Source organism: Melanerpes formicivorus, unplaced genomic scaffold (genome assembly GCF_026170545.1).
Source record: "Melanerpes formicivorus ecotype bairdi unplaced genomic scaffold, bMelFor1.0.p_v2 SCAF_119, whole genome shotgun sequence".
NCBI lineage: Eukaryota > Metazoa > Chordata > Aves > Piciformes > Picidae > Melanerpes > Melanerpes formicivorus.
Window position 1 is genome coordinate 97,807 of NW_027142471.1, and position 70,847 is coordinate 168,653.

The window sequence follows — 70,847 nt, forward strand, 5'->3', positions numbered from 1 at the left end:
ACTCTGTTGTATATCTTTGTATATATTGTAAATATTGTAAATTTGTATATATTTCCCTGCATATCCTACATTGTTTTGTAAATATACAGCTCCACTGCTTTGCTAATTCAGCTGTGAGGTTTTTTTTCCCCTTTCCCTTCAATTTTCTTTCCCTTTACTTTACAGGGGGGAGGGAGGAGGCTTCTTAGCCTTACCCTTCCAACCCTACGACAGCTCGTCACAAGATTTATTCTTCAGGCCCTTCCCCAGCTTCCTTCCCTTCTCTGCACTGACTCCAGTACCCCAAGCTCTCTCTTGTATTGAGGTGCCCCAAACTGGACACAAGACTCACTGCGTGGCCTTGCCAAGTACGGGGGTACAACCACCTCCCTGCCCTTGCTCAGTGTATCCACAGGACTCACAAGTACCTCTGTGTATCTATATAACAGATATAGAAGTATCTCTATGTTTCTGTTGTAGTTTGGGCTGGGTGCCCTCTGCTACAGGGGCGTTTCCTGTGTCCAGAAGTCCAGCCCAGTGGGTGGACACAGGAAATTAAGTTATTTCCTACCATGATCCCTTGCACCACTATAAGTTTCACAGCGGGGTCTGGCACTTCCTTTATCCTTCCTCTTCACCACCCGGTAACTGGGGGAGAGATCTCCCGGCCATGGGCCTGGTTAGGCCCAAGGCCACGGGGGGATGGGCAGTCTCAGATCTGGCCAGCTGAGACTAGCCTAGTAGTGGGGGGGGAAGGAGGAGCCCTGGGGGTTTTGGGTGCACCCTCAGGTGGGGATGGGATCTTTCTGGGTCTGTTTTGGGGTTCTTGTCACTGTGTTTCTAGTTCTCTGCACGCACTCACTGTTCTCTATTTAACTTTCCATCTCTTGCAATCTGTTTGTCTGAGTCGTTATTTCTGCACAGCTGGGAGGGGGTCTGCCCCAACCCATTACATTTTGGTGCACCAATGTGGGGCTGGCTGTTGTGCCCACTCTGCAGATCGATTGCAAAGGATGGAGAGTTCAAATTTAGTTCTGGGCGTTGGTTTGGGTTTGGCAGTTGGGGCTCAAGTGATGTTGCCGGGGCGACCCTGTAAGTTCTTGTGGATTGCGAGGGGATAACTGGTGCGCTGCCGGTGGCACGGACCCTCTCCTGCTATTTCAAGCAGGGGTGGTTCTCGACCATCGGCATTGGGGTACCACTTGACAATGCAGAACCTGCCCTTCCTCCACGGCGGGGAGTGAAGTGGGGGAGGGGCAGCGGCGAGCAGATCAGAGTCAGGTCCGTTCTCGCTGCGGGGATAGAGCCAGCCGCTGCGAGTGGGCGAGCCAGCTCCCGAAACCCTGGGGGGCCGACGGGGACTCCAGCTGGAAGGCCGTTTTCAAGGGCTCTGAGAACGCACAAGTGATGAGGAAAAGGCTGAGGTACTTAACTTCTTTACCTCAGTCTTCACTGCAAGGGCCTCTAGCCACACTCCTGATGTTATGGAAGTCAAAGCCAGGGACAGGGAGGAAGAACTGCCCATTGTAAGTGCAGATCAGGTTCGTGATCATCTGAAGAACCTGAAAGTGTTCAAGTCCATGGGACCCGATGGGATACACCCACGGGTGCTGAGAGAACTGGCAGATGAGGTTGCTGAACCCCTCTCTATTATATTTCAAAAGTCATGGCAATCTGGTGAAGTCCCCACAGACTGGAAAAGGGGAAACATTGCCCCCATCTTCAAAAAGGGTAAGAAGGAGGAACCAGGGAACTCCAGGCCAGTCAGTCTCACCTCTGTGCCTGGAAAGATCATGGAGCAGATCCTCCTGGAGTCACTACTCGCTCAAAAGAATAGTGAAGAGGTGATTGGGAACAGTCAGCATGGCTTTGCCAAGGGCAAATCCTGCCTGACCAACCTGGTTGCCTTCTATGAGCAGGTGACAAAATTAATAGATGAGGGGAGAGCAACTGATGTCATTTACCTGGACCTGAGCAAAGCCTTCGACACTGTCCCACACCACATCCTGGTCTCCAAACTGGTGACACATGGGTTTGATGGGTGGCACACTAGATGGGTAAAGAACTGGCTTGATGGCCGCACCCAAAGAGTGGCTGTCAATGGCTCCATGTCCCAGTGGAGGCCAGTGACAAGCGGAGTCCCTCAGGGATCAGTCCTGGGACCTGTCTTGTTCAACATCTTTGTGGGTGCCATGGACAGTGGCATTGAGTGCACCCTCAGCAAGTTTGCTGATGACACCAAGCTGTGTGGTGCAGCAGACACGCTGGAGGGAAGGGAGGCCATCCAGAGGGACCTTGACAGGCTGGAGAGGTGGGCACAAGCCAACCTCATGAAGTTCAATAAGAGCAAGTGCAGGGTCCTGCATCTGGGTCGAGGCAATCCCAGGCACAAATCCAGTCTGTTTTGGGGTTCTTGTCACTGTGTTTCTAGTTCTCTGCACGCACTCACTGTTCTCTATTTAAACTTTCCATCACTTTTGCAATCTGTTTATTTGAGTTGTTATTTTTGCGTGTGGTGGGGAGGGGGTCTGCCCCAACCCATTACAGTACCCGTGTGGCAAATAATGTAAATGGTGTCCTAAGCTGCATTATGATAAATGTTGTCAGGTGATGCTTCCCCTTTATTCAGTGCTTTTGAGGCCATCCCTGGGGTCCTATATCTAGTTCTGGGCTCCCCAGTACAAGGAAACATCCTCAAGAGAGTCCAGTGACTGGCCACTGAGATGCTGAAGGAACTGGAGCAGTTCCCAGATGAGGAAAAGCTGAAAGAGCTGGGACTGCTCTTTCAGGATCAGGGAGCATCTCCTCAGTGTACAGAAATATGTAAAGGGAAGGTGCAAAGAACCACAGAATGGCAGCAGCTGAAAGACCTCTGAAGGTCATTTTGTCTAATCCACTTGTTCAAACAGGGCCACCTAGAATCATTTTCCAAGCATTAAGTCCCTTCCAACCCTGAAATTCTGTGATTCTAGAGGTTGGGGGTATTATACATCTCAAAAACAGAGACACCACAACATACCTGGGCAACCTATTTCAGTGTCTAACCACCCACAGAGTGAAAAAAACATCTCCTGATGTTCAGATGGAACCTCCTGTGTTTCATTTTGCCTCTGGTCCTGTCACTGGACACCACTGAGAATAGCCTCTGCCTGTCAGCTTTGCAGCCTCTCTTCAGACGGAAGAAGTTGCAGCTGATGTGCACCAGCTAAGAGCAGGGTGATGAACTCAGCTGTGCTTTGGATCCCACAGTCTTCTCCTGACTGAAGACAGAAAGGCATCTCATGGTCAGCAAGGATAACTGACTTGCAATTTTTTGGGTGTCCAAAGCAACACCAAATGCCTGTCTTTGGGCATCTGAAGTACTTTTCTTTATTCTGTGGTGTATTTGGGACAACCTTGTGCTGCTTCTGGAGCCAGGAGAAATGTTTCTCCCCAGTCCTCTGGGGTCTGGGCTGCCTGCCAGCCAGGTCTATGGATTGATGTTGATACAACAGTCTGGGAGTACCCATCTCAAAGGGGTGACATCTGAGGAAGAGAAATATTCACCCCTTAACAAAAGGCACTTTACACTCCAGTGAGTAACCCAGAGTGAAAAATGTAAAGGAAGTTCATAGTATTATAGGTGCAAAACAGATTCCCCAGGGAGAACATAGTGTAGCCTGGCAGGGCGTAAATGGGAAAGAATGGGGAAGTGCTGTCCTTTGCCCATGGGATTTGAAAGTCATAGTATCATGGTATCAGTCAGGGTTGGAAGGGACCACAAGGATCATCCAGTTCTAACGCCCCTGCCATGGGCAGGGACACCCCACACTAGATCAGCCTGGCCAGAGCCTCATTCAGCCGGGGTTTAAACACCTCTAGGGATGGGGCCTCAACCACCTCCCTGGACAACCCATTCCAGGGCTTCAGCATTCTCATGGTGAAGAACTTCTTCCTCACATCCAGCCTGAATCTCCCCACCTCCAGCTTCATTCCATTCCCCCTAGTCCTATCACTACCTGAGATCCTGAGAAGTCCCTCCCCAGCCTTCCTGTAGGCCCCCTTCAGATACTGGAAGGCCACAATTAGGTCACCTCGGAGCCTTCTCTTCTCCAGACTAAACAGTCCCAACTCCTTCAGTCCGTCCTCATAGGACAGGTGCTCCAGCCCTCTGCTCATCCTCGAGGCCCTTCTCTGGACACGTTCCAGCATGTCCATATCCCTCTTGTAAGAGGTGGGGATTAGAAAAGTACAGGTTTAGAGTGGATGTGAGGAGCTGGTTCTGCACCATGAAGGTATTGAACACTGCAAGATTGCCCAGGGAGGTGGTTGAGGCCCCAGCCATGAGAAATTCAAGGTGAGGCTCAACAAGGCTTTGAGTAACCTATCTAGTGGAGGATGTCCCTGCTGTCGGGTATGGACCACATGACCTTTGGAGGCCCCTTCCAATGCAAACCATTCTGTGATTCTATGTATGGGTACCTGACTATTCACTGCTCTCTCTGAGCCAGGCAGATGTACTCCTGCAAACGAGTCATAAAGCCAGAGAATGACTGACTCACAGGGAGGAGTTTGGCCCTATGGTGCCTGGAATACTGTTGGATCTTAAACAGAAGGGAAAATGCTTTACAGTGCTGGAATAGCTTGTCCGGAAAGATTCCTGTTCATGCAGTCAGGTTTGACATTGTGCTCTCACAATTTACATTAATGTTTTTAATACCAGTTCAGTCTGAGCACAAAAGCCATTTGTTGTATCAGAAACCAAGGATAACTGGCAGTGCCCAAGGGAGATCTCCAGACTGCTTTCCTCAGCTTTTTCTGAAAATTCTGCTTGAGCTGCCTTAACCAGGTCAGTCCTGGCCCTGGCTGAGGGAAGGTCATGTGGGATTTGCTTTGTTTACAGCTTTGAACAGCTGCTTTCACTTCCACACAAGGCTTGCCTGTAGTCCCCAGAAGATAGAAGGCCAGCAGTCTGTGATTGCTCCTTCTGCTGTGATAAATGTCTCTTCATACTGGGAAGCCTAGGGACAAGGGGTGTGAAGGACACAGGTGCGTACAGGGACGTTCATTTACAGGTGATTCAAATTCAGAGACAAAGTATTAATAGAAGGACTAACGTCAGCCTGGACAGATGCATGCTCCAAAGAGCAGCAGATCCCAAAGCCCGAAATAGTAACAGCAATAATTCTACGGTGGCCTTGAAGGCATTCAGCCATCAGTATTGTAATTGACAATGAGGAAACAAGATTATCAGAATGTGTCCCACTGGTACATGATGACTTACTGTGGGATGTTTAGAGTTATGGGATACTTTAGAGGATTGTGGGAATGTGTGAAAGTCATTGTAGGATGTTCCTAGGAATAAAGAAAGGTAAGAAGAGGCCAAATTTAGGTGAATTGAGGAGGAAAAGATGAGGGAAATGAAGAGGAGGATGGATAAAAAGGACTAACAGTGTGCAAGCAGGCTGCTGGTCAGTGTACTGGCTCAGCCAGCCTTCAGTCACTCCAACCTGCTCTATCTTTATTCCTAAGTGCTTCCTGTACATATGTGTGAGTTTGCACTCCAGCTGGTTGGTGTACATGTGTCTGTGTGAGTAGGTGCCTGTTTTGCCTCTCATTTTTAATTGGACTGAGAGACTGAGAGGCAAGAAACTTCACTGTGAAAAGACCCAGGGCCTGTGTTGGATAAAAGACCCAGGATCTGAGATAGACACTGGAGGAATCACAGACTCACAGAATACATCTGGTTGGAAGAGACCTCCAAGCTCACCCAGTCCAACTCTTGACCCAGTACTGAAGGGTCAACACTAAACCATGTCCCTAAGTGCCAGCTCCACACACTGCTTGAACACCCCCAGGGATGGTGACTGCAGCACTGCCCTGGGAAGCCTCTTCCAATGTCTGAGAACCCTTCCAGTGCAGAAATATTTCCTAGCATCCAGCCTGAGCCTCCCCTGGTGCAGCTTGGAACCATTGCCTCTCCTCCTGTCTCTTGCCACCAAGGAGCAGAGCCTGCCCCCTCCTCACTCCAACCTCCCTGCAGGGAGCTGTAGAGAGCAATGAGGTCTCCCTCAGCCTCCACTTCTCCAGCCTGAACACCCCCTGCTCACTTAGCTGCTCCTCACAGCCCAGGGGCTCCAGGCCCTTCTCCAGCCTCACTGCCCTGCTCTGGACAGGATCCAGCCCCTCAATGTCCTTCCTGGAGTCAGGGCCCAGAGCTGAACACAGCACTCGTGTAGCCTCCCCAGTGCTGTGCATAGGGAGATGGTCACCTTCTGTCCCTGTTGCCCACCATGTTTCTAACAAAACCCAGGATATCATTGGGCCACCTGGGCTCTGCTGGCCTATGTTTATTCAACTGTCAACCAATAACTTGAAGTCTCAGCTAAAGATCAAGAAATACTCCCAGACAGAAGTCAATGTGTAAGTGAAGTGCATGAGGTGTTTGTATAGTCCCATAGCATATTGTAAGCTTAATTAGCAGGAATTTGATCAGACTTTGTCTGCTGTTCATCTGCACGTAGGAATGCTGTCTGTGTTTGTGGCAGCAGGTGCAGCGTCCTCACTGTTTCGATCCATGTGACAGCCATGCCAGGACTCATATCTCCTCTGCCAATGCTGACATTTGCCACATGTGCTCTGCTGCTGGATGTGTGAGCAGGCAAAAGTAGCTTCCTTCCAGCAGGATGACATCTGAGGATTCCCCTGAGTCCTTCGATCTATCAGATAAGAACAAGTTTATCAGAGATGTGTGCAGAGACCCACAAGTGTCCTGCTAAGCCTCAGCAGTGTGTAACTTCTAGGGCTAGGATTTCTCTTCTGTCAGCTTTTATAGCCTAAACAGGTTTGAATATGACTTGACACCACAGGGGCAACAGGAGAAGTACACCTGAAACCAGTTTGACTTCATTCTCACATTGTCATCACCCAGCCTGCACAGAGACATAGAGAGGAGTTTGATCTGGTTGACTCACAGCTGCTCTCCACTCACCAAGCAGACAGAGCTTCTGCTTATTTTAGTTTTTCTTTTAATTTCCACCTGGAAAGTTTGCTTTTACTGGGGTTACACATGGATCATAGAATCATATTAGAGTTGGAAGGGATCAATTCCCCCTGCTGTCAGCAGGGACATCCTCAACTAGATCAGGCTGACCAAAGCACTGTTGAGCCTCACCTTGAATATCTCCAGGGATGAGGCCTCAACCACCTCCCTGGGCAACCTGTTCCAGTGTTCCAGCAGCTTCCTGGTGCAGAACTTGTTCCTAACATCCAATCTCAATCTTCTTTAGTTTGAAGCCATTGCCCCTGGTCCTGTCACTGCAGGCCTTTGCAAACAGTCTCTCCATTTTTCTTTTAGCCCCTTCAGGAAGGCTGCCTTTAGGTCCCCATGGAGCCTTCTCCTCTCCAGGCTGAGCACCCCCAGTTCCCTCAGTGTGTCCTCATAGCAGAGGTACTGCAGAACCCTGATCATTTTCACGGCCCTCCTCTGGACCCCTTCCTGTATTGAGAGCTCCAGAGCTAGGCACAGTACTCCAGGTAAGGTCTCCCCAAAGCAGAGCAGAGCAGAGGGGCAGGATCCCCTCTCTCCATCTCTGGCCATGCTGCTTTGGATGTAGCCCAGGCTGCCACTTGCCTTCTGGGCTGCAAGCTCACATGGGGAGAACTGTGGAGACCTCTTGCCCATCCACAGTCTTGCATTGCACTGTCCATGCTGTGTCAAATCCAGCTTCCATTAGAGGAAATCATCTTATCTTATCCTCCCAGAGACTGCAGCTGAAGGTGCTAAGTACAGATAGAGCAGGGAGAGAGCCTGCTACCAGAGCAGGTGTTCTGGTTTGGGGGTGTGAGTGAATGTGGTAGGGGTATAATCAAAATGGAGTTGTATGGCTCTGCTGCAACCAAGGCCACTTCTCAGCAGCAGGATGAAAAGCTCCCATTGATGTGGCTTCTGTGCTGGATGTCATAAGCTAATACTGAATCTGCTGCATACTGAATTACTTAAAGTGCAAATAGCAGCAATGTGCTGAGTACTGGGGGGGGAGGGGGGATGTCATACAGGATACTTTTTATTACTGCTCTGTCTTCTTGGACATGTTCCCCTACTTGTGTCTGTCATCAGTACTGACCCATGAACTTCACCTGTTCCACTTAGGTTCAGTTTTTCTGCAGTATTATCATGAGTTTTTACCTCTCGGTACCGCCTGCTTTGGGCTGGTTCTGCTACTTTGCTTGAGAATCTCTCCCAACCTTCTGAAAGAAACAGGCAAGACAGGATTACTCCTTCCCCCATAAGCAGAATATTTCAGTGTGAATAGCTCATATCAGCTACCCAGAAATCTTGGTTTCAAAGGTGTCTCCATGGTATAAGCTGAGATTTCAGTGCTGGCGTTCCATCTGCTGTTGGCATATCCCATATCATCTTACCTATGGCATTAAATGCAGACCACAGAACTTAACTCCTCCTGGTAATCACCAGAGCAGAGTGACAGGCCACAATGAACCTCCAGTGGTAAGAGATACTGGAAATTAACCAGTTTGACTGTGAGGCAGGGTATGACCAGGAGTTCAGATGTCAAGGAGTGAAAGGTAGCAGAAGTGTAAGATTTACTTAATCTCAGCCCCATTCAGCTCAGCCTTCAGCCTCAAAGCCCACAACACACTGCATGCAGTTACAGTGAAGCAGAGCTGCTAGTGCAGGCCAGAGAGCTTGCACAGACACACATGGCCCATTCCTGCAATCTAGAAATGAGTCAAGGGTCACCTCAGGCTCTCTGGATGTCACCAGACAGGCATGCCTGAAGGTGACCCTGCATCTTGAAGCCAGGTGACAGCTGTCAGTGAGTAGTGGTAAGTATTAAGGTCATCTTATTTGACTACCCTGATGTGGTCCACCCAGAAGACATTCAAAACCTGCTTGGATGGGTTCCGCTGTGACATACTCAAGGTGACCCTGCTGTAGCAGGGGGGTAGGCCTGGATGATCTCCAGAGGTCCTTCCCAACCCCTAACATTCTGTGATTAGACCTCTTCTTGTGTTCCCAAATCAAATCAAGTATTATGTCCACCATGATGATCAACATCAATCCCATGTGACATTCTGTCCTGCCTCAGTGTAATCTGTTATGCTTTCTCCCTTGCCTGATCTCTTCCATCCAAGCTACCCTAACATGTTCAACCCACTTCAGTTTGCTAACCCTCCCAGCTTTGTCTGAGTTCCTGCTGTACCCCAGCATTCTTCATTCATGATGATGTGCTGATTACGACTGCCTCACTCACTGCAATATGATGAATACTGTGCTGTTCATACACAGCCATGATCAGAGCATTAACCCTCTGTTCTGGACAGATTTAACCTTGGTGCAAGGAAATAAGCTTGGACAGAGCTCTGGCTTTTAAAGATCAGCCAAATTTTCTTACCTTAATGTGGTGCAGGCTGCTATGGCAGCAGTTTGGTAGTCCTCACTTTCAGCAACAGGCTCTGCTCTTATCTGAGCAGGGTGTGTTCAGTCCTGCCCTGAGAGTGGTGGAAAACTTGGCTCCAGCCCTCAAAGGCATTGGGCAGGGAAGCTACATGGAAGGAGCAGACATGGATGCTGCAAGAGACTGGGACTGCAGAACCAGCTGGCGTCTTTGTTCTCTGCAAAGTGGGAGTGAGGTGCTTGAGTGTCGAGTTTCACATCAAACCGGTTTGGGTGGCAGAGAGTATGACTGAGAAATCAGCAGCAGAGAGTCAAGTCTTGCACAGAGGAGATGCTGCAGAAAAAAAAAAAAATCATAAACAACTCCCCTCACTTGACTCAGCACCTGCAATATATTGCACTTCCTGCAGTGGTTCAGCTGGATCAGTTCACACTGAGACTGCCTCTCAGACTAACTTAATCCATCCTGTTCCCTTAATTTTCAATTATTTGATTCCTTCAGCCTAACTGCACTTACTCAATTTACTCCAGTGCTTCACCCTGACTTCCTCACTTGTCCTTGTCAGGCAGCTATCAGTATCACTCAGATCCTCATCTGGCTGATCTCCACTCACCTCCTGGACAAAACAGGCTTGAGCATGGTCTTACTATTTTGCTCTATTTTCCCATCTGGGAAATCAGTCTTAAGGAAGACACTTGCAATAAAATGGGTAACAGCAGCAGAAGGCTGGGATTAGCAAACCAGATCCAGGAGCACAGAGGAATGTGTTCATAGATTCACAGAATCACAGAATGGTTTGGGTTGGAAGGGACCTCAAACCTCATCCAGTTCCAGCTGCCTGCCATGGGCAGGGACACTTCCCTCCAGCCCAGCTTGCTCCAGGCCTCATCACCTCCATCACTGGAGGTGTTCAGGAGGAGACTTGACAGGATGCTTGGTTGCATGGGTTAGTTGATTAGGTGGTGTTGGATGATAGGTTGGACACGATGATCTTGAAGGTCTCTTCCAACCTGGTCTATTCTATTCTATTCTATTCTATTCTATTCTATTCTATTCTATTCTATTCTATTCTATTCTATTCTATTCTATTCTATTCTATTCTTCCAGCCTGGTCTTGAACACCTCCAGGCAGGGGGTATTAACAGCCTTCCTGGGCAACCTGTGCCAGTGTCTCACCACCCTCACTCTCAACAATTTCTTCCTTATTTCCACACTCAGTCTTACCTCTTTCAGCTCAAAGCCATTGTCTTTTGTCCTGGCACTCCAAGCCCTTGCCAAAAGTCCCTCCCCAGCTCTCCTGGGGCCTTCACTTCTCCAGGCTGAACAGCCCCATCTCTCTCAGCCTGTCATAAGGGAGGTACTCCAGCATCTCAGCATCTTTGTGATCCTCCTCTGGATCTGCTCCAGCAGTTCCATATCCTTCTTGTGCTGGGGGTCCCAGAACTGGAGGCAGTGCTGCAGGTGGGGTCTGAGCAGAGGGGTAGAATCCCCTCCCTGTGCTGCTGCTCTCCCTGCTCTGGATGCAGCTCAGCACACAGCTGCCTGTTGGGCTGCCAGTGACCATTGCTGGCTTTGTCACCAACTGGGGAGTTTGTCCCTCTGATGTGTATAAGAAGGATTCTGAAGAGAAAACATGGAGATTTTAATGGGCAATCCCACATCTGCATTTTACACAACACCTTGAACTCCCACACAGTCAATCCCAAATCTGGCAGGTAACAGCCTTCTGAAATAGTGCTGTATTAATGAAATGTGTAAGAACTTTCACAGCATCACAGGACATTAGGGGTTGGAAGGGACGTCCAGAGATCATCCAGTCCAACCCCCTGCCAGAGCAGGGTGACCCAGGGCAGGTCACACAGGAACACATCCAGGCAGGTTTTTAGCATGTCCAGAGAAGGAGACTCCACAACCTCTCTGGGAAGCCTGCTCAAGGGCTCCAGCACCCTCACAGTGAAAATGTTTTCCCTTCTGTACCTGTGGCACCTCCTCTGCTCCAGCTTACCCTCAGTGAACCTCGTCCTGTCCTTGGACATCCCTGAGCAGAGCCTGGCTCCGTCTTCCCAAAGCTGCCCTTCAGCTGAACTTACTGCTGAAGTCTGACACTCCTTGAAACCAGGAGACTGGAACTATGTGAAGATACAGCAGTGAAGATGTGCAGCTGTTCTGGAAGAGACCTTCTCAGGTACTGCTTGCCACTAATTCTGAAGTAATATGCAAGGGCTACTGCTGTCCATGGGACTGGCATCTGTGTAGTAGGATTTATTTTCTTTTTCCTAGCACCTCAATGTATCCAAACTTCTTAAAATAAAATGATTTAAGAGAGTGTGGCAATGGTGGCAGTAAGCAGTGTGAGCAATCTGACAGTATGGGCCTAGAGCCTGACATGGTGGTAGGCCATGCTCAGCAGAAGTGCAGAAGTAGTTAACAGTTTAGCGAAACAGTGCTGTGCCTACAGCATGTAACTAAAGCAGGACACTGGTAGCTATAAACACAGAAAGTTTTCTTGGAACAACAGGACATGCACCTGCATCAACAACCTTACATGTCATTAGTAGTTGGACCAATAATCTATAATAGTGCAATGTGTGGTCACTTGTGGGAACCAATGAAGCTATGCCAATGATGCTATGATGCTCTCAAGTCTATATAAGCTGTTAAGGTTCCCTTAATACGCACTATACTCACACTATATTTGCACTATACTCGAACAGTACTCGTACAGTAAAGGAACAATACTAGAACAATAGTCCATCATATTGGTCATCTGCATTGACTCCATTCTCTGTCGCCGACATCTGGTGCCCGAACTTGTGATGGGATGCTCAGACCACGACGCTGCTCAACCCAGCATAAGAGGTATGCTCTAAGAGATACGGAAAGCTGGTTGAACCAGCACTGCCCTGGTGCTGGAAAAATAAGCATTGCGTGCTCAGAAAAGGAAGTGAATCTCACCAGGGCCCGGTGAAGCGGCCAGGGAGGGTACGGAGTAGCACTCAGCAAAGAAGAAGAGGCTGTGCTAAACGCCCTCCAAACTATCGTCTCCATGAGAGGTATTACTGACGATTCTGGGATTTTAAAAGGGCTATTAGCCTGGGCCCGGAATCATGATTTTATCCCCACAGCAAATGAAGCTTTCACTTCCAAAGCATGGCACAAAATTGGAGCCCAGCTGTGGGATGAGGTGCCTAAATACTTAAAAAGAAGCTTTTCACTATAGCACTGTATGGCGAACCCTCACATACACTGCAATCTATAAAAGCAGAGAAGTCTACTCTCGATTCAGCTGCTGCGGTGTTGGTTCTAAAGGAGACAGAAAAGGGATATTCAGAAGGCACCACACCCTCTACCTCCCCACCCCCCACCCCCCACACACATCGTCTGCCACTCCGTCAGCATCCTCATCACAGTTTCAATTGGCCGCTACTCCTCCTTCTACACGAATTGTGGCTTCCTTATTACCGTTCTTTTCCTCAAAAAAATCTCCAGCTGCTACATTAGTAGCGACAGAAGCGAATCCTGATCAGACTGAAAAGATGCACAAAAACATGATGGAGGTTGGAACACATGAACACTCACTGCAAGAAGACACCACACCTGCCATCTTGGCGAACATGCCACATTCAGCAGACACCACAGCTGCCTTTTGCTCCAAGCAGAGAAAAAGCCATAAAAAGGCAGTGAAACCTGTGGTTCAGCATATTTGATCCCATTCATCAACATCTTCCTCTAATATCGCCAGTGACGGCTCAGATTCGGAAGACGAAAACACCAATGCTAAGAAATCAAACAGCACCAACTCTGTTTTACAGCTCCTCTTAGAAAAAAAATGGAGTGCTTGGAGGCTCACGGTTATGGCATTTTTACGACTCCACCCCTCCCGCGAGCCCCAAGGACCCCTGCAAGCCCCAGTGGCCCCAACTGAGGCGACTCTGACAACTCTGACCGAGGCGGCACCCACCAATGCACCACCGACACCAGCAGCACCGACTGTATCGGTGGCCTCAATGGCCCAGGTGGCGGCCCACACCAGCGCCCCCCCCAGCAGCGGCCCCCCCCCCCCATTAGTGGATCCAGCTGCACTACCACTCCCCTGCTTCTCAGAATCCAGACAGTATCAGTAGACGATATCACTGTGACAATGGGATGATAGTGTAAGCGATCAGGAGGTGGGAGGGAGGGGGAACTGTCCCACTGAGCCAGTGGAAAGGTATTGTAAGAAATGCAGTAATAGATGGAGAATCTGTAGATTTTCCTGTACATGCATTTCCTGAGGTATTAGAAGGTCAACAATGAATATGGCAATCTCTGGACTGGAAAATGTTAAAAGAAACTAAACAAGCCATAGCTACCTATGGGTTAAAGTCAGGATACACGACTGCTATAGTCAATCAGTTGTTTTCAACACACTTGTTAACCCCTTTTGACACACGTGTGTTGGCAAATGGCGTTTACTACATGATCTAAGAGCAATCAACTCAATCATGGAGGAGATGGGTGTCTTACAACCTGGTCTCCCAACTACTACTATGATTCCCCAAAATTGGGACCTGATTATTATTGATTTGAAGGACTGTTTCCATACAATTTATTTACATCTGGAGGATTCAAAAAAGTTTGCATTTACTAGGCATGCAAGGCATGCAGAATTCTCCCACCTTGTGCCAAATGTATGTGGCTTGGGCTTTGTTCCCATTTAGACAGACTTATTGTGACTTCCTCATCTATAACTATATGAATGATATTCTAATTGCAAAAAAACCCCAACCCTTAGATCATAGGACAATACTATCTAAGCTTCAACCCGTGTTAGAAAGCAGAGGGTTGAAAATAACACAACATTAGACCTTGCAGCTTCTTGATAAGTGGCAATTTGCCTGCAATGCCTCAGAAGCCACACCCTGGCAATCAGCAGACTCTTTACACTGTGTTGCTGCTAACCACCTCGTTGGGGCAAGACTTTTGCTAGATCAGATCAGCAAATACAACTTCCTGATGAGGCTTTACAATTAAGTCAGGATTTAGCCATCAAAGAGTGGTTGAGAATCCAGGACAATAAATCTAATCCTGTGCTTCTCGCTACTCATCAGGGTCTAACAGGGCCATTTGGTTCCTTTGTCAATAGCTTACTTACATCCTTAAATACTAATTCAGATTTGACTCACGATATGAAGGTAAACCTGTTGGATGTTCTGGCATTTGACAATGCTAACAACAAAACTAAACAGGTTCTGAGCAACGTATCTAGCCACAGCCATACAAGCAGTCGTAAAACCACCAGTAAGACCACTGCAAAAGGCAAACAACCTGGGTGGAAAACATCGTGCTTCTGGGAAACCTGGGCACCTTAAATCAAATTGCCTGACTGCTGGACAGACTCAAAAGTGCTGTGCTCACTGCCACAGACCTAATCATTTTACTCAAGATAGTCGTAGGTAGGGAAACTGCTCCGGCAGCGCGAGTACACCCTGCATGACGACACCACACCAGGGTGCTTGGATTGTTGTTGTGTCCCCCCCGCCCCCGCAGCAGACCTGGCAACAGCAGTGGCTGTCACTCATGAGTCCACAAATGTTGTTGTCGAGTCCAATCTGCACAGTCCTCTGAGTCACAGACCCTGTGCTCTATACCATTACCCCTCCTGTTAGCACTCCTCTTGGGACAGAAATTGCTCAGCTAATACCATTTGAGTCCTGAGTACCTAACACTTCTAACAGGATTCAAGGCTATGGTTCCACCAATATGCCTAATATCTTTTTGGCCCTAGAAATCCAAAAGGAAAAACTAGAATAGATTGTAACTGTCAGACACTCTTGTGGACAAACTATACAATCTTCAATGATTGTGGATACTGGAGAAAATATCACTACTATACCTCGTCATAAATGGAATGGTCACTAGCCATTATTGATGGCAAATTCTGGAGTCATGGGTTTAAAAGGTATGCAAACAACCTGGGTCAGGGAAGAGACAGTGCAGTTAGCTTTTAAAGACTGCAGATCAATCACTGTAAGACCGTACATGTTAACCCTTCCAGTTGCACTATTGGGCTGAGATGCCTTAAGTTAGCTAGGACCAAAACTTGTTAGTGATCCTTTAAAAAAATGAAGCAATTAGATTAAAATTAACCAAAAAAATTAACAAAAAAAAAAAAGTTACAAAAAATTATAGATAAAAAATATAATGAAAAAGGAAAAAAGTTTAAAAGGTATAAAAAATTAAATCATTAGATTAAAAAAATTAAAAAACAATTTAAAAATTAGTTTAATTTTTTAAAAAAATAATTAAAAATAATATTAAGAATTAAATTAAAATAAAAACTATTTTTAAAGAAAATAAATCAAAAATTTAAGAATAATGAAAAATAATAAAAAGTTAAAATTAAAATGAGATTTAAAAAAATATAAAAAAATTGAAATTTTAAAAAACTGGCTGCCAGCTGGCTGTGGCACCATTCACCACCACACTCTGGGCTCAGCCTCCAGCCAGTTCCTAACCCAGCTCAGAGTGCTGCTGTCCAAGCCAGGGGCTGACAACTTGGCCAGGAGTTTGCTGTGGGGGATGGTGTCAAAGGCATTGCTGAAGTCCAGGCAGACTTCATCCACAGTTGTGGTGTGTAGTGGGTGGAAGGGTAAGGCCAAGAAGCCTCCTCCCTTCCCCCTTGTAAAGTAAAAGGGAAAGAAAAATTGAAGGGAAAGGAAAAAAAAACTCACAAGCTGAATTAGCAAAGCAGTGGAGCTATATTTACAAAGCAATGTAGGGTATGCAGGGGAATATTTACAAATTTACAATATCTACAATATATACAAAGATATACAACAGAGTAACACAGAAATGAGAGTAACCCCCCTCGGCAGAGAGGGGGTTCCCCACCTCCGCTCTCCCCTCTCTCCCCCCCCTTTCCCCAGAGTGGGATAGAAAGAGAGAGAAAAGAGAGGAATAAAAGTTAGAAGCAGTTTGTGTTAATTGGAAAGGAGTTAATACAGGCCTTTATCTGGTTTTCAAGGCCGAGGCCTTGGCAGAAAGCCCAGCACAAAACAGAGCTGCTGCACGAAGAAGAGGCGGAAGCAAGACTGAAAATAAAGTGCTGGAAAAACCCAGTATACCCTCCTGCTGTCCCAGTTCAGAAGGTGCTTCCTCCCACTCTTCCAATGAAATTAGTTTAGATTATTCCTTCCGTTTACCAACTTCCGTCCACCATATTCCCTTTCTTAAGGGGGCAACGTCAACCGGCCACATGGTGGTTTAGGCTGGTTGCTGGCCCGGATGGCACTGCACAGACCACACCTTGGATGTCCCAAGTGGTGGGCCCAGCCCAGGGGAGTGGTCACAGGAAACCAGGTAATTCACACCCATAATGCCCTGCTGCCCTATAATACATCAGCGCGGGGTCTTCACTTCCTCTTTCCTTCCTTGCCAGTGCCTAGGTAAAATGGCATGAGCCTCTTCCCTTGGGCCTGCCCAGGCCCAAGGCTGGGTTAGGGGGGGAGGAAAGAGCCCTGGGGGGTTTGAGTGTACCCCCAGGTGCGGATGGGACACTCTTGGGTATGCTCTGGGATCTCTGTCTTTTGTCATGGTGCTTGTGGTTCTCTGTAAAACTTTCATTGTTGGTTTTCTTTTGCTTATCCATTTAAACTTTCCACCATTTTTTTGCAATATGTTCGTCTGAGTCGTTATTTTTGCCCGTGGTGGGAGAATTGGCCTCCCAAACCATGACAGCCTGCCCCACATCCACCAGACGGGTCACTTGATCATAGAAGGAGATCAGGTTGGTCAGGCATGACCTGCCCTTCCTAAATCCATGTTGGCTTGACCCAAGCCCTTGGCCATCCTTCAGGTGTGCAGTTATTGCCACCAGGATAATCTGCTCCATTATTTTCCCTGGCACTGAGCTCAGGCTGCCAGGCCTGGAGTTTGCAGGTTCCTCCATCCGACCCTTCTTGTGGATGGGGACCACATTGGCCAGTTTCCAGTCATCTGGGACCTCTCCAGTGAGCCAGGACTGGTGGAAAATGATGGAGAGCGGCTTGGCAGCTCATCTGCCAGCTCTCTCAGCACCCTAGGATGGATTCCGTCTGGTCCCATGGACTTGTGAGGATCCAAGTGGCTCAGCAGTTCCCGAACCAATTCCTCATGGATTTCAGGGGTACTACTCTGCTCCCTGACCCCATCACCCAGCTCAGGAGGCCACTTGTCCTGAACTCCTCCTGCCTTATTGTTGAAGATGGTGGCAAGAAGGTATTTAGAACATCATCCTTTTCCTCATCTTCAGTAACAGTGCTCCCCTCCAGGCCCAATAAGGAGTGGAGGTTCTTCTTGCCCTCTTTTTAGTGTTAATATATTTGTAAAACTGATTTTTATTATCTTTCACAGCAGTGTTCAGCTTGAGTTCTAACTGGGCCTTTGCCTCTCTAATTTTTCTTCCACATGTTCTAACAACATCCTTAAACATACCAGGAGAAGCCTTCCCCTCCTTCCAAAGGTGATACAGCCTCTTTTTTCCCTTAATTCCTCCAGGAGCTGCTTGCCAATCCAGGCCCACAGCCTTCCCCTCGGCTCATGTTCCCCTGTTCCTGTGCCTTCAAGAGCTCCTGTTTGAAGTAGCTCCAACCATCCTGGATCCCTTGGTTCTTAAGGGCTGCTGCCCAGGGGACTTTCCGAATAAGCTGCTTGAACATGGTGAAGTTTGCCCTCCTGCAGTCCAAGGTTAAGGTTCTGTTGGTGCTCCTCCCTATCTCCCTGCATATTGAAAACTTCACTATCTCGTGGTCACTGCACCCTAGGCAGCCTCCCACCATCACATCTCCCACCAGCCCTTCTCTATTGGAGAACAGCAGGTCAAGCAGAGCCTGACCCCTGGTAGGCTCACTTAACAGCTGCAGCAGGAAGCAGTTCTCCATTCGCTCTAGGAATCTTCTGGACTGCCTCCTCTCTGCTGAATTTAAGTTCCCAGCACATGTCTGGCAGGTTAAAGTCACACACAAGGACAAGATCTGATGATCTTGAGACAGCCTCCAGTTGCTTGTAGAATATTTCATCTGCCTCCTCATCCTGGTTGGGTGGTCTATAACAGACTCTAACCAGGATGTCAGTTTTGTTAGGCCTCCCTCTGATTTTAACCCACAGGCTCTCAATCCTTTCATCCTCAACCTCAAGTTCTGAGGCATCAAGAGATTCCCTAATATCCAGGGCCACCCCTCCTCCTCTCCTGCCTTGCCTGTCTCTCCTAAAGAGTCTCAAAAAGGAGCCTCCTCTGGAACTTAGAAGCTGTAATGGCATGGTTCCTTTGACTGGAGCTAACAGTTTAACTCTAAATTCTAGTACAAACCCATAGAAATTCTTACTTTCACAGAATTTTGTATTTTTTACCCAGCTCCTTGTTAGAAACATAGTAGGAGCTGGAATTATCTTCCTGAGGGATCAAAATGCTTGTTACATTTCCAAGGGTTTGTACTGCCCTGAGCAAGGCAATGTCTGCTGCTATTTCACAGCCAGTTAGTTGCCTTACTCAGGAAGTTGGAATCACACTTCTCTCATTCTACAACTGCATTTATGGAACCTTTCTCCCTCCAGCTCCACCAGCAGTATTATAGCACAGCTGCCAGGCGAGAGGATTAAGTATATGAGAAGAAATGACAAACAGTGCCTTTTAACAGCAAAAGTGACCACTCCAGTGACCAGGGTCTTCTGCACATATTGAGCATTGAGGATCTCTCTGTTGAAGGTGCCCTCCCAGACAACTGGAGCCAACCAGGGTGTCAACACCAGCACATCCCTCCACCTGCAATGAGTGTAAGAATGAAGGTTCTCTTCATAGGGCTGATAGAATTCATACAAACAGAAACATCTTCAGCACAGCTGTACCTTCACGCTAAAGATCTCAGACTCCCTCTGAAATGTGGCCAGAAAGTGCTGTCAGTAAAAGCTGACAGCTTATCTGTGGTGGTTGAGAGAAGGAAGGCCTAGCTCTCCCTCCCCCACAAAGAAAGAAACCACAGCTACCTCAGTTGGAGAAGTAAAACTATATGCTATATTTACAAGCAATATGGAATGCAGGTTGTATATACACAATATATACAGTATTTACAATATATACAGAAATATACAGCAAAGAAAATAATACAGAACAAGACTCCCTCCTCCAGACAGAGGAGGGTTCCCCTATGTACCCCCTCTCTCCCCCCCACCTCCCTGTTTTCCTAAAAAGGGTTAGAGAGAGAAGAGAAAGGTAGTTATTAAGGAATAAATTCTGTTAGGCTCTAAGCACATGCAAGGATTAGTTCTTATCTGGTATTCAAGGTCAAACTCCAGCTAGTTGCTCAGAAGCAGACAGGCTGGAAAGGCAGAACAGAGTGGAACTGCGAAAAAATTCCAACTGAACTAAAATTTACAGTTGCATTCTACCAATCTACCAATGAAATTCGTTTAGACCTGTCTTTGTTTTCGTTATTATTCCAAAACATTCAGCCAGAGTGTTCCAGCAAATGTCCTTTTCTTAAAGGCACAGCCTAAACTGATCACAATCCACCCCTTCTAAACAATTTCATTGGCTGTTTGTACTGTCCATCCAATCTAAAACAATATTTACAGTTTGTAAGTAAAATTCATAGTCCATTCCAGCTATCCTCAGATGTAGATGATTCAAAAGTCCGAGAATATCAGGAAACAAGAAACATGAAAAACAGTTTGTCTCTTCACAGACAAAGCAAAGAAAAGGAAAACAGGGACACAGGGACTCTCAGTTGACTCAGGGCTCCCAGGGTTCTCAGGGTTCATGCACTGTAGATTCCTCATGGATTCTTCCTTTGGACGTGATGTAGCTGTACGACACTCTGAAATTAAACTCTCTCAGCTAAAGTTAAATTTCTTTGTGGAATACACTGAATTTCACCATTCTCTTGCATTACCCAATAAGTGTGACCAGGACCTTCAGCTGAAACCACCCCTTGGACAGGTTTAGCCTCTCCTGAGCGAGAAAATACCCAAACAGTTTTACCTAACAGATTCTTTTCTCTAACAACAGGAACTCTATCACCTTCTACTTTCTGTAGCAGATCTGAGTGCGCCAGTCCAGCTCGATTCACTGAACCTCTACTATTGACCAGCCAGGTTGCTTCTGCTAAATGTTTTTCACAGTTTTTCAAAGATCCACCCCCCATGGCTTTAAGAGTGGTCTTCAACACACCGTTGTAGCATTCAATCTTCCCTGCAGCTGGTGCATAGTAGGGGATGTGGAATATCCACTCCATGCCTGCTCTTTTGCCCAGTTCTTTACAAGGTTGTTTTTGAAATGAGTTCCGTTGTCTGACTCAATCCTCTCTGGAGTTCTGTGTCTCCACAGGATCTGTCTCTCCAGACCGAGAATGGTGTTGTGTGCAGTTGCATGTCAAACTGGATAAGTTTCCAACCATCCAGTGTTTGCCTCTACCATAGTAAGCACATACTGCTTACCAGAACGAGAACGTGGCAGAGTGATGCAGTCAATCTGCCAAGCTTCACCATACTTGTACTTGGACCATCTGTCACTATACCACAAGGGCTTAATTCGCTTTGCCTGCTTAATAGGAGCACAAATGTCACAGTCATGGATGACTTGTGTGATAGCGTCCATGGAAATGTCTATGGATCTGTCACGAGCCCACTGGTATGTTGCATCTCTGCCTTGATGTCCTGATGAATCGTGAGCCCACCAAGCTAAGAATATCTCACCTCGGTGTTTCCAGTCGAGATCAAGATCAGAGTCCATGTCTACTTGAGAAACTCTTGTTTTGCTGTTCCTCAGTAGCTTTGCTCTTAGGAAAGTGAGCATCAATGTGTCTTACCTTCACTGGAATTCTCTCGATTTGATCAGCAATGTCCTGCCACAGGTCAGCTGCCTGTGGCTCAGTTGGTAGGGCAGGAGACTGTGAGTGTTGAGATCACTAGTTTGAATCCTGCAACAGTAGACTTTCCTGTTCTGTGCCAACCATTCTTTTTCCAGTCCTTTGGCCAACCCCACAGAGCATTGGCTACCATCCATGAGTTGGTGTAGAGATAAAGCTTTGGCCATCTCTCACATTCGGCTACGTCAAGAGCTAGCTGGACAGCTTTTACCTCTGCAAACTGACTGGATTCTCCTTCTCCATCCTTTGCTTCTGCAACTCGGCGTGTTGGACTCCACACTGCAGACTTCCACCTTCGCTTGTTCTCAATGAGACATCAGGAACCATCTGTCAAGAAAGCATATTTCTTTTCATCATCAGAAAGGTCATTGTAAGGAGGAGCTTCCTCAGCTCAAGTTACTTTCTCCCCTGGAGGTTTAGTACAGTTGGTGCCTTCAGGCCAACTTGAGATCACCTCCACCAGACCAGGTCTTTCAAGACTTCCCATTTGAGTTCTCTGTGTTATCAGAGCCATCCACTTAGACCAGGTTGAATCTGTGGCATGATGTGGTGTGGACCCTTGCCTTTGAACATCCAATACAAAACTGGTAATCTGGGAGCTAAAAGAAGCTGTGATTCAGTTCCAATCACTTCAGAAGATGCTTTTACTCCTTCATAGGCAGCTAGAATCTCTTTTTCTGTTGGAGTATAATTTGCCTCTGAACCTCTGTAACCTCGACTCCAGAAACCAAGAGGTCGTCCACGTGTCTCACCTGGAGCTCTTTGTCACAAGCACCAGGTTGGACCATTGTCACTTGCAGCCGTGTACAAAATGTTCTTAGTGTCTGGACCATCTCGGACAGGTCCCAGACCCATTGCTTCAACTACCTCTTGCTTTATCTGGTCAAAAGCTGCTTCTTGTTCAGGTCCCCAGTGGAAACTGTTTCTCTTTCGAGTCACATCATACAGAGGTTTCACAATCTGACTGTATCCAGGAATGTGCAGTCTCCAAAATCCCACTATGCCCAAGAAACGTAGGGTCTCTTGCTTGTTTATGGGATTTGCCATGGTAGAGACTCTATTTACCACATCCACTGGAATGTGTCGGAGTCCATCCTGCCACCGCACTCCCAGAAACTGAATCTCTGTGGTAGGTCCTTTCACCTTGTCTCGCTTGATGGCAAAACCTGCATTCAGAAGAATGTCAATGATTTTGTTACCTTTCTTGAAGACTTCTTCAGCAGTTTTACCCCAGATGATGATATCATCAACGAACTGGATGTGTTCTGGAGCACCACCTTTCTCTAGAGCATCGTGGATCACTGCATGACAGATGCTTGAGCTGTGGATCCAGCCCATTGGCAGTCTGTTGAAAGTGTACTGGATTCCTCTCCAGGTGAAAGCAAACTGAGGCCTGCATTCCTCTGCTATGGGAATAGAGAAAAATGCATTAGCAATGTCTATGGTAGCATACCATTTGGCCTCTTTGGATTCCAGCTTATACTGGAGTTCCATCATGTCTGGTACTGCTGCACTCATAGGTGGAGTTATTTCATTCAGGGTTCGGAAGTCGACCGTCAGACGCCAGTCTCCATTCTGCTTTCGCACAGGCCACACTGGACTGTTGAAAGGTGAATGAGTTTTGCTGACAACTTTCTGACTCTCCAACTGATGAATCAGATTCTGAATGGGTAACAGAGAGTCACGGTTGGTTCTGTATTGTCTGTGATGAACAGTCTGAGAAGCAACCAGCAATTTAATGTCCTGTATGTTGTGTTGTCCCACAACTGCAGATTCGTCAGAAAGCTCAGGTCTGACAGACAGCTTCAGTTTTTGTCCATCAACTTACACAGATGCTACTCCAAAAGCCCATTTGTAACCTCTAGGGTCTTTGAAATGCCCTTCTCTCAGAAAATCAATTCCCAAAATACAAGGTGCGTCAGGTCCGGTCACAACTGTATGCTTCTTCCACTGTTCACCAGTTAAACTTATATCAACCTCCACCTTAGTTAACTCTTGAGATCCACCAGTGACTCCCAGAATAGTTATAGACTCTGATCCCTGATAATTTGATGGCATTATGGTGCACTGAGCTCCTGTGTCAACCAAGGTGTGACCGTTTGAGGCCCTGTACTTCCGAAATTGTGAAGTGCCAGGCCACTGGATGTACACATCCCAATAGATTCTGTTATCTCTATTATCCGTCTCCTCCCCCTAGCGGGAGGCAGGGCACCCCTAGTTACGGGGAATATGCCCACATTTGCAATGAGCACACTGTCCAGTGTTAGAACTGGAGCCACTGTTGGAGATATGAGAGTTACTCTGGGAAACTGTGGAAGTAACAGCTACCCTTCTGGTATTGCTACCTCGGATTCTGCCACTTTGCAGTTCCCTTAGTCTCCTGAAAAGATTAGAAGTTGGTTGACCATCCCATCTGTTCATGTTCTCACCAAACTGATCACGCAGAGTTGTCCAAATAGTCCCACGTGATTGCCTTGGTGGTCTGTTTTGGTTTGATCTGTTTTGGAATGACCTCCTTGGAGGAAGTCTATTCCTCACAGATGAAACTTGTATCCACCTGGAGGAAGAATTGGAATTATCTCTTTGTCCCAACTGGTACATGGAATCTTTCAGCTCTTTCATGCAATTCTCAATTTTTCCAGACAGAGTTTCAATGGCTGAAACCAAAGAAACACATGTCATGCTATCCTCCAATTGTCTCATTTGAATTGGCCAACTGTAGGAGGAGCTCCACCATAATTTCTTGACACAATTCTACTTGCCAGAATAGTTGCATATTTAGATGGAGAAAGCTTGATGAGCTTTTTAGCAAGACCAATACCCACAGGAATGTCATCAGGATTCAGAGTTTCATGTTCACCATAGAGTATCTCTCTAACTGCAAATTCTCTCAGATGCTTAATTCCCTCATCTATGGTAGTCCAGGATTTAGGATTCCATGGAAGATCATCTCGGGATGGGTATCTCATGAGAGCTGCCAATAAAAGGCTTATCCACAGAGTAACCTTACCGAGAGTCTTGGCTAGATATCTATCTATTCCATCATCCTTCGAGAGAGTTCCTAGCTGAGCTGCTGACTTGTCGCCACCCATTAGAGCTGGTGCACCTGTATCATAACATCTACCTAGCCAAGCTAGAACTGGCTCCTTATCTGCTCTGATGTAATCCTTATGGACGTTTTGAACCTCTTCACGGGGTGACGAACATCCTGGTCAACACAAGCACATCCCTCCACCTGCAATGAGTGTAAGAATGAAGGTTCTCTTTATAGGGCTGATAGAATTCATACAAACAGAAACCTCTTCAGCACAGCTGTACCTTCACACTAAAGATCCCAGACTCCCTCTGAAATGTGGCCAGAAAGTGCTGTCAGTAAAAGCTAGCAGCTTATCCTAGAATAGACACCTGAAATAAGTCAGATGCCACTAAAACATCTGCTTTTCTACAAAGGATCTGACTGGAAAAGGGCTGGAGGAAATTTATAACCTCTGTTCCAAACTCAGCCTTTGGTGACAGAGCTGCACCTAACTGTCCACAGCCACACCTGCCTGCTGGGTCAGCTGCACAGAGCCATCTCAGCACTGGTGTCACACAGCATTGTGTTCTTTCATTCAGTTCCAGCAGCCAAGTCCAGCACATACACAGCTCTGTAAGAGTGCACAGCCAGGGCTTTAGGTATGAGTGTGGGCTCAGCTGCACTGAAAGTAGAGAGAAAACCAAAACTGGCAGAATGTAATTTAGTGATGAGATGTTTCGATCACCTTTGGAGATGCCACTGACTATTGAACCCCTTAGCCCCTACAGCAATTACATTTTTCTCTATGATCCTTCACATTTTATAAACCAGCACCCATGCATTTCTCTGGGCACTCTTCTGCCCATCTGCAGATGTCCTCCTGTGTGCATCTGAAGTTGTCAAGGACCCAGTACTGTAAAGTGAAAAGAAAAAAAAACCTTTATGTATGAGGGTGGTCGGACTCTGGAATAGGCTGCCCAGGGAGGTAGTGGATGCCTCCTTCCTGGGGGTGCTCAAGGCCAGGTTGAGCAGCTGAGTCTAGTTGAGAGGTTTCCCTGCCCATAATGGGGAGGTTGCAGTAGATGATCTCTGAGGTCCCTTCCAACCTGACTCATTCTAGGATTCTAAGGTATGATCAGTCTTCTCCTAGTACAGGTAGACAGACAATGGTTATGACACAGACATGTTTACTGTGAAGGGTACCTCAAGGACTAGATGCAGACATTAATGATCCTTGCACTGCATGGGACTTCTTCTGATAACTTCTTACATCCTCAGTGCAGATTCCTGTACCATGTACAGGGGTTGGGGACTGACCTGTTGTAGAATGACATAGGGGAAAGGCACCTGGGGGTGCTGGTGGAGAGAAGGATGCCCAAGAGCCAGCAATGTGCCCTTGTGGCCAAGAAGGTCAATGGCATCCTGGTGTTAGGTCAAGAGAGGTTCTCTTCTACTGGTGAAGCCACATCTGGAATATTGTATCCAGTTCTGGGCCCTTCAGTTCAAGAAGGATCTCAGGGAACTGCTTGAGAAAGTCCAGCACAAAGCCACAGAGCTGCTGCAGGTACTGACACACATGTAGCATGGATCCCCCACATGCACAAAGTCCTCCTGAGGGATCCCCCTGTAGCTGGCCTTACACACTCAGTCTACTCAGCAGCTGCCCTGTGGATCTCCTTGTCTCCAGCTGGGCCATAAACAGACACATGAGTAAATGAGCCTCTCAGGTAACCCCAGACCTTACAGTCTCTCCAGCAGTTGGCTTGGGCCTTACGGTTTCTCTAGAAGCCAACTCTGCAGCATCTGGAGTAGCTTTATGGCCACTTTGATACCTGCCTCCCAGGTCACTTGTCCTGCTTGCTAGCAAATCCAGCTTGGCATTTGTTAGCCTTTACACCTTGGCACAGGTACCCACACAAGATGCTTTGCATAACCCCCAGATGCTCTTCCCTGCCATCCCATGCCCTTCTCTCAATCCAAAAGCTAAGCAGAGAGCTGCTAGAAGGCTGAGGCTCTAGAGAGCCTCTTCCTTTGACTCATCTGAAGAGTTTTTATCCCTGGACACTGAGGGTGTTTTCTTTCCTGTTACAGTCTTGGTAGCACCTTTACACTGCAACTCTTTCTCTTGTGCTGCAGAGGTTCTCTGCCCCCTGGTGGCCTTCTGTGCTCCTTTGCTGTGATAAGCACAAAGATGAATTATCACATAACCTAAAAAGTATCTAAATAACAAAGCTCTGAAGTTATCTGAGAAGAATCATCCTTTATACATCTTTTTTTTCTTTGCAATACTTAGTGTGATGGGTTGAAAATTCCCTCCAACATAAATTTGCCAGACCAACTCAGTTAGAAAACAAATGAAGCTGTATTTACAAGCAAAACTACAATCTAAAATATGGAATGCAAGGAATATGTACAAAATATACAATATTTACATATCAGTACAATTCATAAACAACACAGAAACCCCCCTGGACAAACCAGGGGGCTACCAACAACTTCTCCCTCCCTGCTCCCTTCCCTCCCCCTGTACATAGGACAAGAGAAGGAGCAGAGAGTTGCTGTTAGTTACTTAACCACAAGAAGAACACATTCAAGGTCAGCAAAGCCAGCAGAAGGCAGAGGTAGTATCTGCTAGAGCAATGGATTATTTAGAACTTAGCATTATTTTCCTTTTTACATCCAGTCATTATTTATATTCTACTACTTTCTGTTCAAGATCTGTGTAAAGTTTTTCCAGGCACAGCCTAAAATACTTAGATTTAGAAATCAAACTTACTGTGGTTTTGTCAGAAGTGGCTGAGGATATAAAATGCTGTAGAAAAGCAAAGATAAGATCTATATTATCATGGAGCAATGTACATGTCATTCACTAGCACTGCTATCCAATAATAACAACAGTGCTGGAAGTCACATCCCTAAAGGCTTTTAAGAATCACAGAATCATTCAGGTTACAAAACACCCCTGGGATCACCAAGTCCAACCATTAACCATAAGTCTACAAAGTTCACCCCCAAACCCTATTCCCAATCACCACATCTAAATGACCTTTAAACACCTCCAGGGCTGGTGACTCAACCAGTGCATTCCTGGGCAGCACATTCCTGTGTCCGACCACTCTTGCTGGGAAAAAGTTTTTCCTGATGTCCAGTCTGTGGCCCTTTGCTGAACTCTCTCCAGTATTTCCATTTCTCTCCTCCTGCTTTTTCTACTAAAGCCAATGGCTCTAGAATAGGCAATTCTAGAAAAGAATTTTTCCCATTCACCCAACCCATCCCTTTCACAGACATTTGCAATTCATCTGGAATGCTGACTGCCACCAATAAAATACTATCAACCATGGACCCTTGTAGCTTCTGAGATGGGTGGCAGCAGGGCAGGGAAAAAAAGCGCTTAAGCTCTAGGTAAACTGCAAGCATTTCAGCATTCACCACCATTTGCCCCTTTCTTTTCTGAAAGCAAACAAGTGGAACATTCTGCATCTACACATCTGTTCAGTGGCTTCTGGAAGAGCTCTTTCTAAAACTAGGAATCCTTTGCCATTAACTCAGCCTTGTTCTCAGCTGTCCTAACTTGTATGTACCACAAACAGCCATGAGAACCATGTCATAGCCTGTTAATGAAGCCAGAGAACTTATCCTTACCGTGGAAGCATTGGAGAGGTTTCAGTCAAGTCTGTTTGTCTGTAAATGAGAGAGCAATAAAAGGAGAGAGAAATAAACCAGGTCTTGGCACAGCAGCTTTGGATTTCCTATTTCAGGGCAGAAGAGATGACCCCACATGAGATCCTTATGGGTTCCAGCATTAATCTTCCTTCATCCAGTGTCAGTTGGGCTCCATCCCACAGGCTACTTAACCTCCATATCCAGAGTTAACTACCACTAAGTAATGGTCCTCTCAACATGTCCAACTACAGCTGTGAAATACTTCAAGATTATTTAAGCTTATTTAAGATTACTTTAAGATTATTTAAGATTATTACAGCAAACTTGTTCTGTAGTGTGGCCTCAGGAAATTTGACTTCTAAATGGTGAGCCTCTGGCCCACTAAGTCTAACCACCTTGAGTACTCTTTGTAGTTTATTCATGAGTGCACATCTTGACACCTACAGTAGAAAGGAGATAGGATACAGAGTAGATGTCACAACTGTTCATTTCCATTGCTTATGCAGGGTGCCAAATGGGAATCCACCAGTCTTGGTTCCTAGACTTTCCAGTAGTAAAAAGGTTCTATAAAGTGGAGACACTCCATGAAAGTGGCCCTCAAGTGGCAATCAAGTCTAGTTGAGAAGCATCTCTGCCCATGGTGGGGAAGTTGATCTCTGAGGTCCCTTCCAATCTGAGCCATTTTGTGATTCTATGATTAAATAACAGATTAAGCAGCCTAAGAGAGATCAAAAAGGAATCATTATACATAGGAGTGTATGTGGGAGTGGGTTGAAAAGACTCTCATGTTGGATCCCTTTTCATTTAAAATCAGTTGCAAAACTAATGAATTCTCCTTAACATTGTTTTTTTGAAGTCAAAGTTCATTTCTAATTCAGCTACACACATCAGACTCCCTGCAGAGCCATGGGTACCTCTGTGAATGTGCTCAGAGCAGCTTTTTTAGAGAGCAGTATGACTGTGCACTGAAGAGATGATGGAGAGGGGAAGCCTAAGTCAAAAGGCAGTGATCAGACTTAATTCATGGCACAATAAAATGAAGCATTTTTTGTTTAAAAATATGAAAGTGCTTTATTCAAGTAAACTACTCAGTGCTTCAGAATCTGTTACTTTTCAGATTGTGTTACTCCTCAGACTGTGGACAATATGCCAAAGGGCAAGGCTGCCATTCAGGGAACCTGGAAACACTGAAGAAATGTGAAAGATTGAAGAAATGTGCTGACAGGAATCACAAGAACTTCAGCTAAGGCGAATCTGCTTCAGAGTAACTCTGTGCAGCAAGGCAGCCTGGGCCATGCCTGATTGAAAATGAGCAGCTAAGATAGGAGTCAGCAGTGGGTACTTACAGCAGAAGACCTGCACTGTGGGGCATCACAGAAAGAGTGTAGCCATCAGCAAACAGGAGAGACTCTTCCCCTCTGTAACACCTGGCAGATACATCTCAGTACAGTGTCCTGTCTGGGGCTCCCCAGGACATGGAGGAGACTGAGGAGACAGAGATAGGAGTCTAACAGAGTCCACCAAACTAATGAGGCCTGGAGCACATGAAACAGGAGGAGAGGCAGACAAAACGGAGATGTTCATCTATAAATCAGAAAGGCTAAGGGGAGATCTTGTTGCTATCCAGAACTAACTGATGGCAACAGAATACAAAGAAGAGGACAAAGGCTCTTCCCTGATGTGCACAGCAATAGGCTGAGAAGGAATTACTATAAGTAGAAACACAAGGTCCTAGAATGGCTTGGTTTGGAAAGGACCTCAGAGATCATCTTCTCCAACCTCCCTGCCATGGGCAAGGACACCTCTCAACTAGACTCAGCTGCTCAAGGCCTGATCCAGCCTGGCCTTGAACACCCCCAGGGAGGAGGCAGCCACAGCCTCCCTGGACAAGATGTGAACAAAACATAAGGCATTTCTGGATATTACAAATAAGAGTGTGGGAATATGACAGAAAGTAAAGACAGTGCTGTGAAGCATGGCTGGGTTTCTAGATGCTTAAGGAGGAGTGCTGTGAGGAATGACCAGCATAAAGAGATGACCTGAGCATTATGGTATTGCCATGGCCACTTTCAGCTCAAGTCTAACAGCACTGGCAACTCCTTATCACTTCTTCACATGGATCTGCTATGTCCTTATCCCACTCTGCTTAATTAAATGTGACTAGTGGGAATGGCATACCACCTGGGCTCCACTGGGTTAGACACAGTTCCCTTGCTACCAAGACATCATTTTGACTTTTCAGACTATTCAGGCTCAACATTCATGAAGGAAAGGAAAAAGAAAAAAAAAGAGAGAGATCTGTGTCCCAGAGCAGCAGAGAGTAATCTTTGCTGCTCTGCACAATGGGTGTCAGCTGCATTCCCTGCTTGTCAACAGATCTTGCACTCTTTGGCAGGAACAGAATTACATGTTATGAATATCTTTTTAGTGAAGAGAGGGCATTCTCCTGTGGTCTGCACTCAATGTTCCAGAGAGAAGAGTTAATGCAATGAACTGTCCTCTATCCTCAACATAGATTTTTGCCTCCCGTTAAAGGTCAGCCCAGCAGTCAGCATATTCTTATGGTGGACAGTCAGAAATTGTCATAGAATCACAGAATGGTCTGGGTTGGAAGGGACCTCCAAAGCTCATCCAGTCCAACCCCCTCTGCAGTCAGCAGGGACATCTTCCACTAGATCAGCTGGTCCAAAGCCCTGTCAAGCCTCACCAGGGATGAAGCCATCAGCCACCTTTCTGGGCAACCTGTTCCAGTGCTCAACCCCCAGTACTCCCCATCCTACTCTTAAGAGTCAACTCCCAAAGTCTGGAATTCAATCATTCAACAAGGCAGCTGTTCTTACAGGGCAGAGGACTGTTTTTGCAGCAGGTATGAATCAGCATAGATAAAGGAAGATGAGTGATGTTTAGCAAGATAGCTACACATGAGTTGCCGTCACTGGAGGTGTTCAGGAGGAGACTTGACAGGGTGCTTAGTTGCATGGGTTAGTTGATTAGGTGGTGTTGGATGATAGGCTGGACGCGATGATCTTGAAGGTCTCTTCCAACTTGGTCTGGTCTATTCTATTCTATTCTATTCTATTCTATTCTATTCTATTCTATTCTATTCTATTCTATTCTATTGGTGTGGTGAGTTGAAAGTACCCACCAACATACAATTGCCAGAGCAGCTCAGTGGAAGCAAATGAAGATGCATTTACAAGCAAAGCTACAATCTAGAAATGAAAGTCAATTAATATGTACAAAATACGCAATATTTACATATATGTACAATTTATAAACACCACAAGAACTCCCCTGGACAAACCAGGGGACCCCCCACATCCTGCTTCTTTCCCTACCCCTCTGTACATGGTAAAGGAAAGAGAAGAGCAGGAACTTGTTTAATACTCAGCCACAACAAAACAATGTAGCCAAGATCAGCAAAGCCAGCAGAAGACAGAGCTGGTATCTGCTAGGGCAAGGAAGTGAAAAGAGAGAGAGTTAGTACACACAATTAGCTTATGCTCGTAATCTGTCCAATGGGATTATTTAGACTTTATCATAGGTTTCCTTTTTACACCCAATGGTGATTTATTTACATTCTACTACTTTCTGCTCAGGATCCGTGGAAAATTTTCAAGGTACAGCCTCAAAATACGACAATAGGTCAGAGCTGTGGGAGAGCAGAGGTGAGAGGACCTTACCTTGGAAGCTGACAAAAGCTCTGATTCATGTTGGTCATACTGAAAACAAAGCAAACCACAGAGAAGAATGTCAGGTTGGAAAGAATATCAGAGAAGACAGGTCCTGCTTGCTTATATAGTGGCATACATCCCATGTTTCACTTCTCAACATTTGGAATTAAGGTCATTGGAGACACACATCTGACCAAACAGAAGGAGGTTTTTCCCTCTAATCATCTACATTTCCAACCTGTTTCAATTGTATAACTCCTTTAACTTCAATTACTCTCAGTACATGCAGGTGCACACTCAAACACCAGGCAAATAATTCACATTGCAGCTGTACTAAAGGATTTGCTTCTAGCTTTTGTGAAGAGAACAGGTCCTAGTGTTTGTAATTTTATAATTTAATAACAGCAACCGCTTGGCAATTTTTCATAAGAATGAGTGCCCAGAACAACACACACTCTGGATTTCGCAAGGCATGCAGAATGAAGCTCGGTCTCTTACTCTGCTGTACCCTCTGTGGAGGAGGCTGTGGCTTCCTGGGCACTGGCTGGGGAGACAGGGGGATGGTACCTTGGACAGATTAAGAAAACAATGAATCAGTGACAAAACCAATAAATCAACCCCTCCCCCACCCCATTTATAGCTGAAACTGTAAAGCAAAGCTAACACTTTACATGTGGTGCCAGACCAGGGATAAGGATGTGCCCAGCTCAGCTATGTCAACAGAGCTGTCCAGGCTGTTGTTCCCTGCAGCTCTATGGACTCTGAGGATCTGTGGATGCATTTCAGGAGGCATGGGACTGCTCATATCAAGGAGAATGCACCTGCTGTACGGCAGAGCTTTTTCTCAGCTGCTGCTGGAAGCTGATGGTGCAGTTTCCTTGTGGAGTCAGGTACCTAGGATCATCACTTTGCCTCTGCTTTGGCCAGTGTGTGAGATCTCCTCTGACATGAGCCTAATTTTATTTTCAACAAGATGTGAGCACTTGTGAGGGATGCTGTGCCTCAGATTTTATATGGATGATAGCTTTCCCTGTTTCCTTCTTTTGGATTAGTCCTCCAATATCATTCCAGAAGCTCTGCATTCCCAAATATCCCTACTTAAGCTCATGCCTGGCCCCAGGGCACGGAACACACACTATGGTAGGCTACTCTAGGGATACAAACTGAGGGAGACCCAGGCTAAGCACCATGCAGGATAAAAACAGCTAAGGCCGTTCCACAGAGTGCTACTTCTGTGCCAGGGTCCTTCAGCTGCTCTGCAGTCCAGAGAAGTCATTGTGGTGGCAATGCACACCTGGGCTCACAGGAGCATACAGAGCCAAATTAATCAGATTGTTAGAATTTCACAGAGATGAAAAGGCTCCGTATCTGCTTGGTTTTATCTTCTGAGTACAAAAGGGGATTAGGATTTTAGCTTTGTGCAAGTGCTGAGGGTCTGCCTGCCTAAGCATAGCTAGAAAAGCATCACTCAAGTAGGGCAGCAGAGATGTGTGCTAGTGGAGAATCACTATCAGAGACTGGACACCCACCAGATGGCTCCAGTGATTCCTGCTGTAACCAGAACGGCCAGCCCATGCACTTTTGTGATTCCCATCTTGATGGTGTTGTAAAATTGGTTATGAACCCTGGACTGACAGCAAAGCGGGAAAAAACAAAGCAAAGCAAAACAAAACAAAACAAAACAAGACACTGAAAACACTGTAGCTATTAAGTATTGAATAACCCTCCTGGTTTGGACAGCAGCTCTGAACACAAGCTAGAGAGAAAATATTGTTTCTAGAAGGAGTATTTTCCATCTAGGTATTATGCTAGACACTGGGGGTTTACACCAGCTGCTCCCCAGACTGAGCTCTCTGTTTAAAATGGCAATGCAGCATAAAATCCTAGTAATGTGCACACAAATAATTCTCAGTTCAGATTTTCTCTGGATCATGTTTTCCTTCTTTTCCTGGCCAGCACCCACCCTGCTCTTTATGTTCTCTTTTCCAGTTTCTCATTGATCTTTTCCTCCTGTCTAGCTCTCCTTTTTGACCAGTTTCCCTGTATCTCTCACCTGTGTAGTTCTGTGTCTAAGTTAAGGCTGCAATCCCTTTCTCTATGTCAGCTACATTTCTCCATCCATTCTGTGGCTGTGCACAGCTGGGATCAGCAAAAGAATCCTTTGTGCCAGCCTTCTGCAAATACTCTTTGCAACACTCTTTGTCCATATTGTCTGTTCCTGCTCTCAGCTGCCCTTTCACCTGTAATCATATTTGTTAGCCACAGTAACCTAGCTCAAACCTATTTAGCCCCAGCCACCGTACTCACCTATGGTGCTTTCAATCCCTCCACTTCAGCAGCTCCTATTACCTTCTTCTCTGCTTCATCTGTCTTCACATTCCTGCTGAATCAGCACAGCAAAACTTTTCAGCCATGTGTCAGCAGCCAAGCTTATGATCAAATGATGGCCTCCACCCAGTTCCTTATCTTATATGGGAGTGCTGCCTCCTGAACAATGGGGAAACAACAAGAAACTTGCCACAACCAGTTATTCCCTAAGATTGCAGCATGAGCAGGAAGGGGACTGTCTAGACTTCAGATTTCACCTGTTTATGGCAACCTTGAGCTTCATCTCCTACTCAGGCAGGTGCATTTTCACCCAAGGATGTTGGAAAAGACACACATTTTGTAAAAGAAATCACTAACTTTTTGACTCCTTTGGATGAGATGAAGGACTGCCCAGACTCTGTTCTATTGATTCTCTGCCCTCTGATTGCAGTGGGAGCCCAGCCACATGCTTCACATATGGACACTTCATAGAGCCATAAAATGCATTGGGCTGGAAGGACCTGTAAAGGTCATAATGTCCAACCCCGCTGCAGTCATCAGGGACATTCCCAACTGGATCAGGCTGCCCAGAGCCCCATGAATGTCTCCAGGAATGGGGCCTCCACTCGCAGAACTATCACCTGTATTTAGACGTCTGAAGTCTGTGAGTTGAGTGGGTTTGTAGGCACATGTTGGTAGCTTGATTTCCCCTCTAAGTGGTGCCTTTCATGTCTTCAATAGTATTGATACTTCATGTTTGGGCGCCAGTTTCTCCGTGGAACTTCAAGTAATTTTCAAGGCCACTATCATCAATGGTTTATATCTGGAGAGACAAAGGCACTAGTGAAGAGATTTATTGGTCAAGTTACCCATAATGTGATTGTGAGACAAAAGCAGAGCAGAAATGCCCTGAGTTCCAGTCCACTGTCTTATCACACAGAAAGCATTGACTTAGGAGAAAGAAAAATAATTACCAGTGCTTTGCAACAGCTGGATAGCACAGAAAATAAAATGACAATTAAAAGAAAGCAAGCAGACAACTCCAGATGATGAAGATCTGTTTATGAGATTTATCAAAAGGAGCAAAGTTTATTCCCTGTGGTTTTGTTCTCCATTCTCTTGGGCTTTGGAGAGTGATATAGGAGGTGTTTTCCACCCTGGGAAATCTGTCACTCAATGGGGCTGCAGAGATCTGCAGAAACTGCTTGTGCTCATGGAGAATTCCAGCCCAGCCTGCCTTCAGCCACCCACAGGAAAATGAAGAGGTAAGACTGTAGCTACAAGAGAGAGGAACAGAAGCAGAGGCACTGATGTCTCATTCAGACACCCCATTTCATCTCTTTTCTCTCTCATTGTTAGAGGTCTTTCCTGTTGTCTCATCTCACCTACACTCTGAGAAGAAGAACAAAGGCTGAGAAAGGCTTGGACGTGATTGCTTCCAAAAGAATAAAAGTGAGAGAAGAAGGAAGTGTTTGGGAAGCAAAGCAGAGATGGATGTGCCAGAGAAGAAGGATGGAAGTGGGCTTTAACAATTGCTGTGACTGCTGTGGAGAGCTGAGGCTGACAGCTGCAGCAGCATTTGTGTTGATGTTTTGGCATTATTATTACTGTTTCTTTTCTTTGGTTTTCCCCTTAAATTGAAGCACTATTCTGGTGTTAGTTATCTATAACCTCCAGATCATGTTCTCTCTGCATTACATGCAGCAGCAGTTCTTCTGAAGAGAGAGAAGATATTTATGTGGTAAAAACTGTGACATATTCCATTTTCAGTGGGCAGGAGTAATTTTTACCCTCTGAAATTTTGTATTATAGGAATGACTCTCGAAATCACGGAATGTATCTTTACATGTCACCAGAGAATGAGCAATTATTTGAAGACAGGTACCTAAAATACTCTAATTAATATTTTTTTTAATGTAAATAATTTTCAGTTACTATATTGTATTACTTTCAGGTACTATAAGGTAGTTTGGGACACTTTAAAGCCTATATTGGAAAGTGTAAACATAATTTTTATGTTCTCTCCTTGGTTTTTGTTTTCCTTCTCTAGCATGCCAAGATCACACAGTTTAGATATTTTAGCTTGCTAAGATCTCCATTGGCTATACTGGAAAAGAAGTCACCTGCTTTACCTGCCAGCATTTACCACAGCTCAAGTTAAATCTCATGCAAGGTGCCCACAGCAAGTTGCTAAAGGAGGGTCAAGGGCTTCCAAAGACAGCGCAAGGTAGGAAATGTGAAAGCTGTATTCAGAGATAAAATTTTATTTTTTATTCTGTCACTTCATTATTTGGCAGCAGTTCTGTGCTTGTAACTGTGTGGTAGGTTGAAATTCCCCCCAGCATAAAATTGGCAGATCAGCTCAGTGGAAGCAAATGAAGCTGTGTTTACAAGCACAGCTACAACCTAGAAATACGGAATGTGATGACTGTACAAAAGATACAATGTACAATATTTACAGGTATTTACAATATATAAACAGCACAAGAACCCCCCTGGACAAAACCAAGGGGTGACTAACAGCTTCCCGCGCCCCGCTCCTTTCCCTCCCTCTGTACACCAGGCAAGAGAAGAAAGAAGAGAAGAGTTGCTGTTAGAAATTAACCACAATGAGAATGCATTCGAGGTCAGCAATGCCAGCAGATAAGCAAGTTAGGATCAGCAAGAGTGAGGATGCCTAAAAGAGAGAAAGTTAGTGTACATAAATAACTTTTATGTTAGGTATCAGTCCAATGGGGTTATTTAAAACATCATTATTTTTCCTTTTTTACATCCAATAGTAATTTGTTGACATTTTAATACTTTCTGTTCAAGATCTGCAGAAAATGTTCTAGGCACAGCCTAAAACTACCACATTGTATCATAGTATCAGTCAGGGTTGGAAGGGACCACAAGGATCATCTAGTTCCAGCCCCCCTGCCATGGGCAGGGACACCCCACACTACATCAGGCTGGCCAGAGCCTCATCCAGCCTGGCCTTAAACACCTCCAGGGCTGGGGCCTCAACCACCTCCCTGGACAACCCATTCCAGGGCTTCAGCACTCTCATGGTGAAGAACCTCCTCCTCACATCCAGCCTGAATCTCTCCACCTCTAGCTTCATTCCATTCCCCCTACTCCTATCACTACCTGAGATCCTGAGCAGTCCCTCCCCAGCCTTCCTGTAGGCCCCCTTCAGATACTGGAAGGCCACAATTAGGTCACCTCGGAGCATTCTCTTCTGCAGACTGAACAGCCCCAAGTCCTTCAGTCTGTCCTCATAGGAGAGGAGCTCCAGCCCTCTGATCATCCTCGTGGCCCTTCTCTGGACACATTCCAGCACCTCCACATCCCTCTTGTACTACGGTCTCCAGAACTGGAGGCAGTACTCCAGGTGGGGTCTCACCAGAGCTGAGTAGAGGGGGAGAATCACCTCCCTTGACCTGCTGGCCACACTTCTCTTGATGCAGCCCAGGATCTGATTGGCTTTGTGGGCTGCAAGTGCACATTGAAAGCTTATGTTGAGCTTCTCCTCCACCAGCACCCCCAAGTCTCTCTCCTCAGGGCTGCTTTCCAGCTAGTCACTGCCCAGCCTGTATTTGTGCCTGGGATTGCCTCCACCCAGATGCAGGACCCTGCACTTGCTCTTGTTGAACCTCATGAGATTGGCTTGCACCCACCTCTCCAGCCTGTCAAGGATCCTCTGGATCCCTTCCCTCCAGCATGTCTGCTGCACCACACAGCTTGGTGTCATCAGCAGACTTGCTGAGGGTGCACTCAGTGCCACTGTCCATGGCACCCACAAAGATGTTGAACAAGACAGGTCCCAGGACTGATCCCTGAGGGACTCTGCTTGTCACTGGCCTCCACTGGGACATGGACCCATTGACAGCCACTCTTTGGGTACAGCCATCAAGCCAGTTCTTTATCCATCTAGTGTTCCACCAATCAAACCCATGTGTCACCAGTTTGGAGACCAGGATGTGGTGCGGGACAGTGTCGAAGGCTTTGCTCAGGTCCAGGTAAACGACATCAGTTGCTCGCCCCTCATCTATTAATTTTTGCCACCTGCTCATAGAAGGCCCCCAGGTTGGTCAGGCAAGATTTGGCCTGGTGGAACATCTAAATTATGTAATGTTCCTAATTCTACATTGAGAACCCACAGGCAAAAACTCAGAAATAATCACATTTGAAATAGACAAGTAAATAATGACATCAGCAAATAGGTTTTTTTCAATGCGGAAATTTTGGTAACATTTCCTAATAATGATTTTTTTTTAAATGTTCTTTATGAAAAATATTTTGTGAAGGACAAAGTCTGACCCTCACTGTAGAGAGGCAGGTCATTTCTGCATATGGATGAGCAAGAACAGGTCAGAAAAACTCATTTGATACCTTCTCTGAGAAATGGAAAAGAGGAAGGATAAATATCAATCTTCAGGTATATTGTGATAAACCAAGATTAATTCATAGAATCACAGAATGGTCTGGGCTGGTAAGCACCTCCAAAGCTCATCCAGTCCAATCCCACTGCAGTCAGCAGGGACATCCTCCACTAGATCAGGCTGCCCAGAGCCCTGCCCAGCCTCACCTTGAATATCTCCAGGAGCGGGGCCTCAACCACCTCCCTGGGCAACCTGTTGCAGTGTTCCAGCATCCTCCTGGTGCAGAAATTTTTCCTGAAGTAATGAACTTACCAAGTAATGCAGAAGGAAATGAGGGCTGGGTTCTATAACTACTGTTGTCTAAGACCATATAAAAGATGTTACTTGTGATGAGAAATTACTTTGTGTTGCAGTTTGGGCTGGGTGCCCTCTGCTGTGTTTACTTCCTGTGTCCGGAAGTCCAGCCCCGAGGGGTGGACACAGGAAACCAGGTATTTCCTACCATAATTCTCTGCGCCACTATAAGATCCAGTGCAGGGTCTGGCATTTCCTCTTTCTTCCCTCTCCGTCACCCGGTAACTGGGGGAGATATTTCTCGGCCTTGGGCCTGGCTAGGTCCAAGGCCAGGGGGGTGGGCAGTCTCAGATCTGGCCAGCTGAGACTAGCCTATCAGTGGAGTGGTAGGAGGGGGGTGAAGAAGGAGACCTGGGGGTCTTGGGTGTACCCTCAGGTGGGGATGGGATGTTTCCGGGTCTGTTTTGGGATCTTTTTTGTCACTGTGCTTCTGGCTCTCTGTAGACACTCGCCGCTTTCTATTTAAACTTTCCACTACTTTTGCCATCCCTTTGTCTGAGTTGTTATTCTTGCCTGTGGTGGGGAGGGAGTCTGCCTCAACCCATCATACTTTGTTTTAGACAATCAATCAATATTGAAATATTCAGGTGCACAGCTCCCTCTTGGTTTTGAAAGGAAGGAATAAATCCATAAATCACATAAGCCTGGAAAACTTCAGTGCCGCATCTCAGAGCATAAACACTTGTGTTCTTCTGCCTGTAGGGAAGAGAAAGGGAGAGAGAAGAACAGTTCCAGACAAATTTGCCTTACATGAGCTCAGCCATTTAGCCAGAGATCTGGAGATATCTTTTGGCACTGGCAGACACCAGGGTGGTAGCTTGGAACTGAGACACAAATCACATTTCCTCTTTGTCTTTGAAGTGAAGATCAGAGGAAGGAGGCCTGTGAGGAAATCAATGAAACCATTTTCTTGGTGCTAGGATCTGAATCACCAATCCTATAAAGCAGTAGAGACTCAGAAATTTTCAGGAGTGGTTCAAGAATGGTAATTAAATAACTGCTGTGGAATGTTGACTTAAATTGGGGATTTGCAAGTCCAATTTGGAGAAGATGCCTGGAGGAGATGATGCAAGATGTTCCTTATTTCCATACAGGTTCCAGGTATTCAGAGTCATCATGATACAGCAAAATGATACCCACATCCATGAGTTCATCCTGCTAGGATTCCCTACCATCAGGGAGTTGCAGACTCTACTCTTTGTACTATTCCTCACTATGTATTTGTTGACCGTCCTTGAAAATGTAGTCATCCTCAGTTTAATTAGAAGCAATCACCAACTCCACAAGCCCATGTATTTTTTCTTAAGCCATCTGTCTTTTCTAGAGGTGTGGTACATCTCAGTCACTGTTCCCAAATTGCTGGTCAACTTCCTGGTGAAGGGTAAGAGCATCTCCTTCACTGGCTGTATGGCGCAGCTGTACTTCTTCATTGCCCTAGTCTGTACTGAATGTATCCTGCTGGCTGTCATGGCCTATGACCGCTATGTGGCCATTTGCAGCCCCCTGCACTACCCAGTGATCATGAACCACAGGAGCTGTGTTCAGCTGGCCATGGGCTCTTGGCTGCTTGGCTTTCTCATATCTGTGCTAAAGGTCACCTTCATTTCCCAGGTCTCTTTCTGTGGCCCTAATGTTATCAACCACTTCTATTGTGACATCAGCCCTCTGCTCAACCTCTCTTGCACTGGACGCTTGGCTGCAGAGGTGGTGGACTTTGTCTTCGCTTTGGTTATTCTGTTGATCCCCCTCTCTATCATCATCATTTCTTACATGTACATCATCAGCAACATTTTATGCATCCCCATGGCCCAGAACAGGAAGAAAGCCTTCTCCACCTGTGCTTCTCACCTGACTGTGGTCATCATCTTCTTTTCAGCCACCCTGTTCATGTATGCCCGACCCAGGAGTATCCAATCCCTAGATCTCAACAAATTGATCTCCATCATCTACACTATAGTCACACCAATGCTGAACCCCTTCATTTACTGCCTGAGGAACCAGGAAGTGAAAGATGCTTTGTGGAAGGTTTTGCATGGCATGGGTGCTGTCTTCAGAGTTTCTGTGTCTGATCATTGATAGAAGACTTGAGAATCTTCCAGTTGAATTTGTCTGAATGCTTTGCGTGTCTAGTAACACCCTTGCTTGCACAGGAATTATGATTTGGCGTTTTCTTTAAACACCAATTGTTAAGTGTTGCTTTTCCCAAGTCAATGCACATTAAGCTGAAATCAATGAATGCCAATTCTGTGTGGATGTAAAAGATGCTAAACACAGCACACATCACTCCTGACCAGTAGAGAAGGCAATAAACATCATCGCCTTCTCTTGCTGTAATTTTTTGCTCTGCATCAAAGAGCCCAAATCTGACTTTGATCCAACTTATTTTGAAACAGGGATTCAAGGAACTCCAGGCACCAAACAAAGAGATATAGTTTCATAGTTTCATAGTTTCATTCAGGGTTGGAAGGGACCACAAGGATCATCTAGTTCCAACCCCCCTGCCATGGGCAGGGACACCCCACACTACATCAGGCTGGACAGAGCCTCATCCAGCCTGCTCTTAAACACCCCCAGGGATGGGGCCTCGACCACCTCCCTGGACAACCCATTCCAGGGTCTCACCACTCTCATGGTGAAGAACCTCCTCCTCACATCCAGCCTGAATCTCCCCACCTCCAGCTTCATTCCATTCCCCCTAGTCCTATCACTACCTGAGATCCTGAGAAGTCCTTCCCCAGCCTTCCTGTTGGCCCCCTTCAGATGCTGGAAGGTGACAATTAGGTCTCCTCGGAGCCTTCTCTTCTGCAGACTGAACAGCCCCAACTCCTTCAGTCTGTCCTCATAGGAGAGGTGCTCCAGCCCTCTGATCATCCTCGTGGCCCTTCTCTGGACACGTTCCAGCACCTCCACATCCCTCTTGTAATAGGGGCTCCAGAACTGGACACAGTACTCCAGGTGGGGTCTCACCAGGGCTGAGTAGAGGGGGAGGATCACCTCCCTCGACCTGCTAGCCACACTTCTCCTGATGCAGCCCAGGATCTGATTGGCTTTGCGGGCTGCAAGTGCACACTGAGAGCTCATGTTGAGCTTTTTGTCCACCAGCACCCCCAAGTCTCTCTCCTCAGGGCTACCCTCCAGCCAGTCACTGCCCAGCCTGGATTTGTGCCTGGGATTGCCTCGACCCAGATGCAGGACCCTGCACTTGCTCTTATTGAACTTCATGAGGTTGGCCTGTGCCCACCTCTCCAGCCTGTCAAGGTCCCTCTGGATGGCCTCCCTTCCCTCCAGCGTGTCTGCTGCACCACACAGCTTGGTGTCATCAGCAAACTTGCTGAGGGTGCACTCAATGCCACTGTCCATGTCCCCCACAAAGATGTTGAATAAGACAGGTCCCAGGACTGATCCCTGAGGGACTCCACTTGTCACTGGCCTCCACTGGGACATGGAGCCATTGACAGCCACTCTTTGGGTGCGACCATCAAGCCAGTTCCTTATCCATCTAGTGGTCCACCCATCAAACCCATGTGTCACCAATTTGGAGACCAGGATGTGGTGTGGGACAGTGTCGAAGGCTTTGCTCAGGTCCAGGTAAACGACATCAGTTGCTCGCCCCTCATCTATTAATTTTGTCACCTGCTCATAGAAGGCCACCAGGTTGGTCAGGCAGGATTTGCCCTTGGCAAAGCCATGCTGACTGTTCCCAATCACCTCTTCACTATTCTTTTGAGCGAGTAGTGACTCCAGGAGGATCTGTTCCATGATCTTTCCAGGCACAGAGGTGAGACTGACTGGCCTGTAGTTCCCTGGTTCCTCCTTCTTGCCCTTTTTGAAGATGGGGGCAATGTTTCCCCTTTTCCAGTCTGTGGGGACTTCACCAGACTGCCAGGACTTTTGAAATATAATAGAGAGGGGTTTAGCAACCTCATCTGCCAGTTCTCTCAGTACCCGTGGGTGTAACCCGTCGGGTCCCATGGACTTGAACACTTTCAGGTTCTTCAGATGATCACGAACCTGATCTGCACTTACAAGGGGCAGTTCTTCCTCCCCGTCCCTGGCTTTGACTTCCATAACATCAGGAGTGTGGCTAGAGGCCCTTGCAGTGAAGACTGAGGTAAAGAAGTTATTAAGTACCTCAGCCTTTTCCTCATCACATGTGACCATGTCATCATTTTCCTTTCTGAGGGGGCCCACACCTTCCCTAGTCTTCTTCTTCCCATTAATATACCTGTAAAAGTTCTTAGTATTCCCTTTAATCTCCCTGGCTAGATTCAACTCAAACTCTGCTTTGGCTTTCCTGACCAGGACTCTTGCTGCTCGGGCAGCTTCCTTGTATTCCCCCTGTTCTACCTGTCCTTCCCTCCACTTCCTGTAGAGTTTCCTTTTAAGTAATAATGTGTCCAGTAGCTCCTTGCCCATCCAGGCAGGCCTCCTAGCATTCTTACCTGCTTTTCTCTTTGTTGGTACACAGAGCTCCTGGACACAGAGGAGGTGGTCCTTGAATACTGACCAGCTGTCCTGGGTCCCTCTTCCCTCCAGGGCTTTGTCCCACGACACTTTGGCTAGCAGATCCCTGAAGCGATCAAAATCTGCATGCCTAAAGTCTAGGGTCGTGAGCTTGGAATACTTCCTCCTGATTGCCCTGAGGATGTTAAATTCAACTGCTTCATGGTCACTGCAGCCAAGGCCGTCTATGAGCCTCACATTGCTTACCAGCCCTTCCCTGTTGGTGAGAACAAGGTCCAGCATAGCACCATTTCTTGTTGGTTCCTCCACCATTTGGAGGAGGAAGTTGTCTTCTATGCAGTCCAGGAACATCCTGGATTGCTGGTGCCTTGCTGTGTTGTCCCTCCAGCAGATATCCGGGTGGTTGAAATCACCCATGAGGACCAGGGCTTGTGACCTGGAAGCTGCTTCTATTTGCTCATCTGCTTGGATCTGCTGGTCAGGTGGCCTGTAGGAGACCCTCACAGTAATATCTTCTTCCCCTGTCCTGCCTTTAATTTTGACCCATACACTCTCAACTAGCTTATCATCCCTCCCCAGTTGGAGCTCCACTGATTCCAACTGGCTATTGACATAGAGGGCAACACCTCCTCCTCTCCTTCCCTGCCTATCCTTCCTAAAGAGTTTATACCCATCTATGCCTACATCCCAGTCATGGGATTCATCCCACCAAGTTTCAGTAACAGCCACTATGTCATGGCATCCCAGCAGCACAGTGGCCCTTAACTCATCCTGTTTGTTGCCCAAGCTGTGCGCATTCGCATAGAAGCACTTCAGCTGGGCTGGCCCTGTCCTCCTCTTGTGCCAAATCCCCTCGGTTCCACAGAATGTCCTGGTGGATCATTCGTGGCTTGCCTCAGGGCAGCAAGTTGAGAGCCCTTACCAGCTCTCCTTCTCTCTACTGCTGGTGAGCTGCCCCTCTGTTTGTCACCAGCCAGCAGGAGACTATTAACCCCTTCCCCCTTCAAATCTAGTTTAAAGCCCTATCAATGAGCCCTGCCAATTCCTGCCCCAGGATTCTTATCCCACTCTGGGACAAGTGTGTCCCATGAGTTGTTTTCAGCTCAGGTGCCTTGAAAACCAATCCATGATTGTGGAACCCAAAGCCCTGTCGATGGCACCAGCCCCTGAGCCATGAATTGATCTGTTGGCCCTTCCTCAGTGTGTCGTCATCCATTGCTGACGTTAGAGGGATGGCAGAGAACACGACTTGAGCCCCTGATCCCTTTAGCATTTGCCCTAAGGTTCTGAAGTCTTTTTTAACAGATTGTGAGCCTCTCATTGTTACATCGTCACTGCCCACCTGAAAGACCAGCAGTGGGTAGTAGTCTGAAGGACTCACGAGGTTGGGAATTCTATCTACAACATCTTTTACTTGGGCACCAGGGAGGCAGCTGACCGCTTTATGAAATGGGTCTGCTCTGCATATTGGGCCCTCTGTTCCCCTCAGTAGGGAGTCTCCTATGACGATGACCCTGCGAGGTTTCTTTTCTGGGTAAGTTTTGATGGCTGGCCTGAGGCAACCTGTCATTGGTGCAGCTTCTGACCTTCTTGGGTCCTCGACCTTACCAATGACCTGTTCCTCCTGCAGAGCCTCATATCTGTTCTGTAACTGCACTGGAGGCAGCGTGCTGCTCACAGGAGCAGACTTCCTTTGTTTGCATTTCTTCCGTCGGGCAGAGACCTGTTCCCATTGGCCCTGCTCATGGGGGTTACTACAGGGAGGTTGAGAATCTTGCTTCTGGGAAGGTATCAAACTCCCTGTTCCCCTAAGTGTTACCCCCTGTTCTGGTTTAGAAGAGATTACATTATGGGAATCGTCAATTTTCTGCTCGCCATCTCTTCTAGCTCTTAGCCTTTCCACCTCTTCTTTTAGTTTGACCACCATGCTCATCAGATCACTGACCTGCTCACACCTGACACAGGAGCTGCTCCCTCCAGCCTCCATGTCGAGTGCCAGGCTCCAGCACTCACTGCAGCCACCTGCCTGAACATCTGCATGCTTGTGTGTGGTCTCTGTTTGGGTGCCCACTGTCCTTCTGTTAGCCTTTGCTCTAGTGGTGACCATCTTGCAGTAACCACCCTCTCCACACGGCTTTTTTTTTTTTTTTTTTTTTTTTTTTTTTCCCTGTCAGTGAGAAGGCTGAGCTGCGCTCCTCAAGCTGCCCCTCTCCTCAGCCACGCGCTGGGGTCTGTTTGGTTTGCGCGCGGTCTCCGCGGCAACCCCTCCCCCAGCTACGTCACTGCCCTCCGGCAGGTAGGCAATCCGAGCCCGCTGCCCCTCCTCCTCTCTTTGGAAAGTCCCAAGCCACCAGCCCCTTACCGCCTGAAAAGCAAGGGAATCAAAGCCAAAAGCCAAACTCCCAGAGCTGCGCTGCTCAAGCTGCCTCTCTCCTCAGCCACGCGCTGGGGTCTGTTTGGTTTGTGCGCGGTCTCCGCGGCAACCCCTCCCCCAGCTACGTCACTGCCCTCCGGCAGGTAGGCAATCTGAGCCCGCTGCCCCTCCTCCTCTCTTTGGAAAGTCCCAAGGCACCAGCCCCTTACCGCCTGAAAAGCAAGGGAATCAAAGCCAAAAGCCAAACTCCCAGAGCTGCGCTGCTCAAGCTGCCTCTCTCCTCAGCCACGCGCTGGGGTCAGTGTTGTTCACAGAGGTTAGGAATGAAACTTCAGAGATTCAGTTCATATCAGTAATTTTAGACAACTATCATAGGAGAACACGAACCACCACTGAGAAGTTCCTTCTTCTCCTCATTAGTTGCAAACATAACTTTGGGAAGTAGCTGAGCTTTGCAGATCAAATCCTTGCCTCCAAGGAAGAGGGTTAATTTACATTGTTTAATTGGAATTTTAAATTATAAAAGAGATCCATCATTTTCAAGTTTAATTTTCTCCTGCTCCTATATTATGTGACAGGATAAAGGCACTAGGGGAAGAGTCAATTATAGAATCATAGAACTGTTCTGGTTGTAAAACCTCCAAGATCATCCAGTCCAACCATCAACCTAACATCACCACAGCCCCAAGTGCCATGGCCTCACATTTCTTGAACTTCTCCAGGGGTGGTGACTCCTGCAGTAAAGAAATTTTTCCTATTTTTCCAATGTAACCCTCCTTGTTTTTGTAACTGCAGGCTTCTGTTAGGCCATACCATAGCCTCATGATCACACCTGGCTATCTCAACATCTTTCCATAGTATATGTACTCTAAGACACATTTTAACCAGCCTTAGTAAGAACCTCTCTAGTTTCTCCCTATTTGCCTTGAACTGAGGAGATCCCACACCAGACACAGTAGTCCAAGTAGAGCCTCATGAGCTCAACAGAAAGGAGATAAGGAACAATAGAATGGTTTGGGTTGGAAGGGATCTTCAAAGGCCATCTAGTCCAGCCCTCTCTGCAGTAAGCAGAGGCATCCTCCACTAGATCAGGTTGCCCAGAATCTTGTAAAGCTTCACCTTGAATATCTCCAGAGATGGAGCCTCAACACCTCCCTGGGCAACCTATCACAGTGTTCCACTAAGCCCTGTCCTTCTGGCAACACTACTCTGCATTCTCCTTGCACCTACCTCATTCTAAAGATGCCCTTCTTCAGCAGATGTCTAAGCATGCACAGGAGGGTTTGGCGAGCAGTTAGAAGTGAACAAACATACCTTGACACATGTCAGATGCCACTAGATTCCACTATATTGGCAAATGGAATCAAACTGTGTGTCCTAACAGCCAAACAACATCTACAACTCAAGCACTCCTAGGTGTTAATCTTTCACTGAATCTCACTGTAAGAAAATATCTTTAATTGCATACTTTGGTCTTAAAGGACACATATGACTCACAAAAGAGCAACTCCAAAGTGCTTTTTCAAACAGCTTGCTCCAGGGATTCCTGCCACTCAGCAGTGTGGAGGAGTTCAGATCTCTACTCTTTGTTTTACAAACCTTGCAACAGCAGCTCAATGAGACATTGATCCCCAGATTCCATTCTGCCACACCCTAGGGTACCTAACATTTCACCTTGATGCTACTTTGTGGTAATGAGAAAAAGTTCAGTTCTCGAGAGGCAAATGGAAAAGGCTGTATTTTTACCAGCAGAATGAAATGCAGTGAATCTTTACCCACTATATAGTATTTACAGTATATGCAAAAGTATACAGGAAAGAACGTAACACAGAAATTCCCTCCCGATGGAGGAGGGTTCCCCCCAAACCCCCTTTTCCCCCTTCCTGCCCTTTTTCCCCAAAAAAGGATTAAAGAGATAAAATTGATATTAAGGGAAGTTCTGCTAGCTCAAAGCAGTTGTTAAGGGAGAAAAAAAAAGTTTCTTATCTCATTAGTCTCAGACTGAACTGAGACTAAAATCCTTAAAGCTCCATTCCTACTGATCTACCAATTAAATTAATTTGGAATTATCTTTGTTTTCCTTTTTACACCAAAATATTCAGCCAGAGTATTCAGTAGCTGTCCTTTCCTTAAAGGTACAGCCTAAAACTGTCACAAACTTGTACACCAACGTGACCCGCAGCACAGTCTCCATGGGGACTGAAACATTGCCTGACAATCAGATTTATTTTAGTAGCCATTTACATGAGGTAGATACACAAAATTACTGTGGAGTCTCCATAGTAAAATGGAATAATTTCATTTACACCTAGGGGTGGGTCTGATCTGAAAATGCACACTGAAGAGTTCAGCTACCTCAGCACTGCAGTTGGTACAATCTAAGCTCACTGAAGCAATAAATAAACTGCATGGGCTAAGAGATTTGACACAAAACTTATTGGAAACATAACTGCTGGAAACCTTACTGGAAGGTACATAAAATACCCCAAACCCTGGAACTAAATCCTCTCCTAACCACCTGCATTTCCACTAGGGTCATTAACTCTCGATTTTTAATCAGGTGAAGAAGTTGGATACAGAATATCATTCAAACTTTTCAGTGGTCTTCCTCATGAGTTTCAGCTGCTACTGCATAGAAGCACAGATTTACTGAATTCTGGTGTCATACCTGGTAGTCTCATTTCAACATTTCATGTCTGAGGCCATTACATGGCACTGGAAGTTCAACAGTGCACAGTCAAAATGAGAAGCTAGTCAGGGAAGTCATCAGGTTCTAGAGATCTGTGCAGATTCATGGATTGCACTGGGTTGGAAGGGATCCTCAAAGGTCATCTTGTCCAACTCCCTTGCAGTCAGCAGAAAGTTGCTCAGGGCCACTTCAAGTCTGATCCTGAATGTCTTAACCACATCCCTGGGCAACCTGTTTCAGCACCCTCATTGTGCAGAACTTCCTCCTGATGTCCAGCCTAAATCTCTCCTGCTCCAGTTTCAAACCATTGCCCCAGGCCCTTCTGAACAGTCCCTCCCCAGCCTTCCTGTAGGTCCCCTTCAGATACTGAAGTGCAGAAAGCCCCAGAGCCTTCTCTTCTCCAGGCCAAACATCCTCAATTCTTTTGTCCTGTCTTCATAGGAGAGATTCTCCTGCCCTCTGATCATCTTTGTGGCTCTCCTCTGGACCTACTCCAGCAGGTCTATCTCTCTCTTGTGTTGAGGACCCCACAGCTGGACACAGCACTGCAGATGAGCTCTCCCCAGAGCAGAGCAGAAGGGCAGGATCTCCTCTATCCATCTCTGGTCATGCTGCTTTGGATGAAGCCCAGGCTGCCATTGGCCTTCTGGGCTGCAAGTGCTCATTACTGCCTTCTGTCCAGCTTCTCACCCACCAGCACCCCCAAGTCCTGACCATGGTCAGATCCTACTGCTGACCCTCTTCATGTGTGCCTAACTGTGGTGGTTTAGGCTGGGTGCTGGCCCAGATGCCACTGTACAGGCCACACCTGGGAGGTCCCAAAAGGGGGCCCAGCCCAGTGGGTGGTCACAGGAAGCCAGGTGTTTCACCCATAATGCCCTGCTCCCATATAAAACATGAAGCATGGGGTCTTCTCTCTCTCTTTCCTCCCTCACCACTGCCTAGGTAAAATGGTGTGAGCCGCCTCCCTTGGGCCTGCCCAGGCCCAAGGCTGGGTTGGGTGTGGGGGGGAAGAAAGAGCCCTGGGTGGGGTTGGGTGTACCCCCAGGTGGGGATGGGACGTTCTTGGGTATGTTTTGGGATATCTCTCTCTCTCTGGCACAGTGCTTGTGGGTTTTTTGTAAAACTTTCAATGTTTTTTCCATTTAAACCTTCCACCATTTTTTGCTATCCGTTTTGTCTGAGTCTTTCTTTTGCCTGTGGTGGGAGAATTGGTCTCCCAACCCACTACACTAACCCAGGGTCTCAACAAACAGATTTCCACCTGCCTGTAGATGCTTGAATGATAAATCCATTCATTATCCATGAGAAATGAGCATGCAAAAGGTACTTTCAAAAAGGTTTCAGTGACTACCTCAGATATGTAGGTCTGCAGGTGGGAAAATGCACACCCACAGAAGTTGCCTTTGGTGTTATCTTCCATTCTGACAAGGTCTTTAAACTAGGCTTGAAGGGAGAAGGGGATGGAATGAGGCTTGCAAGAGAAGAGCCTGGGAGCAGCAAGCTCCTGTGGGACTGTGTGGCAGTAAGATCTTGCAGTTGGATGTCTTGGTGAGGGATGACGACCCATGTGACAGCAAAGACACAGAAGTTGATAGGCTGTAACTATTGAAGCATCTGAGAACTGTCTGGAGCGAATTTGGGCTTCTCTCTGCAGGAGCTTTGGCTGGGGCTCAGGAACACAAGGGGAGTTTGTGGCCTTTGGAAAAGGGTTCAAGTCCCTCAGGAGGACTACAAAGATGCAATGTATCTATGCAGGAAAAAAACGAGAAGGGCCAATTCCCAACTAGAACTCAGTCCAGCTGTTTCCATCAAAGATAATAAAAAATGCTTTGTAAACACACAAACAGCAAAAGGAGGATGAGGGAGACCCTTCATCCTCTATTGGATGCAGGAGGAAACAGCAACTAATGGTGAGGAAAATGCTGAGGTGCTCAGTGCCTTCTTTGCCTCAGTCTTTATGCAGGACTAGTTGTTTCCTGGGTAGCCAGCAACTCTGTCTCCAGAAGACACAGGTGAGGAACAGAAGACCTCCCTAATCCAAGAGGAAGTGGTGAGAGATCTTCTGAACCACCTGGACATCACAATTCTGTAGGGCCAGAGGGGTTACACCCAAGAGTGCTGCAGGAGTTGGTGGATGTGTTTACCAAGCCACTCTGCTTGATTTAGCATCAGTCCTGGCTAACTGGGGAGGTCCCAAGGGACTGGAGATTAGTAAATGTGATGCCCATCTCCAAGAATGGAAGGAGGATACAAGGAACTATAGACCTGTCAGTCTGACCTTGATGCCAGGCAAAGTCATAGCACAGCCATTTACAGGACAGTCAAGAGATGAGGCCCAGCCAGCATGGCTTCATGAAGGACAGATCCTGATTCATGGACCTAATGTCCTTCTATAACAAGATGACCCAGATGATGGATGAGGAACAGGCTGTGGGTCTTGTTTGTCTGGACTTCAGTAAAGTCTTTGACAATGTCTCCCACAGCATGCCCCTAGAGGTACTGGCTGCTCCTGGCTTGGATGGGTAAAGGCTTTGCTGGATTAAGAACTAGGTGGATGGGCCCAATGAGTGGTGGGGAATGGAGTGAAATCCAGTTGGCACCTGGTCACAGGTGGTGCTCCACAGGGCTCAGTGCTGGGGCCAGTTCTCTTTGAGATCTTTATCAATGATCTGGACGAGGAATACCCTCTGCAAGTTTGCAGATAGCACTGAGCTGGGTGGCAGTGTTGATCTGTTGGAGAGTAGGAAGGCTCTGAAGAGGGATCTGGCCAGACTGGATCCATGGGCCAAGATCAGTTGTATGAGGTTCAACAAGGCCAAGTGCCAGGTCCTGCACTTTGGTCACAACAATCCCATGAACACTGGTTCAGGTTCGAGATCACCTGAAGAACCTGAAAGTGTTCAAGTCCATGGGACCCGACGGGATACACCCACAGGTACTGAGAGAACTGGCAGATGAGGTTGTTAAACCCCTCTCTATTATATTTCAAAAGTCATGGCAGTCTGGAGAAGTCTTCCCAGACTGAAAAGGGGAAACATTACCCCCATTTTCAAAAAGGGTGAGAAGGCAGAACCAGGGAACTACAGGCCAGTCAGTCTCACCTCTGTGCCTGGAAAGATCATGGAGCAGATCCTCCAGGAGGCACTATTGACTCAGAAGAATAGTGAAGAGGTGATTTGGAACAGTCATCATGGCTTCGCCAAGGGCAAATCCTGCCTGACCAACCTGGGGGCCTTCTATGAGCAGGTGGCAAAAATTAATAGATAAGGGGCAAGCAACTGATGTCGTTTACCTGGACCTGAGCAAAGCCTTCGACACTGTCCCGCACCACATCCTGGTCTCCAAACTGGTGACACATGGGTTTGATGGGTGGAACACTAGATGGATAAGGAACTGGCTTGATGGCCGCACCCAAAGAGTGGCTGTCAATGGCTCCATGTCCCAGTGGAGGCCAGTGACAAGTGGAGTCCCTCAGGGATCAGTCCTGGGACCTGTCTTATTCAACATCTTTGTGGGGGACATGGACAGTGGCATTGAGTGCACCCTCAGCAAGTTTGCTGATGACACCAAGCTGTGTGGTGCAGCAGACACTCTGGAGGAAAGGGATCTGTGACCGTTTAAGGCTGTCCCTTTAAGGAAGGGGACATTGTGGTGGAATGTTTGTAAACGAAAGACGGATCTAAACTAATTTCATTGGTAGATTGGGGGGAAGCACCTTTTGAACTGGGAGTACAGCAGTTTTCTGGTCAGTCTTTTTCTCCCTCCTTCGGTGGCTGGCAGCTCGCAGCTTTCTGGGCTTTCAGCCAGACTGACTGATAAGATAAGGCCTCTTCTAACACATAACCGCCTAACTGTTTTTTTAACATTTTTAACTCTTTTTCTCTCTTTCTGACCCTCTCTGGGGAAAGGGGGAGAGAAGGGGGAGCAGGGGTGGGGAACCCCCCTCAGCAGAGGAGGGAACTCTCATTTCTGTGCTACTTTGTTGTATATTTCTGTATATGTTGTAACTACTGTAAATTCTGTACATAAACTTGCATTTCCTAAACTGCTTTGTAAATATACAGCACACACTCCTTTGCTAATCCGGCTGTGTGGTTTTTTTTTTTCCCTTCAATTTTCTTCCCTCTATTCACAGCGGGGGGAAAGGGCCTGGCCTTTCCCTCAACCCTAATACATCCAGAGGGACTTTGACAGGCTGGAGAGGTGGGTGCAAGCCAATCTCATGAGGTTCAACAAGGGCAAGTGTAGGGTCCTGCATCTGGGTGGAGGCAATCCCAGGCACAAATACAGGCTGGGCAGTGACTGGCTGGAAAGCAGCCCTGAGGAGAGAGAAGCTCAACATGAGCTTTCAATGTGCACATGCAGCCCACAAAGCCAATCAGATCCTGGGCTGCATCAAGAGAAGTGTGCCAGCAGGGAAAGGGAGGTGATTCTCCCCCTCTACTCAGCCCTGGTGAGACCCCACCTGGAGTACTGCCTCCAGTTCTGGAGACCGTAGTACAAGAGGGATATGGATGTGCTGGAATGTGTCCAGAGAAGGGCCATGAGGATGATCAGAGGGCTGGAGCTCCTCTCCTATGAGGACAGACTGAAGGAGTTGGGGCTGTTCAGTCTGCAGAAGAGAAGGCTCTGAGGTGACCTAATTGTGTCTTTCCAGTATCTGAAGGGGGCCTCCAAGAAGGCCGGGGAGGGTCTTCTCAGGATCTCAGGTAGTGATAGGAGTAGGGGGAATGGAATGAAGCTGAAGGTGGGGAGATTCAGGCTGGATGTGAGGAGGAGGTTCTTCACCATGAGAGTGCTGAAGCCCTGGAATGGGTTGTCCAGGGAGATGGTTGAGGCCCCAGCCCTGGAGGTGTTTAAGGCCAGGCTGGATGAGGCTCTGGCCAGCCTGATCTAGTGTGGGGTGTCCCTGCCTATGGCAGGGGGGTTGGAACTAGATGATCCTTGTGGTCCCTTCCAACCCTGAATGATACTATGATACTGCACGCTTGGGACAGAGTGTCTGGGAAGCTGCCCAGTGAAGAAAGGTCTGGGAATGCTGGTTGACAGCCAGTGGTAATGGGGCGACGGAGATAGGAATCAATACGGCTGACCAATGTGATTGAGTATTGTTCCTTTATTGTTCCAGTGTTGCAGGCCGATGGTGCCAGCCTGAGGTGCAGGCCTATGGAGCAGCCCTGTAGTGCAAGTATAGCACTGTAAAGTGTAGAAGAAACAGGAGACAGGAAAGGCAGAAGAAGTGCGTAGCAAGGCAACTGCTACAACTTATATAGACTCGGAGAGCCTCGTTGGCATAGCTCCATTGGTTCCCTATGAGTGACCACACATTGCACCATTACAGATTATTGGTCCAACTACTAATGACACAATGAGGTTGTTGATGCAGGTGCATGTCCTGTTGTCCCAAGATAACTGTCCATGTTTATAGCTACCAGTGTCTTGTTTTAGTTACATGCTGCAGACACAGCACTGTTTTGCTCCACTGCTAGCTAACTGCATTTATGCTGGGCATGGCCTACCACCATGTCAGGCTCTAGGCCTGCACTGCCAGATTGCTCACACTGCTCGTCGCTGGCATTGCCACACAGTGGTGTGCTCAGGTGGCCCAGAAGGCCACCAGCATCCTTGCCTGAGATCAGGAATATTGCGGGAGGGTCCCACTGTGCTTGGCACTGGTGGGGCAGCACCTTGGGTGTTGCATTCAGTTTTGGACACCACAGTATAGGAGAGGTGTGCAAGAAGGGCAATGAAGCTGGTGAAGGGCCTGGAGAACAGGGCTGGTGAGGAGAAGCTGTGGGAATTGGGGTTGTTTAGTCTGGAGAAGAGGAGGCTGAAGGGAGACCTTCTGGCTCGCTAAAAGTTCCTCAAAGGAGGCTGGAGCCAGGTGGGCACTGGTCTCTTCTCAGAAGTCACAACTGTTAGAAAAGAGGAAATGGCCTCAAGTTACACCAGAGGAGGGTTAGGTTAGACTTCAGGAAGAACTTCTGTACTGAAAGGGTTCTCAAAATCTGGAATAGGCTGCCCAGGGAAGTGGCTGAATCTCCATCCCTGGATGAATTTAAAGGCCACCTAGATATGGTGCTCAAGGCTACAGTACAGTAGTAGCCCTGGAAGAGTTAGGTAATGAAGAGACTAAGAAGAGGTCATTCCTAGCCATGGTGTCTCTGTGATTCTGTAACAACAGGGTTTGGAGGCAGGAGTGAGTTGAGCAGATTCTCACACATCAAATAAATCACCTTTGGATCCCAGCTATCACTTAAAATTACCCTTTCACCTACTGGAATCTTAAACTCCCGTATCTTGATGGGAAGAGTGCTTGATGTTGCATTTCCGTACTTATTAAGCCAAAAGAATCCCAGGCACCGGTCATAGAGAAGCTGAATCTTATGCTTACACCATAAATATAATTTATACATTAAGTACCTGCCTAAATGATCACAAATTAATCCTACAAATTGAAAAGAGTAATTTTTTTAAAATCCAAATTACTTTCATGTTTGCAACTCAGATCTGAGCAGAAAATAAATCAAACAAATTTTGCCCTGCTTCCGGACAGCAATTATTCACACGCCCAATGTTGGGCACCAATGAAATTATGTGGTGGTGAGAGGTTCAGTTCTCCCTACACACACAAAGAAAACCACGGCTAACTCAGTCGGAGAAGAAAAAATATAGATAAGCTATATTTACAAGCAGGATGAGATGCAGTGAATCTGTCCACAATAGACAGGATTTACAATAGATACAAAAATATACAGCAAAGAACGTAAGACAGAAAAACCTTTCCCTCCTCCATAGAGATGGGTTCCCCCCTAACTGTACCCCCTTCTCTCTCTTCCTCGTTTTTTTCCCAAAAAGACTTAGAGAGAGAAAAAGTAATTATTAAGGAGAAAATTATGTTAGCTCAAAGCGTATGCAAGAATTAGTTTCTTATCTGGTTAGTTGAAGGTCAGCCCCCATTAGCACAGACAGAAACAGACTGACTGAACTGACTGAGATTCAAATTGAACTAAAGCTAAAAATTTAAAGTTGCATTCTACCAATCTACCAATGAAATTATTTTAGAATATCTTTGTTTTCATTTTACACCAAAACATTCAGCCAGAGTGTTCCAGCAAATGTCCCTTTATTAAAGGCACAGCCCTAAACCGGTCACAATCCACCCCTTCTAAACAATCTCATTGGCTGTTCGTACTGTCCATCCAATCTACACTTTGTAAGTAAAATTCATAGTCCATTCCAGCTATCCTCAGATGTAGATGATTCAGAAGTCCAAGAAAATCAAGAAACAAGACATCAGAAAACAGTTTGTCTCTTTTCAGACAAAGCGAAGAAAGGGAATCAGGGACACAGGGACTCTCAGTTGACTTAGGGCTCTCAGGATTCTCAGGGTTCGTGCACTGTAGATTCCTCATGGATTCTTCCTTTGGACATGATGTAGCTGTACGACACTCTGAAATTAAACTCTCTCAGCTAAAGTTAAATTTCTTTGTGGAATACACTGAATTTCACCATTGTCATAGTTTGGGCTGGCTGCCTTCTGCTACAGGGGTGTTTCCTGTGTCCAGAAGTCCAGCCCAGTGGGTGGACGCAGGAAATTAGGTTATTTCCTACCATGATCCCTTGCACCACTATAAATTTTGTGGCGGGGTCTGGCACTTCCTCTTTCCTTCCTCCTCGCCACCGGGTAACTGGGGTGGAGATCTCCCGGCCATGGGCCTGGTTAGGCCCAAGGCCACGGGGGGATGGGCAGTCTCAGATCTGGCCAGCTGAGACTAGCCTAGCAGTGGGAGGGGGAAGAAGGAGCCCTGGGGGTCTCGGGTGTACCCTCAGGTAGGGATGGGTTTCTCTGGGTCTGTTTTTGGGTCTCTCTCTCTCGTCACTGTATTTTTAGGTTTTTTTTTCCTGCACGCACTCACTGTTCTATTTAAACTTTCCATCACCTTTGCAATCCGTTTGTTTGAGTCATTATTTCTGCGCGTGGTGGGGAGGGGGTCTGCCCCAACCCATTACAACCATTCTCTTGCATTACCCAATAAGTGTGACCAGGACCTTCAGCTGAAACCACCCCTTGGACAGGTTTAGCCTCTCCTGAGCGAGAAAATACCCAAACAGTTTTACCTAACAGATTCTTTTCTCTAACAACAGGAACTCTATCACCTTCTACTTTCTGTAGCAGATCTGAGTGTGCTAGTCCAGCTCGATTCACTGAACCTCTACTATTGACCAGCCAGGTTGCTTCTGCTAAATGCTTTTCACAGTTTTTCAAAGATCCACCCCCCATGGCTTTGAGAGTGGTCTTCAACAAACCGTTGTAGCATTCAATCTTCCCTGCAGCTGGCGCATAGTAGGGAATGTGGAATATCCACTCCATGCCTGCTCTTTGGCCCAGTTCTTTACAAGGTTGTTTTTGAAATGAGTTCCATTGTCTGACTCAATCCTCTCTGGAGTTCCGTATCTCCACAGGATCTGTCTCTCCAGACTGAGAATGGTGTTGCGTGCAGTTGCATGTGGAACTGGATAAGTTTCCAATCATCCAGTGTTTGCCTCTACCATAGTAAGCACATACTGCTTACCAGAACGAGAACGTGGTAGAGTGATGTAGTCAATCTGCCAAGCTTAACCATACTTGCATTTGGTCCATCTGTCACCATACCATAAGGGCTTAATTCGCTTTGCCTCCTTAATAGCAGCACAAATGTTGCAATCATGGATGACTTGTGTGATAGCATCCATGGAAGGGGTGGACTGTGACCATTTGAGGCTGTGCCTTTAAGAAAGGGACAGTGCTGGGACACTCTGGGTGAATGTTTTGGAATAATAATGAAAACAGTCAGATATTCTAAATGAATTTCATTGGTAGATTGGTAGAATGCAACTTTCAGTTTTGAGTTCAGTTGGAATTTTTCTCAGTTTCTCTCTGTCCTGCTTTTCCAGCCTGTCTGCTTCTGAGCAGCCGGAGTTCTGACCCTGGATAAAGCACTAATCCTACTAATAGGACTACTAAAATTCTTCTCTCTTAATAACTGCCTTTTTCTCTCTTTCTAACCCTTTTTGGGAAAAAAGGGAAGGAGGGGGAGAGAGTGGGGTACGGGGGGGGACCCTCCTCTGTCCAGAGGAGGGAATTTCGTTCCTGTATTCTTTTTTTTTTTCCTTGCTGTATATTTCTGTACATGTATTGTAAATACTGTATATATTGTATATCTAACCTTCCTTTCCACATTGCTTGTAAAATATAGCATTCCTTCCGCTTCTCCGACTGAGTTAGCTGTGGGTATTTTTTCCTCTTTGTGGGGGAGAGAAAGCTAGGTCTTCTCTCTCAACCCACAATCTGACTGTATCCAGGAATGTGCAGTCTCCAAAATCCCACTATCCCCAAGAAACGGAGGGTTTCTTGCTTGTTTATGGGATTTGCCATGGTAGAGACTCTATTTACCACATCCACTGGAATGTGTCGGAGTCCATCCTGCCACCACACTCCCAGAAACTGGATCTCTGTGGTAGGTCCTTTACCTTGTCTCGCTTGATGGCAAAACCTGCATTCAGAAGAATATCAATGATTTTGTTACCTTTCTTGAAGACTTCTTCAGCAGTTTTACCCCAGATGATGATATCATCAACGAACTGGATGTGTTCTGGAGCACCACCTTTCTCTAGAGCATCGTGGATCACTGCATGACAGATGCTTGAGCTGTGGATCCAGCCCATTGGCAGTCTGTTGAAAGTGTACTGGATTCCTCTCCAGGTGAAAGCAAACTGAGGCCTGCATTCCTCTGCTATGGGAATAGAGAAGAATGCATTAGCAATGTCTATGGTAGCATACCATTTGGCCTCTTTGGATTCCAGCTTATACTGGAGTTCCATCATGTCTGGCACTGCTGCACTCATAGGTGGAGTTACTTCATTCAGGGTTCGGAAGTCGACCGTCAGACGCCAGTCTCCATTCTGCTTTCGCACAGGCCACACTGGACTGTTGAAAGGGGAATGAGTTTTGCTGACAACTTTCTGACTCTCCAACTGATGAATCAGATTCTGAATGGGCAACAAAGAGTCACGGTTGGTTCTGTATTGTCTGTGATGCATAGTCTGAGAAGCAACCGGCAATTTAATGTCCTGTATCTTGTGTGGTCCCACAACTGCAGATTCATCAGAAAGCTCAGGTCTGACAGACAGCTTCAGTTTTTGTCCATCAGCTTCTACAGATGCTACTCCAAAAGCCCATTTGTAACCTTTAGGGTCTTTGAAACACCCTTCTCTCAGAAAATCAATTACCAAAATTGTGCGTCAGGTCCGGTCACAACTGTATGCTTCTTCCACTGTTTACCAGTTAAACTTATATCAACCTCTACCTTAGTTAACTCTTGAGATCCACCAGTGACTCCCAGAATAGTTATAGACTCTGTTCCCTGATAATTTGATGGCATTATGGCGCACTGAGCTCCTGTGTCAACCAAGGCCCTGTACTTCTGAAATTTTGAAACTCTCAGGTGAGTTTGGGCTCCCTCAGCTGCATACATTAATTGTTACATCTGGTCTTTGAAAAGGCATCACAGAGCTGGGTGACTCAGCTAAAGGAAGGGTCTAGATGCTATCTGTAGTCATATACACAACCCCCATCAAACTCCATAATTTGTATAAACAATACAAATATAATTTGGTAAGAAAAACAGATCTTTGTCTCAAATACAAAGAATTCAGCTGATAAATATTTCTGTAATTTTAAGTGAATCTCAAGAATTTTGATTTTTATTTTGAGGAAGAGTTCACAGCTGTCTGTTGACTCCACTGTAGGTACAATAGTAAGGACTGGATGCCTCCAATGTCTCCATTAATGATTATGTTTTATCTGGATGCTCTAAGTCTGATCTCCTAGGCCCCATCTTTGGCATCCATCTTGCATGGCTTTAGCCTGATGACATGGTCCACTCCCACTGCATGGCACCCAGGCTTCAAGGACTGCTCATGTTTCTGAGGAATTCATGTTCCTTGGTGTTTCATTTGAAAACCACCAACACTGACAGGCTTGTACTTAACTTTCCTTAGTTGTGTTTTTCAGCACCATTTTAGGTGCTCTGTGTCCTGTGAAGTGGTATGAAGGAACCTTGGTGCCTAATGACTCAGTGCTTGAAGAGTTTGCACGGCAGAGAAGTTTTGCCTGTACTATCTATGGCAAATGGTAATTAGGGGAAACTCACCATGGGGTTCCATTTTAGGGAGCTGGTTGGCTCTGCTACAGCTAAAAGACCAACAAAGAAGCAGGCTCTCACACAAAGGCATTCCCTGACATGGATAGAGATGCACATTCATATTTTAGTGTGGGAGGACAGCCATCCTTCTCTCTAGAGAGGTTAAGGACTTGCCAATGGTTCGAGTGAGATCTGCCAGATCCCTGTGTTTTCTGGAAAGGTGGCAAAATAGGAATATGTGTAGACAGGTAAGTTCCACTTGCAGGTTGATTGCTGTGTGCAAGCACAGCTGAGTGTGCAGGCACAGGAACAGATAATTATCAGGTACAGATTCTTATGATTCAATTTTGGGTAGCTTTCCAAGAACATCTCTCAGTAGCTTGTTCATAGGGAGATTCACTGATGACTAGTCACTTGCACAAAATACCTCACAGCATCTGAGTTAGGTTATTGTTTTGTTCTGTGAGCTGCAAGTGCTGCAGAGCGAGCTTCAGAAAGCTTGAATTTGTCCTCAGGAGTTTCTTTCTTGGGTACCTCAGTTACACACAGGCAAAGCAAACACTGAAATCCCATGAGTGATCACTTATGCCATCTTACACTGAATTGCTTCTTTATAAGCAGCACTGCTGTCAGGATGCTTTGCAGAACTCCTTGGGTTAGGTTTCCTCAATTAAATCATGAAGAAGGCTTCTCGTTGGTGATCAGTCCTGAATGAGATCACAAGCACTACTGAAGTGATGTGAAGGTAAGAGAATAATGTTTTTCACTCTTATTTTTCTTCAGGAATTGTTCTGGGTGATCATCTCCTTCCAAGGAGGAACCAATCTGCTGGCATTTCAACATCTCTGCTAAAGTGTGAAGTACACTGAGCTACACACCCAGGCTTCTGAGCTGCTTCCACAGTCAAAGAAGAGAGAAGCACACATGGCTATGGAATGATCCACCTGACCTATTTGAGAGCTTTTCCTTCCAAAGAGAGCAGGATTACCTGGAAATGCCTCAAGATGCATTTGCCCTCCAAGGAAGATAAGCTGAATAGATTGTATGTTAGATAACTAAACTGACACCTAAACTTCAGCAAATGAAGTCCAGCTTCTCAATATAGTCTGCTGTGAAGATAGCTCAAGTTTTGCTCCAGTTCAAGTGACAGAGAAAGGCGAACATTGTCTTGGTCTTGGGAGAAGCCCCACCACTCCCCTGTAAGGGTTCCTGCAGTGATTTGACTGATGTGTGAGGTGAACAATTGGAAGACAGTTCCATAGGTAGAGCTACTAATGGCCAGGTCAGAAAGCACCGAGTGCATAGACTATGGAGACTAATTGGTTAATAATATATTTAACACTGACTAAGAAGAAAAGACAACATTTTGCAGCTGCTGCTTCCATCTGTGGAATTTCTCAGTGTAGCAGAAGACAACAGTAATGTGGCCACAAGTTGCTATGAGTTTAAATGTTCCAAGTCTTCAGTCATGGTTTGTATCACCCCTTCTGAACCTAGAAAAGGTTTTAAATAGATAATATCTGGACTAGAGTTTCAGCATCAATGAACTGTTTTAAGAAGGAGAACACTCTTTCAGAACTGGAAGCCTACTTTATTATGTGCTTTGCTCTAACAGGCTGGGCAGGAGGCAAGAGGTGGTTTGGCTTGGTTTCTTCCTTTGTTTTTAGCATGAAATAAAATACTACGCTAGTAGAATTTTCAACCAAGATGAAAAAGCATTTTAGATTAGAGGATGGTAAGGCTGAAGGAGAGAAAAGTGCATTGCAGTTAGAGAGACTCTTCTTCCATTTTCCATATATATATTAATATATATGTGAATATATATGTTGAATTATATGTATATGTTATGCATATACTATGTTCTAGCATATTATGGATTTATATATATATGTTGACTTTAAAAAGAAAAAGGTAGATAGAAAGATACAAAAATGGAAAAATAGAGGATGGGAGTGAAAGACACAGAAAGTAAAGTACATTTATCCAAAGCATAATTCATCTTCCCTGATAACTTTATTAGACTAGCACATGTGGCTCTCTGGAAAGTGTTGATTCCTTTAGTGAATATTTTGAAGTTTTCTGTGCTCAGCAAATGTATCAGGAACCAGACTGGACTCCAAAGGCAACTCAGGACTGACTTGGCTTTGCAGAAGCTGTCCAGCTGCCCAAGTCATGCAAACATTCTCTCAACAGCCAGTGTCCCCTGCAAGCTGAAAAAGAACTGAGCACCCAGCTGTTATCCAGCTGTTACATGAGCATTCAATGTCTATGGATTTCAGTAATCATATAAGCCACTAATTGTGAGCCAGAACCACTCAAAATGTCCTGTTGAATTTGTTCTTAGATCCTCACGGTGCTGTGTGACCCGAATGTGACAATGTTCTGCCTTTTCTCCCCCTCCTCATGTTCTTCCTTTTTTAGTATTATCATCCTTTCTTCCTTATTTTTGATGTTGTTTTTTCCTTTCCCTCCTCTGCAGTTCCTCTCACTGTTGCTTGGATTTAAAAACTAATCCACATTTTTCCCTTCATTGTCTTTACTTTTTGCTGAAGCTTGATACTAAGCCTTCTGCCATGAGGCAGAAAAACAGCACACAATTTCATGGATTCATCCTCCTGGGATTTCCAGCTATCGTGGAAGTTCAGATGTTGCTCTTTGTGATTTTCCTGGTGGCATTCATGCTGACTGTCTTGGAAAACATCCTCATCATTATCGTGATAAAGGTGAACTACCATCTTCACAAGCCCATGTACTTCTTTCTCAGCCATCTCTCCTTTCTGGAGGTTTGGTATGTCTCAGTCACTGTCCCCAAAATGCTAGTGAATTTTTTTATGGAAAGCAAGAATATATCTTTTGGAGGCTGCATGACTCAGCTTTACTTCTTCAGTTCCCTGATTTGTACTGAGTGTGTCCTCCTGGCAGTCATGGCTTATGATCGCTACGTGGCCATCTGCAACCCCCTGCGCTACCTGGTCATCATGAACCACCAGCTCTGCCTGCAGCTAGCCACCTGCTGCTGGCTCATTGGCTTTTTGGCCTCCATACTGAAAGTATTTTTCATCTCTCAGCTGTCTTTTTGTGGCTCCAACGTCATCAATCACTTCTTCTGTGACATCAGTCCCTTGCTGAACTTATCGTGTGCTGACATGACAATGGCTGAGATAGTGGATTTCATCCTGGCCTTGCTTATCCTACTGATACCCCTCTCTGTCACAATTATCTCCTACATATATATCATCAGCACCATCCTGCACATCCCCACAACCCAGGGCAGGAAGAAAGCCTTCTCCACCTGTGTTTCTCACAGCACTGTTGTCATTATTTTCTTTTCAGCTACTCTATTCATGTATGCCCGACCCAAGCGAATCCACCCTTTCGACCTGAACAAGCTGGTGTCCGTTGTGTACACCATTGTAACTCCCATGCTCAACCCCTTCATTTACTGTTTGAGGAATCAGGAGGTTAAAGGGGCGTTGAAAAAAATCTTCTTCAGTCTTAGCCAGACTGCCCCAAACACCTCTCAATCCATTACTGTCCACCTTTAAGATGACTGTTAATTGAATAGAATAGAATAGAATAGAATAGAATAGAATAGAATAGAATAGAATAGAATAGAATAGAATAGAATAGAATAGAATAGAATAGAATAGAATAGAATAGAATAGAATAGAATAGAATTAACCAGGTTGGAAAAGACCTTTGAGATTATTGAGTCCAACCTATCAACAACTCCATCTAATCAACTAAACCATGGCAGGTACAGTGTAAGTTGGAAAGAAAGGTTTTAAGATTTAGGCTGCACTTAGCTGTACAGCAACCATCACAGTGCTGGTAACTCAAGAAACTGAGACACAGAGGTGACCACTTGTCCTCAGCAGGAGAGCCTCAACAGCCATTCTACTGATTACCTTTAAAAGCCCTTTCTTCGCTGATGAAGACTTATGCACAATGAAGTTCCTGATTTGATTTGCCTCACAGGCACTTCAGGGGACAATCAGACATATCCAGGGTACCATCCAGCGATGGCTTGAAGAACAGAACTGAAATATTCTGTCAACAGCATGGGGTTAAGTTGCAGACAACATCTGGCAGCTAATCTGAGCTGTATCTGCCTAACCATAGACACACAACTCATGTTTTACAAGCTTTGGTATTCTACTTGACCTACTAATGTGATGCAATTCCTGTGTCATATTTGTCCATCCAGAAGAAAGGTCTCAGGCACTCCACAGTATTTCAGGTTCTACAAGAATTGTGCACTTAGGAACTGAATCCATGTTCCTGGAAGAGAGTAACAGCAGAGACGAAGTGTTCACAATGCAATGGGAGAAGTGCATCTTGTCCAGGAAGATTGAAATAAATACTGTAAATAAATCTGTAACTAAAATAACTCTCTTGGTTTGTTTTCCTCTTTAAAAATATTTCCATTAATTTATGTTCTGGAGCAGGGATGAGCATACAGCTGTTTGGGAGTGCTGTGTATTTTAGGACTCAGTGGTTGTATCTCTACTGACATTGTCATTTTAGTGAGAAGCCACATAGGAAATCTTGTTTCACACAGAACACCTGGGAACTCCTGTCCAGAGAGACAAATAGATTGGAAAACATGGAAGGCTGCATCTACCAATTGAATCTACTTCTTGTCAGCCTCCCTTCCCTTCCCTTCCCTTCCCTTCCCTTCCCTTCCCTTCCCTTCCCTTCCCTTCCCTTCCCTTCCCTTCCCTTCCCTTCCCTTCCCTTCCCAAACCTTCCCAAACCTTCCCAAACCTTCCCTTCCCTTCCCAAACCTTCCCTTCCCTTCCCTTCCCTTCCCTTCCCTTCCCTTCCCTTCCCTTCCCTTCCCTTCCCTTCCCTTCCCTTCCCTTCCCTTCCCTTCCCAAACCTTTCCTTCCCTTCCCAAACCTTCCCTTCCCTTCCCAAACCTTCCCTTCCCAAACCTTCCCTTCCCTTCCCAAACCTTCCCTTCCCAAACCTTCCCAAACCTTCCCTTCCCTTCCCAAACCTTCCCTTCCCAAACCTTCCCTTCCCTTCCCTTCCCAAACCTTCCCTTCCCAAACCTTCCCTTCTCTTCCCATAACTTCCCTTCCCAAACCTTACCTTCCCAAACCTTACCTTTCCTTTCCCAACCTTCCCAAACCTTCTCTTCCCCTTCCCAAACCTTCCCTTCCCAAACCTTCCCAAACCTTCCCTAACTATCCACAAGAAGGGCCGGTTGGATGAACCAGGGAATTACAGGCCTGTCAGCCTGACCTCAGTGCCAGGCAAGATCATGGAACAGGTCATCCTGAGTGCAATCACATAGCACTTACAGGATGGCCAAGGGATCAGGCTCAGCCAGCATGGATTTAAGAAGGGCAGATCCTGCCTGCCCAACCTGATCTCCGTCTATGATCACGTGACCCACCTGGTGGATGTGGGGCAGGCTGTGGATGTAGTCTACCTGGACTTCACAAGGCCTTTGACACCGTCCCCCACAGCAAACTCCGGGCCAAGCTGTCAGCCCATGGCTTGGATGGGAGCACACTGCATTGGGCTAGGAACTGGCTGGAGGGCCGAGCCCAGAGAGTGGTGGTGAATGGTGCCACAGCCAGCTGGCAGCCAGTCACTAGTGGTGTGCCCCAAGGATCAGTGCTGGGCCCTGTGCTCTTTAACATCTTTATTGATCTGGATGAGGGATTGAGTCCATCATTAGTAAATTTGGAGACGACACCAAGCTTGGGGCAGGAGTTGATCTGCTGGAGGGTAGAGAGGCTCTGCAGAGAGACCTCGACAGGCTGGACAGATGGGCAGAATCCAACGGCATGAGATTGAACACATCCAAGTGCCAGGTTCTGCACATTGGCCACAGCAACCCCATGCAGTGCTACAGGCTGGGGTCAGAGTGGCTGGAGAGCAGCCAGGCAGAGAGGGATCTGGAGGTGCTGATTGATGGTAGGCTGAACATGAGCCTGCAGTGTGCCCAGGCAGCCAGAAGGGCCAATGGCATCCTGGCCTGTATCAGGAACAGTGGCCAGCAGGAGCAGGGAGGTCATTCTGCCCCTGTACACTGCACTGGTTAGGCCACACCTCGAGTCCTGTGTCCAGTTCTGGGCTCCTCAGTTTAGGAAGGAGGTTGACTTGCTGGAAGGTGTCCAGAGAAGGGCAACGAAGTTGGTGAGGGGCTTGGAACACAAGCCCTATGAGAAGAGACTGAGGGAGCTACAGTTGCTTAGCCTGGAGAAAAGGAGACTCAGGGGTGACCTTATTGCTCTCTATGACTACCTGAAGGGAGTTTGTAGACAGGCATAGTTTGGTCTCTTCTCCCAGGCAGCCAGTACCAGAACAAGAGGACACAGTCTCAGGCTGCACCAGGGGAGGTTTAGGCTGGAAGTTAGGAAGAAGTTCTCTACAGAGAGAGTGATTTCCCATTGGAATGGGCTGCCTGGGGAGGTGGTGGAGTCACTGTCATTGGAGGTGTTCAGGAGGAGACTTGATGGGGTGCTTGGTTGCAAGGTTTAGTTGGTTGGGTGGTGTTGGATGATAGGTTGGACACAATGATCTTGAAGGTCTCTTCCAACCTGGTCTATGCTATGCTATGCTATGCTATGCTATGCTATGCTATGCTATGCTATGCTATGCTATTCTCTTGTCATTAAAGTCTACCAGAATCTTTACTCTGAAATACAAGCAAATGAACATTTAAGTGAAAACATCAACACTGTGGATGTTTCAAGACAACAATATAGGATTTGTCTAAAAGGTATGAGCATGCAGAGAACATCCTGAGATGATTTGTTTAGCCTGGAGAAGAAGAGGCTTGGGGGAGACCTTATTGCTCTCTTCAACTACCTGAAGAGAGATTGTAGCCAGGTGGGGGCTGGTCTCTTCTCCCAGGCAACCAGCACCAGAACAAGAGGACACAGTCTCAAGCTGTGCCAGGGGAATTTTAGGCTTGAGGTGAGGAGAAAATTCTTCACAGAGAGAGTTCTTGGCCATTGGAATGTGCTGCCCAGGGGGGTGGTGGAGTCACCATCCCTGGAGATGTTCACAAAAAAGGATTGGATGTGGCACTTGAAGCCATGGTTTAGTTAGTCATGAGGTCTTGGGTGACAGGTTGGACTTGATGGTCTTTGAGGTCTTTTGTAACCTTATTGATTCTATGATTCTATGGCTATAGTTGCCCTATTGGTCCAATTGAATCTTGGGCAAGATATATATACAGGGTGATTTCCAGTTGCCTTGACTGCTTTGCTTGGACCTGCTGTGGCAGTTTTAGGCTATGCCTTTAACATTTAGCTGCAGTTTTCAAGCAGAAAAGTAGAAAAATATAAATAAGTCCCTATCCTGGTAATATCCTGGTTAAACTCAGGCACAGCTGCCCCACTTGCCCTCTAAACCTTCTTGAACTGAGATTTATGCTGATTATTTTAATGATGTTAAAGTTACAGCTGGAGTTTTGACCTTGATCTTCTGTTACTTTGGGCCCCACAAGTGACTTGTTTTAAGGAAAGACAAAGCTAAATGTTTTAAAGCCAAGGTAGATGTCAGAGAATCACAGAATGGTTTGGGTTGGAATGGACCTCCAAAGCTCATCCAGTCCAACCCCCTGAAGTCAGCAGGGACATCCTCCACCAGAACAGGTTGCCCAGAGCCCTCTCCAATGTCACCTTGAATATCTCCAGGGATGGGGCCTCAACCACCTCCCTGGGCAACCTGTTGCAGTGTTCCACTGCCCTCATGGTACAGAACTTGTTCCTAACATCCAGTCTAAATTTGCTCTTCTCCAGTTTGAAACCATTTCCTCTTGTCCTGTCACTGTGCTTTAGTCAGATCGAGTCCAACCCCTCTGACAAAGCAGGATGACTCAGGGTGGTCTGCACAGGAATGCATCCAGGCAGGTTTTGAAAGTCTCCAGAGGAGACTCCACAGCCTCTCTGGGCAGCCTGTTCAAGAGCTCCATAACCCTCATCATAAAGAAGTTTCTGCTCATGTTGAGATGAAACCTTCTATGTTTCAGTTTATATCTCTTGTTCCCTGTCTTACTACTGTGTGCCGCCCAAAAGAGCCTGGCCCCTTCTTCTTGACACCCACCCCTCAAATATTTATGGACATTGAACAGATCCCTTCTCAGACTTCTCCACTCCAGACTAAACAGCCCCAGGGCTCTCAGTCTTTCTTCATAGCAGAGATGCTCCAGTCCCTTTGTCATCCTTGTAGCTCTCTGTTGGACTCTCTCTCTCTCTTGAACTGGGGAGCCCAAAACTGGACACAGTATTCCTGGTGTGGTCTCACCAGGGCAGAATACAGGGAGAGGGGAACCTCCCTAGGCCTGCTGGACACACTTTGCTTGCTGCACCCCAGGATCCCATTGGCTCTCTTGGCCACCAGGGCACATTGCTGTCCGATACAGAACTTGCTGCCCACCAGCACTCCAAGAGCTTTCTTCATGGAGCTGCTCTCCAGCAGGGCAGCCTCTAAACTGTCCTGGTGCCTGCTGTTATTCCTCCCCAGTTGCAGGATCCTGCACTTGTCCTTATTGACCTTCATGAGGTTTGCCTGCACCCAGCTCTCAGCCTGTCCAGCTGTCAGGTGTCAGCCAACCCCCCCCAGTCTGGTATCATCAGAGAACTTGCTGAGGGTGCACTCAATCTCCTCCTCCAGGTCATTGATAAAGATTTTGAACAAAACTGGACCCAGTACTGACCCCTGGGGAATGCCACTGGCCACAGGCCTCCAAGTTGACTCTGTGCCACCCATCACAACCCTCTGAACTCTGTTGTTGAACCAGTTTCCAATCCATCTCATGGACCAGCTGTCTATGCCACACTTCCTGAGCTTTTCTGAGTCCATTAACTCAGTCTTAAATATTTACACATTGGATATTTTAATTAGGACAAATGAATCCTCTATCTATCACAGACCTGAATACAAATCACTGTGAAGCTGAGGTGTTAGTTGATGATTATTGCATGTGACTATGAGTACATGAATCAGGCATGCAAATACCAAGCAGAGTTCCCATGGATCAGTGTCATTAGCGGAGATAGATCAGGCAATTTGAGCAGCTGTTTCAGTCAGTCTCACACAGGTATTTCACACAACTGAAGGAATCATTGCACTGTAATGTTTGCATTGCACTGCAGTGTGGTATCCAGAAAACATGCAGCATGGCTGCTCATAGACCTGGAGTTGTACCAGCAGCTCCAGAATGGGAGAAACTTGCTCTGGCACTATCAGTTAAGACTCTGGATTTAGATTTAGGGCTCTAAAACCTTTTTCTACTTTAGCTTTTGGTAAATGACTGCCAATTGCTCTGCTGCAGGGCTTTGTGGGTGTTGGGTTTGGTTTGTTGTGGGGTTTTTGGTTGGGGTTTTGCTTGTTTGTTTGCTGTTTGGTTTCTTTTTCTTTTTTCCTGTGCCCTATCAAAATCAGCAAGCATTAGCTGATGCTGTTTCATTGTTCAGTGTCTCAGGCAAAATCTTAGAAGTTTCAGAGTTTCCTATCTCTCCTCTCTATGGAATCACAGAGGAAACAACAGCATCCCTTCCCTCTCTGCAATTGCTTCCACTGGGAGCCTACCCATAATTTCTAAGTAAAATCTCATGAGAGACTGAAGATAAATAAAGTGGCCTCCTTAGTTTTGTTGATACAAATCATGCAACTGTCTGCACTTCATCTGCTAGGGATCATATCTCCAGGATGAGCTAAGGCAGTGGATTCTGCTCTGAATTCCCACTACACAAGACTGAGCACAGGTTTGTTTTTAATGCATGGAGCATTCTTGTTTGTGAAGGAAATGTCTGAGTTAACTACAAAGAAAAGAGACCAGAGCCATAATGGGCAGGCAGTCATGCTATCTCGGGGATGTTATGTGTATCTCTGTACCTCAGTAAGCCATAGGAACATCTAATGGTGTCCTTCAGAAGTGTTTAGAGGTTTTTCATATCAAACCGTATATAGATCTGTGGTACTTGGCATTTCCCTCCATCCATGGGATATGCAGCATAGCTCTAGAAAAACACAGATGCATAAACTAAAGCCTTGGTAAGGTAAATGTCTACCCATAAGCTCTTAACCTAATGTTTCTTTATCCTAGATACAGAGGGAATAGAGGGGATAGGTCTGGCAGTGGCTGTTTGCCAGCAGCATTCTTACATTTTTACAATGAGAATTTCTGAACTGAGCAAATGAATTTCACATAATTCATTTAGAGAAAGCCAGCAACAAAGTGTCTGAACTTCTACAGTGCCTTAAGGGGTGGTGTAATACATTGCTATGAGTTGAAGCCTGTCTGGTTAGGTTTCACTGCATTCATTTACTGCAGATGGATAAGGCTCATCTTTTCCCTGCAGAATGGGTGGGAAGGATGAAACCCGTGTTATATATTTCATTCTCCTGGGTTTTCCCTCCACTGCTGAGCTGCAGCTGCTCCTCCTTTCTGCTCTACTTCTGGCTTACTTATTAAGCTGTTGAAAAGCTTCCTTAGCATTCCCATAACCTGAAATGAGCAGTCTGCAGAAATCCATGTATTTCTTCCTAGGAATTTTGTCCTTAGGGATCTGGTATGGTTCTGTCATTGAGTCAAAGCTGCTCACAGATTTCTTCTCTCAAGACAAGCAGATCTCCTTCCAGGGGTACGTGGCACAGCTGTATTTCATTGTGACTTTTGTTTGCACTGTTAGCTGTGATGGCCTATGACCACTTCTTGGCCACATGCAAACCTCTCCCATATTCACTTGTCATGAATCACCAGTTCTGCACTCAGCTGGCTGTTGGATGTGTGGTCTGACTACTTCTCCCATCAAGCTAAGCTTCCATTCTGCAAGCCCAGCTTCCATTCTGTAGTGCAAAGTCCAGCACTATTTCTGTGATATTTTACCCTTACTGAATACCTCTTGCAGTGATTCCTCTCTGGATGACCTAATGGACTTTATTTTTACTCTGACAGTCATCATGGTTCCTCTGTCCACTGTGGTCACCTCTTATATTTACATCATGTTCACTGTGTTGAAGATCCTTCTCAGGGGAGGCAAAAGGCGTTTTACTACCTTTACTACCTTGGCAGTAGTGATACTGTTGTACTGCACCACTCTTTTCACTTATGCCCACCATGCACATCTACAGTACTAACAAGTTGTTATCAGTCTTGTATATGATAGCTGTGCCACTTCTGAATCCTCTCACAGATTGTCTTGGAAACAAAGAAGTCAGGTTTGCCCTGAGCAAGAACTTTACTTGCACAAGACACACCTCAGAAATCAACTACAGACTTCTGGAGAAGGGGCTTCGGTCATGAAGATCAGATGGCAGTGCTGATGAACACCCCAACAGGTCCAGACCTTAATCCACACTGAAGTGAATCTCTCCTTTTCATGCATGCAGTTAACATATTTATTGATCTAGACTTCTGAGTCTAGGGTTTGTAAAAGGCATTTAAAGTGTGGGTATCTACATCTGATTTATTTACTCTGAGGCTCTGTTAGTGTCCTTGGAAAGAAAGAAGCAGTGGAAAATA

The 70,847-nt window shown here is 46.4% G+C and overlaps 3 protein-coding genes and 1 pseudogene across 6 annotated transcripts; 3 read left to right on the top strand and 1 right to left on the bottom strand.

Annotated features, from left to right (window-relative positions):
* Window positions 1-6,248: 6,248 nt before the first annotated feature.
* LOC137456199 (histo-blood group ABO system transferase-like) lies at window positions 6,249-34,038 on the bottom strand. Of its 4 annotated transcripts, XM_068167506.1 has the most exons (10): window positions 33,920-34,038; window positions 33,142-33,242; window positions 32,111-32,179; window positions 31,622-31,660; window positions 27,918-27,956; window positions 27,052-27,087; window positions 19,024-19,158; window positions 9,375-9,710; window positions 8,147-8,208; window positions 6,249-6,677 (listed from the first exon to the last, which is right to left on the bottom strand). In XM_068167506.1, exons 2-8 carry the CDS (start codon window positions 33,204-33,206, stop codon window positions 9,674-9,676), a joined length of 420 nt encoding a protein of 139 aa, XP_068023607.1. In that variant the 5' UTR covers window positions 33,207-33,242; window positions 33,920-34,038; the 3' UTR covers window positions 6,249-6,677; window positions 8,147-8,208; window positions 9,375-9,673. The 4 variants fall into 4 exon arrangements, with proteins under 4 accessions (XP_068023607.1, XP_068023606.1, XP_068023605.1 ...); XM_068167505.1 differs by lacking the exons at window positions 6,249-6,677; window positions 8,147-8,208; window positions 9,375-9,710 and having other exon boundaries at window positions 18,277-19,158; window positions 33,142-33,237; XM_068167504.1 differs by lacking the exons at window positions 6,249-6,677; window positions 8,147-8,208; window positions 9,375-9,710 and having other exon boundaries at window positions 18,277-19,158.
* A 5,715-nt stretch (window positions 34,039-39,753) lies between these two features.
* On the top strand, window positions 39,754-40,713 carry LOC137456234 (olfactory receptor 6B1-like). The gene has a single exon (XM_068167531.1). The coding sequence runs from the start codon at window positions 39,754-39,756 to the stop codon at window positions 40,711-40,713; it is 960 nt and encodes a 319-aa protein (XP_068023632.1).
* A 21,213-nt stretch (window positions 40,714-61,926) lies between these two features.
* On the top strand, window positions 61,927-62,898 carry LOC137456235 (olfactory receptor 6B1-like). The gene has a single exon (XM_068167532.1). It carries the CDS (start codon window positions 61,927-61,929, stop codon window positions 62,896-62,898), a length of 972 nt encoding a protein of 323 aa, XP_068023633.1.
* Window positions 62,899-69,835: 6,937 nt separating this feature from the next.
* Window positions 69,836-70,628, top strand: LOC137456236 (olfactory receptor 6Y1-like; annotated as a pseudogene).
* The last annotated feature ends 219 nt before the right edge of the window (window positions 70,629-70,847 follow it).

What these genes read in the sequence shown, in the direction of transcription:
- LOC137456199 (XM_068167505.1), bottom strand. Translation starts at nt 33,206, where the DNA reads ATGGGAATCACAAAAGTGCATGGGCTGGCCGTTCTGGTTACAGCAGGA. An exon ending in GGAATCACTGGAGCCATCTG is followed by an intron (nt 32,180 to 33,141) that starts GTGGGTGTCCAG and finishes AATCTGTCCAAG; the next exon opens with GTACCATCCCCCTGTCTCCC. An exon ending in AGCTTTTGTCAGCTTCCAAG is followed by an intron (nt 27,957 to 31,621) that starts GTAAGGTCCTCT and finishes TCTCATTTACAG; the next exon opens with ACAAACAGACTTGACTGAAA.
- LOC137456234 (XM_068167531.1), top strand. Translation starts at nt 39,754, where the DNA reads ATGATACAGCAAAATGATACCCACATCCATGAGTTCATCCTGCTAGGA.
- LOC137456235 (XM_068167532.1), top strand. Translation starts at nt 61,927, where the DNA reads ATGAGGCAGAAAAACAGCACACAATTTCATGGATTCATCCTCCTGGGA.